A 72,089-nucleotide genomic window follows, 5' to 3' on the forward strand; every position below is an offset into this window, starting at 1 on the left:
AAAATTTCCAAAAATTAGTCATTGATTTTTGAACAGTTAAACTTTCATATTCTATTTTTAAGAATTGTAAATTCTCAAATAATGTAAAATAGTCTTAAAACTCAAGTTTTGAAGTCTTTACAGTTTAACCCCTATAGTTTCAAACTTTACTATTTTGTGCTCAACTTTCCAAATTCTCATATTTCATAATCATATAATTTAGTTACTACATCAATGTTTGATTTCACTATTCAAACCCTTAGAATTGAAAATTTACAATTTTTACAATTTAGTCCTTACTTCAATTTTTATTAAATTAAATCATTTTCAACTTCTTCATTCAGATGATATTCAAAATAAATATTTATCACTTTCAATTTAATTAACAATTATATTCCTTAATGTACGAAATTAACAATTAAGCTTAATTAAGTAAATTAAGATTTATTAAAATTTAAACATGATTAATTAAAATATAAATAAGCTTTATAAAATAAACTCAATTAAATCATGAGAACATAATAAAATCTGATACATACACGAATGAGATGAAATTTATTAGTGTCAATTAAACCAAGCTACCAATTTTTAAAATAAAAAGATTAGTCAACTTGTGACGAATTGTTGGATAGGATCTAGGAATTTCTAGGTTGAGATATCCAATGGAGTTCAAATATCTATCTTTTAGCTTCAAAATTCACTTTGAATCAATCAATTTAGAGTCCGGGAACTCAAGTTATGACCATTTTAGTGAAGACTGCTTGAGCAGAATTTCTGGACAGGATTATGACGAGAATTTTGGGCTTTTAACTCGAGTTTAAATCATATTGGGCTCAAGTTTTGGGCTTAATTTTTATTATATATGAGTCCAATATTGTATTTATTAGATCTTATTATTTTATTATTTTATTATCTTAAAATTTTAATAATTATTAAGTAGTTTAATTTATTTAGGAGTTTTATGTTAACAAGAAAGTTTTGTTTAAAACTACTTCTTGTTTAAATTAATTAGAGTTTTAGTATACTTTAGAGTTTTATTTGGATGTACTTAGCTAGCCTATATAAAGGCTTCTTCATTATTCATTAAGGACACAATTGTTTTCATTAATAAAGTTTTCAACTCTGGGAGTTTATTTCTTTAAGCAAAATGTCTTTCTTGTGATTTTTAGAAGTAGTTTTCTTCTCCCTTTTTTCAAGGAGTTGTGGGAATTCATTCTTCACCCTTCAATTTGCCAAGGATTATTTTTTGGAAGGTTGATTAGAGTCATTAATTGAGTTTATTGGGATTTATATCTCAAAGGGTTCAATTGAATATTTATCCTTCTTTCCATTATATCCATCAGTTTATTCAATCCATCTTCCACTTTTAAATTTCGTCTATTTATTTATTATTTTTATTTGTTCTTTGATCTTAAATTTCTTCTTTTACTATTTTCGACTTCTTTATTACTAAATTTATTTATTTCTTCTATTCAGATCAGATCCATATCTTTTCTTTTCAAGTCGATCAACTTGAAATCGATCCTTCTTCCACTTCCTCTACTTTATTCCATATCATTTGGTATCAGATTCGGGTATTTTTGATGTTCTTTGTGTTCTTATAAACTAATTCCAGCAAACAACCACAAAACAGTTTTTTCTTTTTACTCAAAAAGTTTTCAGAAAAAAATATTTTTCAGTGGGTAAACATTTTTCAAATGATCTAAAATTTTACAGACTTCTTCTTGGCACTATTTTAGAGTATAAAAAAATATTTTCCAAAAAAAAAGTGATTAAAAAAATATGAAAAGAAAAGAAGAAAATATTCTGTGGGTTGAATTTTGTGCTAAAATTTTCCAGATCAGATCTACATTATTTGAGGAGACTCCGATTTAAATTTCAATATTTTTGGAAATTGAGAACACCTCAAACAAAAAAATTCAAGTTATTTTTCATTATTTTAGGTTTTCGGTTGGGTAGTTTATTTTCTTTGATTCTAGCATTAAGTTTTCTTTTGTTTTAGCTTTTTATTTTTATTCTATTACGCATTCTAACACATTTTCATTTCTTGTGTTAATAGGTATGAAAAGAGTTGCCTCTCCTTTCTCTGTACAACATACTTCCTTTGGAGTTGAGTTTTTCTTTGGTTTCTTAGAGCCCTAGGTCAACTTTGTTAGAGAGTAATCCCACATCTTTTTGAATATTATTGAATTTAATTACTTTTTAAAAGTTACAAGCGAGAAAATCTTAATTTCTTTTCTTTATATATTAGATTTTTTTATTACGAGTGTACAATGGTGAGGTTTAATTTTCTTTGATCAATTTTTTTTTGAGTTTTTTTTTTTTATTTCAGCCTCTAATAATGATACTAGGCATAGTATGGTAGATGTTTTGGAATCTCCTATTGATGGAGACAATTTGCTTGAGTCTCATTGTCTTGTAGTGTGACAATCCCTTAGCATTCAAGTTAGGGACGATTCTGACAAAGTGCAAAGGGCTAGTATCTTCCACTCGAGGTGCTTGATTCAAGGAAATTTGTGCTCTTTTATTGTTGATAATGGTAGTTTTGCCAATGTGGTGAGTAGTTGTTTAGTGGATACTTTATCTTTACCTTGTCAAAATCATCTTAAGCCATATCACTTACAATGGCTTATCGAAAGTTCAGAAGTTAAGGTAGTTAAACAGTCATTAATTGCATTTGTAACCTTTCAAACCCAGCCTAGACATTATGGCTAGATTGAGAAGGCTACATTAGGCTAATCTAACTTACGTTACCTTTGAAGACCTTAAATAAACTCATTTTAGAGAAAATCGTAGTTGTACTTTGAGTTAGCTTAAAAACATTCATTCATTAGGTTGTGTATACTTAGGATTCATTTTATTGCTGATGTTGTTTTAGAAAAATCATTCGTTTGTCACTCTTCTTTTTTTAAAAAAAAAAAACTCAATATTAAACTAATGCAGCAGAAAAACCATTTTTCAAGTCATTTTAGAAACTTAGTTGCCTTATCGATTTATTTTTCAAAAACAGTTCCTGTAATAGCCTAAATTTTCAGTGGTGTCGGAACAGTGATTCGAGATCACTAAATCCGACAAATGAGTAGAAAATATTAATAATTTAGTGAATATAAGTTAAGTGTGAAGTTAGGAAAATTTTTGAAATAGCGAATAGTGTACTAGAAATAAAAATTAAATTAGAATCGGAAACAAGATATCGAGAGTTTGAAAATTTTTAAAACGAGCCATAAATATTTTTATAAATATTTATGGAGTGTTAATAAGTTAGTATTAAAGTTTCGTCAAGAAATTTTAAAGTTTCGATAGTTAATTGAATAAAAAGGATTAAATTGTAACAAATGTAAAATTATGGGAAATGATTAAATAGCTTAAATGATAAAAGAAAGAGGGTTTAAAAGGCAAATAGACCCAAGTTCTATTTGGGCTGGACGGCAAGGTGCATGAAATCAGCAGGAAAATTGATGAATTAAGGGTAAAATTGGAATATTGCAAAATTTACTTAATAAACCAGGACTAAAGTGGAATTATGTAGAATTCTCATTATTTTTCTGCATTCTCATCAGAAAAAACGCAATAGAAGGGTTTTATTAAGCTGGTTTTTCATATTTTTACTGCAAGTAAGTTCAATTCTTGATTATTTCTTGAATTTTTTTATGTTTTTATGACTTTTACAATTAGGTCCACTTGTTGAATTCATTAGTTTTTGATTCTATGAAAGAAATTGGAAGTTGTTATGAATATGTGTTGGAAGTATATGATGATTTAGCATGGAATTAGAGTTTCAAATTGTTTATATGCTGATTTTATTGAAAGAATTGAATAGAAAGTGAATGTTTGGGAGCTAATGGTGAAAGAGTTTGAAGTTAGGGTTTTATGTGGAAATTATGAATTTAAATAATTGTGAAATAACTTATAATGTCTAGGTAAAGCATTAATTGGGAAAAATTAGCTTCATTGAGGGATTAATTGAGCAAGGACTGAATTGTATGAACTGTGAAATTTGGGGCAAAAACCGAAATCAACATTTACACTAAAACAGTTTTGGACAGCAGCAGTAGTCTAAATTTGAAAAATCACCATAAATTTTAGAAATCGAATTAGAAGATGAAAAAAATATTAAATTAAAGCTTATTGAGTCTAGTTTCTCATAGAAGAAACGGTGTAAGCAACGAAATTGTAGATCATGAGATATAATAGATTTTGTGAGACAATGTCAGAATGATTTCGGGTTTCCCTGTTCTGACTTTAGAAAATCATAAAAAATTGGAGAAAAATAATTAGGGACTTAAATTTATATTTTTAAAATCCTTAATGAGTCTATTTTCAATATAAGCAAACATGGACATCATCCAAATTCTGTAAAAAGAGATAATTAATTTTAAGTGAAGAAGGGTCGGAATTGTCAGACAGCAGAACAGGGGTGACTTTAAAGAATAAACTGCACTTATTTGCTAAACCAAAAATTATAAAAATTTTATGATAATAAGATATATGAGTCTAATTTCAGGGAAAATTAGCGGATCCTAATTTGTAGTTCTGTAGCTAAAGATAAAAATAATTTAGTGACTATGGCACTGATGGACAGCATTGGAATATACATAAGTAAACAATTAAATTATAGATAATATTACTTATAAGCGGGTTGAAGATGAAGTCAATACTGATAAGTGAATGATTTTACAATGATATATCGAGAACCCGAAGCAAGTCGAGGAAAAGAAAAAGTAGCTGATTAGTCCCTGAACTTTCACAAATTTTACAAATCGACCCAGGTAAGTTCATATGGTTGAAGTTTAATGATTATATGTAAATTTTATGAATTATATAATGTATGATAAAATATATTTATTGATGAATAGAGAATAAAATAACAACCCGAAAATCAAATAAATGATCAAATTGAGAGGAACGTCGGATTTGAGTACTTCTGATCAGTGACAAGTGATAAGTGGTAGCCTCAGCTACACTTATCTGATCAGTGATAAGTGACAAGTGATAAGTGGTAGCTTTAGCTACACTTATCTGATCAGTGACAAGTGATAACTGATAAGTGGTAGCTTTAGCTACACTTATCTGATCAGTGACAAGTGATAAATGTGATTAGTGTAAGACCGTGGCAGGACTATGACTTCAAAAAGTAAAGTGATCATACACAAGACCATAGTTATACTATGGCAAAGTGAAAGTGAAGTACTCAATTTTCCGTAACCGTTCCCTAATTTGGTTGAAGAATGATATGTGACAAACGGGCCCAAAAGAATTAAAGGAAATGGATGAGTGGTAGTAAGTTTATACAAGGGAACTCACCAATGACTGTGGTTGACAGGTGAACTTAATAGTTGTGTATATTGTATAAGTGTATAAATATTTGGTAAGATTTATGTTTTATGCCTATGAACTTACTAAGCTTCTATAAGCTTACTTGAATGTATTCAATGTCTCTTGTAGATTGACGTGGAAGAATGCGGAGGATCGAATCAACACAGAGGATCACACTATCCAGATTATCTCCGGTAGCTTTTGTAAATTTCCTTTTTGATTTATATGGCATGTATAAGGTTTGATGATTATATAAATACTAAGACTTGTTTAATGAATATACATTAAAGTAAAGAATGATGAATATGTTAAATAGTATAATTATAATAGTAGTATAATTTGGTATCAAATTGATTGAAATGAATTGGTTGGTTGGATTGGTCTCAGTTTTAAAATTTGCAGGGAAGGTTAGATATTTATAAAGGGGTTATATTGAGCAAAAATAAAAACTTTGGGATTTTGCGAAAAATTCCCTATGGTTTGATTTAATTCTGGTTTGGTCTCGAAGTATGTTTTGGGCTTTGGAGGCCATCTAAAGGACGCCATGACATGTTTTAGTAAATGAATAGTATTTAACTCGTATTAATGTAAAATTAATTTGATAAACTCCGGCAATGCCTCCTACCTTATTCCGGTGACGAATACGGGTAAGGGGTGTTACAGTTCCTTTGCAATGCAGCGGAACCTAGGGAACAATATCAAGTTTTACTTAAGACCGATATCATGCATTATCTGGTTATTATGCTTGAGTAATCCATGCATGCAAAATTCCTAAAAGAAAAGTTACCAAGCCATAGACCACAAATAATTAAAAATTACAAGCCAAAACCAATAAATACTTAGTAATACTTATTAAGAATACTTTGAGGTCTAAAATGATTCTCCGAATGTCGAGTCCAGTCCTAATTTTGAGGTTCACCTAAAAAGTTAAACACTATTAAGGGGAGAGCTTATGAAAAGCTCAGTGTGAGTCGAACAATTATTTAAACAGGCAAAAACATCAAATATAATGAAACATATTAGCATTAACAGAAGAAAACAGAACCATCATAGGAATTTCATATCATTACATAGCCACTATCAAATTGATGTCAAACGGTGTATGAGCATGGGACATCATTCATACGAGTAACAATCAGTAATTTTGATACCATTCAATACAACACATATTATAAATCAATAACATTCGAATATGTCGTAAGCATGATGCAGTGCAAAAAGGTTCCTACCCATCCCATTCGCTACAAACCACGAGTTCCCAAGAACCCGTCATTCGAACTTAGAAACATTATGGGCTTTTGCCCATTGTGGTTAAAACCACCGATAACAATATGCAGAAAATTTAGCTAGTAAAAATGAAGACAAGCTGCCAGTAAAAATGTGATAAATTGTCATTCCCCTCGGTACTCCAGGAGCAGTGACTCACTACAAATAATACAAACTTAATATGCCACCGATGCTCCATGGAACTCCTCCGTTAACCACAAAATCCCAACCCAAGCATATGCAATATGTCATACAATCTCATACATAATCATATTTTAATACTTTTCACATTCATTTGACATGTTCGGCATGTCCTCAATGATCACATACTTTCAATAAGGGGAAACAGTGTTCCAATCTTTCAAATTACCATTGTGTTGGTATCAATCAAGATCGTTAAATTTCACATACTTTACGGATTTTCATTGTGCATAAATAACACCCTTTTCAGTACACAATATAACAAATATCTCATATGTTTAAATCATACGTAAGCTTAATATCTCAACACATTATATCATTCAGTCAAACATTCTCATATCTCATAACTCAAATATGCAATTACAAACTCAATCAAACACTCATACAATCAAACTAGCAATTTTGCCAACATGTCAATATTTTAAGGCTCGAAACATACCTGGTTCGACCACTCACAAAATCAATAATTCAGCTATTAAGCTAATCCAATCAACAAGCTAATTTATCAAATATAACATGATATTTAACATTTTCAAACAATTTTATGAGTTTAGGAACCACACCTTATTTTTCGTTTCCTCGCAGCACATTAGCGAATCTTCCAATTTTCCTTAACAATTCCTTACACGAACCTAAACCAAAATTCGATATAAATAAAATAAATTTACCATTAAACCAGCCTCCAAACACCCTTTAACATCCCAAATTAGAGTCTAATCAAAATAGTAGTTTCGAGACCACAAATCCGAAATAGAAATAATTATTTTATGATTATTTGATGATCCATGATATGATTACATGTTTGTGTGAAATTTTTATGAAGAAATTTATGCCTAAGATGTCCAATTTGACTTTAGAGACTAAATTGAATAAGTTGCAAAACTTGTGTTCTAGAGGCTTTAAGCATGAAATTGCATTGGATTATTAATTAGAGGTCCTTAAATAAAAATTAGACCAAGTTCTAAAATTTTGGATAATATGGGCATGAATAGGAAAAATTTGAAAGAATGGCCTTAAGGGCATTTTTGTCTTTTGGTAAATAAAAGAATAAAAAAGGAAAATGAAGTGAAAATCTTGTCCATCTTCTTCAAGCCATATCCGAATTTTACAAGGGTTCCATAGCTAGGGTTTTCAAATTTTCAAGCTTGATTGTAAGTGCTCCCTAGCCCCATTTTTATTGTTCTTTATATTTTTGAAGTTGTCATCAACCGATCTAGCTATTTCTACCATTATTTTGAGCTAGGGTTCATGTATGAAATTTGACCCATGTGTGACATAGTTTTATTTTGATGTTTAATGGAGGAATATGAATGTTTGATGTGTGATAAACATCTTTTGCTAAGTAATTTTTAGTGAAAACACCTAAAAAGGACTTGTTTGTAAAAGGTGTAAAAATGAGTAGTAGAAATGTGAAATAAAGGAAGATATGGGCTGATATGAGATGGAATATGAATCGGCTAGGTTGTATAACCAAGAAATTTCATGCATTTCATTTTACGAGCCTAGGGACTAAAGTGTAAATAAGTGAAAAGTTAGGGGTAAAAAGGTAATTCTACCTAAGCATGTGTTATGGGTCGATATGAGTAATGTGTGTATTGAACAAGTTAAATTTTGCATTATAGATTAAGAAAAACTTGATTCGGGTCTTGATCAAGGGAAAAACAAAGTTTACGAAGATTAGGCTCGTTTCTATCATTTTGTACCGAGGTAAGTTCATTTGCAAATTAAGTAACATGTACCATACTTTAAATGCTTAATATTGCATGTTTGGTAAGTATATATATTTAATGTGATGTTGTACCATGTACTTAAATGCTTACATATTATTATGAATGATGCTTTGATTATTTCATGAGTATGTGATTGATGCTATGAGTATTGAAATTGACATTACTAGCAAGCTCAACGAAAATGTGATGTCGAAGAATCTCGTTTGAACCTTAGGAATAGTTTAGGATACAAGTGACATGTCACTAGGAGTTGTGAAATCTGAACTCATTGAGTTGGTCTGAGTTCATGATTTATGTGACATCCGAACTTATTGAGTTGTGTCTGAGTTTGTGACATGTATGACACATGTTTTGGCATCCGGGTGCTGGTCTCGTATATGCTATTAATGGTGAGCTAGTCCGAAATGTTTTGTGGATACTTGATAGCCTATATAAGCAGTCCCGTGAGTAGCTCATAAGCTAGCAAAATGTGGTTTGATATATGAAGTAGCATTGGCTACATATGAGGCATTTAGGTGCAAGCTTCTGATGTATCCGATAGTATTCTGAGTGTTCAACGGGTAGTTCAAAAGAAGTTTAATGAGTAATCGAAATGATCACATCAAGGCTAGCAAGTAAGTTGCTATGTGCAAGTGGGCACAGGTATGTACATCGAACTCATGGGAATTACATGAAATATGATAAGCTTGTAGTAAGAACATGTATATATATAAGGAATAAGTTCATGGGATTTGATAAATGCAAGATTATGTTCGTTATATTAAATGCATGATTTATGCTTGTTTAAGTTGCATTTTATTTGCATGTGAACTTACTAAGCTTTATGCTTACCCCTTTCCTTTCCATCTCTTATAGTTCTGCCAAGCTAGCTCGGGAATCGGAGGATGTCGGAGACACGATCACACTATCAATTAAACATTAGAGTATAGTTAGTTTCATCATTTTAGATATGGCATGTATAGGGACTTGGTCTTTTTGCTATGTATCATATTGATTAGCCAAAAGTGTTGGCTCATGATGTTATTGTGGTTATTTTGTATACGACCATGAGAGGTGGCTCATATTGATTATTTTGGGTTGTAATCCTATTTATTGATGCATGCATGCAAATGTGTTTATGCTTGAATGTGGTTATGGTTGATTATGGTTGATGAGTGAGATGGATGGCATGTATGTTTGGAGTATAGGATATGATTAATGTGTATACAATAAATGTGGTGCAAAGGTATAACTTGAGAATAGGTTAACAAGGATGATATACAAATATGAAATTGGTGTGAAATGTCATATGAAAGCATGATAGTTGAATAGGTGAAATGTTGACATTATCAAGTTACAAATTAACTATGATTGTGAATGTTTGAGTAAGTAAATGTGCCATGTTGCATTCCATGAAATGAGTATAAGTATGTGAGTGTTTGAGGGTGGCAAATAGCTTGGAAAATAGCCTATAAATTGTCCACACGGTTAGACACACAGGCATATGTCTTGGCCGTGTGTGACACACGGTCTGCCCAATGGGCGTATGATCCGGCCATGTGTCCCTTGCACCCTAATCATGAAAAAAAAAGCCCAGTAGTAAACACACGGGCAGAGACACGGCCGTGTGTCTCAGCCATTTGAAAGACACGGCCTTAGGACATGGGCGTGTGCCCCGACCGTGTGAAGTCTGCACTTAATTTTTTGGAATTTAATTCACCACACTGGCATGTTGCTTGGCCGTGTGACCTTATTTTGTTGATGATGTCATAGTCAGAGAGTTACACGGGCGTGTCCCGAGTCACACGGGCGTGTCTTGAGTCACACAGGCGTGTGTGACCACACGACCTACCAATACGGGTGTGTGACTCTCCAAAGTAGGAAAAATTTTCTAAGTTATTCCGAGGTCCCAAAATTTTTTAGATTAGTTCTGAATCACCTTTGATGTATGTTTTGGGCCTTTTAGGCCATTATAGGGGACAATTTGCATGAAATTGAAAAGTTTTAAATCTGAACAAAATTTTATGGCTCAGTTTGTGTGAATGTTTATATTTTAGTCCAGTAACACCTCGAACCCTGTCCGGTGTCAGATACAGGCAAGGGATGTTACACACCCACTTATGAGTTCAAACCAATTGTTGAAATAACTATTTTATGAATCTAAACTAGTTAGGTTCGTTACACTGTATCGATGTGAACCGTATGTACAATCGTTCTTCGCCTTTAAAGATGATTTGGGGCATTTGGGTCAGAACCTAATTCAATAATATACTAGAAAATAAGTAGCTAATTAATGATTAAATTCTTTCATTTAATAAATATTAAATTCCTTCATTTAATCAATATTAAATTCCTTCATTTAATCAATTCATGACCTTGCTAATTAATGATTAAATTCTTTCATTTAATAAATATTAAATTCCTTCATTTAATCAATATTAAATTCCTTCATTTAATCAATTCATGACCTTTACCCAACAACTATGTCGAAATAACAAACTAGTTACCCTTAATTGCACTTACACTTCACGATTTGCGGGTTTCAAATGGCCAATCAATCAAGAACATTTTTACCTAATTGAAATGGGTTTAAAAGCTGATTAGAAGGGTTCAAGAACTCAAATTAAGGCTGAAAAAGTGTAAGTAAGAACCAAGAAACAAAACAGCCCCCTTTCTTGCACATAGGCGCACGCACCACCACCCATGGTGGCCAAAATTGGGGCTGAATTTTAAAACATTTTGAGATCTCATTAAAATATGGAAAAATACCTTTGAAATCATTTAAAATCCCCCAAATTCCAGATCTGAAAATTTTGGTTTTTAATTGACAAAATTAATCAAGAAATTAAAGAGAAAAGAAACCTTACCCAAGCTAGTCGAGAGAAACGGCAATGGCACTTTCTTGGCAATGTTCGGGATCGATCTTGGAGTTCAAGATTTCAAATTTGGGATTGATTTTAAAGATGAAAAATTACAGCAATATGGTGGGGAATATTTTAACAAATCTTGTGGCAAAAAGAAAAAAAGAAAGAGATGGTAAAACTAGGTGTAGGCGACAACAACAATGGAGGAAAGGAAAAAAAATTAAAATCAAAGAGAAGGAGAGGAACGGCTAAGGCAATGAGGAGGATGATTAAAGGCTGATTATTAGTAAAAATTTAATATTTATATCTAGGCTTGGATGACCCACACATTAAAATAAGGGGTTTTTGTAAAAAAATTAAATTATTTGCATAGGAATGGAATTGAAGTTAGGACCTCAAAGATAAATTCACTAATGTTTAACCATCAAACCAATAACTCATTCTTGATATAATTTTGAAATATTTATTTTAAAAAATAAGACATGTCACAAACTAGGGTTTAAGGAAAAATTTGCAAAATAATAAAAATAGTGAGAGAGAAGGGATTTGAACTTGGATTTTAAGGAACATTTCATTAATGCTTAACCAATAAACCAATACCTCATTTATTTTTAAAAATGCATAGACAACCTCAAAAATTAAGGCATCACCACTCTATCTTGATTCACAAACCCAATTCTACTAAACTCTAATTTTTGGGATGTTATAGCATTCAAAATTGGTAATTATTCTGATAAGGTTTGGTGTGATGTAGTTCCCATGCATGTCGCCCATTTGCTTCTTGGAAGACCATGGAAATATGATCTATTGTGGTACACCATGACAAATTGTGACACCCCTAATGTGACCCTAGTCGGAGAGTGGTTTCGGGACCACGAAACCGAGTCACAAGAATAATTAGGTGTTATATTCCGTGCTTATTGTATGTGGAATTTGTATGCGTAAATATTTCGTGTCTCGATTTTTATTAATTAGGTGCAAATTTATAAGAAAGGACCCATGTGCTAGGACTTGAAAATGTGATAGGTGTATTTTTAAGTGGCCTAATAATGCATGAAGTGAAATAAATGGAGTTGCATGTCAATTATCCCATTTCCTAAGGTGGATGGCCGGCCATGACAAATTATGGGCAAGGGGAAACATGTTCCCAACATGTTTTACTAATGGATGATGTTAGAAATAATAAAATAAGAGTATGGAAAAAAAATTAGTGTTAGTAGGATGAGAAACAAAAAAAAAGTGTTCATCTTTCTCCATAGGCTTGGCCGAATATCCTAAAGAAAGAAAAGAAAAAATTTGTTCATCCTTTCTCATCTTCTTGGCCGAAAATACTAAGGGAAAAGGGGGAGGATTTTTGCTTCGTGCTTGGGTTGGAAGAGATCTAGAAGGAGATTTGGCTAAGTTTGCATCAAGATTAAGGTATGTATGAGGTTGTGTTGGGAGTTTCATGCATGTTTTGGTTGCTAACTTGATGTGCATGTTAGCCATGGCTCAAATCTTTGTTATGCCATGGAAATGGTATTTGGCCAAAGTTGTTATGGTGATAAAGCCATTGCATGCTAAGGGTGAAGCTTGATGATGATGCATGCAATGATGGATTGTCTACTCTTGAGTAAGATTTTGAGTTTTCTTTTGTTTAATCATGATTGAAGTTTAAAAGGGCATGATTGTCATATTCGCCATGATGCATTCATGAGCATGGTTCATGCTTCTTGCATGTTAGTTAAAATTTGTATTTTGGATGGCTATGGACACCTTGAAATTCGGCCATGCTCATATATGTATATATATGATTGCACATTATGTTTTGGGCTATGAAGTAAGTGATGAATATGCTTGTTTAAAGAAGAAGATGTTGAAGAATGCTTGTGAAATTGCAAGCACATTCGGCCTAGCACACATATGAGTGCTTGATGCTATATTATAAGTTTTGAGCTACAATATGCAAAGCATTAACTAGTAAATGCATGGAGGTATTAAGTGCCTAATTGGCCTCAACATGTACATGAATATTCGGCCTTGGGTAGCCTATTGAAGGCCTTAGCATTTCCTTGATGCTCGAATAAATTGTATTGAATTGCTTGATGTAGAATAAAATGTGCATGACCATTGTGTATTCAAGCTAAAGGGTGGCCATATGACCATTTAAACTCCTTGTCATATTCGGCCATAAGCTAGCACAATGAGGTTTTAATAAATTGAATTTGTTTGAATTAGCTCAAGAGCTTAGAGGGCCACAATTGGACAAGGGGAAGGAGAAAGTGATCGAATAGCCAAAAAAAGCCGTTCGACAACATCCGAGGTAAGTCCTCAAGAAGTGACCCCACTTGAATTATGTGAAATAAAGTATGGATGTGTATTGATTATTGATTATGTGTGCATGAGTATTTGAATTCTACGGGCTAAGTCCCGGCGAATATGCTTGTGACTATAATTGCGTTTGAGCCTTAGTGAAAATGAAATATGTATGTCCAATGATAATTGATGTATGTGTTCATGGGAAATTGAATGATATCCGGCTAAATCAAGACAATTATGCTGGAAATTATATCCGGTTAAGACCAAGGCAATTGTACTAGTGGCTACATCCGGCTAAGACCAAGGCATTCGTGCGAGACATTCTATCCGGGCTAAGACCAAGGCATTTGTGCACATGGTTATATCCGGTTATATTCAAGAATCTTGGGCTGGAGGTGAGTGTTGGTTGCTGTAATAAATTCAATGAGTACACTCGAAAAGCCCAAAGAATGAGGTACGCCTATATGTGCATTGGAAAGTCGACATGTTTGAGCAACATTCGCTCAATCGACTAATGAATTTCAGTTATTGAATTGATTGATACTTTGTGAAATTATATAATGATGAAGTGTGAAGTAAGAATGTGTATTAATGAAATGATGCATTTGGCTATGTGAATGTATTGCTGTAATTAGAGTTGATTATATTCCTTGAGACTTACTAAGCATAAAATGCTTACCCGTTGCTTTGGCTCTCGTTTTCTAGATTTCGTCAAGCAATCGGATTTGGGATCGTTGAAGTCGAAGTCATCCACACTATCAAGCCTCCATTTTGGTATAAATTTTGGTTGAACTTGAAATGGCATGTATAGGACTACCCCTTGTTGGTTAAATATGTTGTGATGTATATATGTACGGCCATGCGAAAATGGCTCAAAAAGAAAGCATGAACTTAGACTATTTGTGGTTTGTATGTATATATTTGGTGTCATGATGTGGCTATGGATTGGAAATGGGAATGTTGGTCACATGATCAGCCATTGGCATGGTTAAAATGATCATATATGAACCTATGTATGGTAAGACTAGTTGGTTCATGGAGACTACCAAATAGGTAAGACCTACCTTAAAAACAGATGCTGCCAGCTGCAGTGACGTGAATGTGAAAAATCACCAAAATTTGTAGGAATGGTATTAAATAGTGAATAAGCTATGTAAATGAACCTTGATGAGTCTATTTTCATATGGAAGAAACGAAATGGTCATAGGAGTTACATGTTAAGAGATATTAAGGCTATTGTGAGACAGGGCCAGAACGGTTTCTGGGTGCCCTGTCACAACTTTAAAAATTTTCTATAAATTATCCAGAAAGAATTAGGAGTCATGCCTTATATGTACAGATTCCATTTTGAGTCTAGTTTCATTAGAAACAAACGGAACCAGAATTAAAGTCCTGTACAGTGAGATATTCAAGTTGTAACGCGCGAAGGTCAGAGCAGTCGATCCCTGTAACATGGGTGACTTTAACTAATAAACTGTACCAATTGGCCCGACCAAAAATTCTAGAAATAAATCCATGGATGGATATATGAGTCTAAATTCAGGGAAAATTTATGAAACCAGTTTCCGAGTTTTGAAACTCGAGATACGATTTTTAAGGCGACGGTGATGCAGTTTTCCAGCCTGACTGGAAATGTCAAATTGGTGGGCAAAACATGTGAACTTGGCTTGTTAACCCCTCGTGTCCGACACCGACGATGGTCTCGGGTTCGGGGTGTTACACAAATTGAACCGTTACTCCCTTGTGTTTAAAGGAAAAAAAATACTCTTTACCCCTTTGGTGCCCAAAGATGTGTATAAGGACCAATTGAAAATGATGAAATTCTGAGAGATGATTAAGGGGAAAGAAAAAATTGAAAAGACAGAGAGAAAAGAGACCTTAAGTGATAAAAGTCTACTTGATGGTCCACTTTTGGTGAGTGAAAATAAATTTGAGGTAAAAATGGAGAGTTACCAAATGGAAAAAAAATGAAAAGAAAGAAAATATCCATGCAAAAGTGAGGAATAATTATGTTTTAACTAACCATAACTCGAATTTGTTTAGTGATGTTTCTTTATTACAAGATTTCAAGGATCCATTGACAGACTTCTAATTACATTACTCTACCATTAATAAACAATTTTACATGTGGAAGAGAGGTAAGTTGAACATTGATAATTCTACACAAGTGCTACAAGTTAAAAAAAGTGAGGATACATTGGTAATTGAAACATGTAGGCATACGTTGAATGTTTTTTTATGAGTATGCTACTGATTTTGTTTGTAAAATATTTCCTTACAACATGTTTTCTCGTTGGTCAAATTTTATTAAACCTTGGTCTGAAAGTTCAATTGATTTTATCAGTTTATCTAGTTATGTCAAGGTTACTTTTGTTGTATTCGATAGATTTATTAAAGAACTTTATGCATTTGATCTTGCAACAAAATTTTCTACCTTAGACTTTAAATATGAATTTTTACATAATAATATTAAACTTCTTGATTTTTATAATTATGTGAAATTCTTGACTCATCGTTGGAAATTCTTATAGATGACCATCCATATTCAAAGAAAGTTACAGGTTATTTTTTACTTGAAGACTCGTACTTCTTTGTTTAGTGTTGAAACCTTATTTTTTAAAGGAGACATACATGATCGAAGTTGATTTAAAAGATCAAAATAATATATTTGATCTCAGAGATAGTTTTAGCGCACAAGAAACCTTAGTTAAGTATCTTTTTCATTTTATTGTTAATTATTCTACTCCCTTTTTCTATAACACCCTATACCCGGCTTGGTCGCCAAGCCCGAATATCAAGGTGCCACACCACCGTCTCATGTCAAAGATAACAAGTAAAAGCTCATTCTAAATGAAATGTCTTTCATATTATCATTCGTATAGGTTCTTGATCAAACATATTCTTATTTATCAATTATACATGTTGAACATGCATCAAAAGAAACATGCATAAGGTCCATTTAACAAAATCTCAAAACCGTCACGTAGGTATCAATACTAATACTAGGGTATCGATACCACCTAGAAAAATGATACTAAACTTGCATTCTGTTTCTCGATTAAAAACCTAAAGTCTAGAAAATTATCGATACCTGTCATGAAATATCGATACTTTAAGCTTGAGTATCGATACTCGAGCAAAGGTATCGATACCAAATCTATATTCTGACTTCTTGCACGTCTCAAAACATAGAGGTATCAATTTTAAATCCCCGAATATCAATACCTCTACTCTAGACCTAAAAAATATAGCATACATAAGCATTTAATCCATTCCAATTTAGTTCCTAAACATCATACATCAATTACTTCGACAAATAATCATTCAACGACCTAATTAACAGTTCAATATCGCAAAATTGTGTTCAAGCGAGTAACGTCAATCCATCATCATGTTTACGAACTCAAGCATAACAATATCATGTAATTCTTATAAACCGAGCCAAAAACCAACAAAATGTCTAGAAGTTAACATGACTATATACAAGTCTACCACATTGCCTTATTTCCCAAAACATAAATAAATGTAGAACACATATGAAATAACAAATAGACTTGCTTGGAGACGACGTGACATACTACGATCACGTACAAAAGTGCTGCCTATGGAACCTCTCAACAGCTCCCGTTCTTTTATGTTTGATCTGCAATGGCTTAAAAGGAGTGGGTGAGCTCAACAAGCTCAGTGAATGCCTAGAATAACTACCATGTAAATAATTCATCAAGCATCAATGAAACAACCATATAGCACAACCTTAACAGTTCCAACTTTAGTGTCATAATATACTTACTCGTGCATTGTTTTCTAGTTCTTTTACATGGTAAACATATTCACTTTTAAGCATATACTATATTTCACATTTAGTCACCTAACATACAAGCATATATCACCATACTCATATAGTCTCATGATGTTTAGGCATGTGTCATAATACTCATAAAATCACATGACATTCAAGCATACACCATAATACTCTAAAACATCTTTATAGATAAATTGCATAATGGTCACATGTCATATAAACACATATCACAATACATATATATTCATAAGTTAAGATGATTTACATAGCAACCACATACTCATTTAGGCATACATCACGTTATACATATATACAACACACCAAATATAAACTCATAGAGTGAAACATATCCCAAAAGTGAAGCATAAAGCTAACACTCTCCTTATTTCCCCTCATATGCCTCGTTGAATGGAGCATAGCTCACATTCCCTTATCCCTCTAACATGTCCCAGGGCCTCAACACCTAAAATCACTGTACATATAGGTGAGTACTCACAATCCTATGGCCAACTATATCCAATGGTTTCAAGATCACAAGGCCAAAATATTAGAAATCAAATACATATTACTTACCGATTATCCTTGAACTATCACTGCATATTTGCATCTTTAGAAAAACACTGTCATTAACACTTAACATATACATATCATGTACACATTTGCACTTTCACAACGGCTAACATAACCACATATCACATGTTGTAGCATATCATCTCAATTCACATATTTACAAACACATAAGCACATTGTTCACAAGATAGCATAGGTATGAGAAAGCTTACACTCAAAATTTATAGTTTAATCTACTGCCAAATTCCAAAATAACGCATTGAATCATGTCCACAAGCAATTATCCCAAACATTCACTGATTACGCTTTGACCTAAAAGCCGAAAGCTCAAACTAGTTTTTCCTTGCCTTTATCTCTATTCGTAGAAGGTTCTATTAAATTCGAAACTTCAACACAATAAATTCACATAAAAATACATCCAAAAATCAGCCAAGGACTCATTACAAGCATACGAAACATAAGCCATAACTAAGTTCTCATGTAACTGAAACTTATAACATAACAAACTTTAAATTTGAATATCTCAATCTATACTTAATCTTTTCACCTAAAACTAATTCTCAACCTTTAAACTACACAAAACTACTCAATTCAAGATATTGACTTTTTCGACATGTTTTCTAGCTATTTTTTGAAAATTCATTAAAATTCAAGAAATATTTAACGAAACTTCAAAGTAAGTTTAGAAACCTTCTAATCATGTTAAAAATAATTGAAGAACACGTTGAAACCACGTTTTTATGTAAAATCCTAAAAGTCGCCATTAAAGACCCGATTTCGACTTTTATTTAAAACATCTGTTTTAATGGCTAAGAATTCAGTTTAAGAGACTAGATATCATTTAAAACTCATAGAATGTTGAATGGTTACCTTCAATAGAAGAAAAATGAGCTTTGATGCTAATCCAGAAAAACCCACTTTTGGAAAATATGATGTAGATAATGAAATTTTTGGGTGATTTTCTTGGTTTTTATAGAAGTTTATAACCTAAGAGATGATAAAAATCAAAAGGAATTAGGATTTGGAGTTCAAAATTGATTAAAATAGCAAGAGAGAATCAAGGGGCGACAAACACAAATTTAGGGAAGAGTTAACATGAAAAACTATAGGTGGGAAGAAGAAATAGGTTGGTTTTCTAAATTTTGGTCTAAATGCTTCTTAAAAACTCACAATTTTGACTCTTTCATAACTTAGTCCTTTTTCTAAAATTAAAGGTCTTTAAAACTCATTTTTAGAAATTGATTTAATGTTCTAAAAACCATAATTGAAAACATTATCGGTATGTCGTGTCACAAAATTCCAAACACTCTAGGGCTAAAATTCCTAAAATACCCCTAAAACTCTTAGGACCTATTTTGGGGTGTGACATTTTATTTTTGTGCAATTAAATTTTTTAGGACAAATTTTCCTGAGGAATGAGGGAATAATGCGAGTCTCAAGGCCCAATTTCAAACCTATGGATGTGATGGGCTCACGCTACCTCAAGGCCCAACAATTATGTCAAAAGGTGAAGCAAATCAAACCAAGATTTGATCAAAGACAAGATTCAAGTATGAATCTTTTTGAGGAAAGAGGGAATGATACATGCATGGATGGAATGAAATTTATTAATGTCAATTCAACCAAGTTGCCAATTTTTAAAATGAAAAGATTATTCAACTTCCGATGACTTTTTGGATAGGATTCAAGCACTGCTGGGTTGAGATGTCTTATGGCGTTCGAAGATCTATCTCTTAGATTCAAAATGCACTTTGAATCAATCAATTTTGAGTTCAAAATCTCAATTTATGACCGTTTTAGTGAAGACTACGTGAGTAGAATTTCTGGACAAGATTATGACGGGAATTACAAGTTTTGGCCTTTTAGCTCGAGTTTAAATCATATTGGGTTCGGGTTTTGGGCTTAATTTTTATTATATATAAGCCTAATATTTTATTTTATCAGTTCTTATTATTTTATTATTTTATTATTCTAAAATTTTAATAATTATTAAGTAGTTTAATTTATTTAAGAGTTTTATGTTAACAAGAAAGTTTTGTTTAAAACTACTTCTTGTTTAGATTAATTAGAGTTTTAGTATACTTTAGAGTTTTATTTAGATGTACTTAACTAGTCTATATAAAGGCTTCTTCATTGTTCATTAAGGATACAATTGTTTTCATTAATAAAGTTTTCAACTCTAGGAGTTTTGTTTCTTTGAGCAAGATTTCTTTCTTGTGATTTTTAGAAGTAGTTTTCTTCTTGATTTTCTTAAGTGAATCATGGGAATTCATTCTTCACCCTTCAATTTGCCAAGGATTATTTCTTGGAGGATTGATTAGAGCTATTAATTGAGTTTGTTGGGATTTATATCTCAAATGGCTCAATTGGACATTTATCCTTCTATCCATCATATCTATCGGTTTAATCAATCCATCTTCCACTTTTAAATTTTGTCTATTTATTTATTTATTATTTTTTCTTAAATTTCTTCTTTTACTATTTTCGACTTCTTTAATACTAAATTGATTTATTTCTTCTTTTCAGATTAGATCCAAACCTTTCCTTTTCGAGTCAAACAACTTGAATTTGATTTGCTTCCGCCTTCATTCCATATCAAAATCTCAAATATATGTTTGTTTCATTGAAAATAACTTTTATAAAATATTTTCAAGAAATCAGCCAAACAACAATAAATATTTTACACAGATTCATCCAAACACTAGAAAATATTAGCTTTTCTAGAAAAGTAAGTCATTTTCTAGAAATCATTTTCTAGAAGCCATTTTTAGAAAAACAAATAGAGCCTAAATATATTAGATCTAGTAGAATAATAAGATAAAGATATGAGCTTTGCTTGGGGACTTCCAATGTTAGAAGTGTTAGTAAAAGGGTATATGAATAGATTTTGACAGGCTTCAATGTTCTAAAGTAATAGTTGTTGATTTCGTGATGGGAGTCTGAATTTAGAGTTTTGTACTGCGATAGGTGAGAATCAAGTGAGTCTCCATACTAACTCATGCATTCATATTGTTCATATGAGATATTTCTGTGGTAATTGACCGGACTATGAAATAGAAATCAGAAAAGTATAGTTTTAATGTTTGCTGGGGTTTGCATGTACAGTTTGTATGGATGGATATGACAAGTTACAATATGACACGTATATGACTATATAATAGATTATTTAAGGATAATTGTGGTTATGTGTTTGTTTTTGTAACACCCCAAACCCGTGACCGTCACCGGATTTGACCACGTGGTGTTACCGGGCTTACTTCCCTTATTTCTCTCTTTGAAATAATTGATTTACATTCGAGTGCAGCTAGCTAGCTGCGTCCACTGTCACCTTAAAATCATATCTCGAGTTCCAGAACTCGAAAATCAGTTCCGTAAATTTTCCTGAAACTAGACTCATATATCCATCCTGGATTTATTTCTAGAATTTTGGTCAGGCCAATTGGTACAGTTTATTAGTTAAAGTCGCCCATGTTACGGGGTCGACTACATCGACCTTGCACATTACGACTGGATATCTTCTCGCACAGGCTTCAATGCTCATGTAGTTTGTTTCTAATGAAACTAGACTCAAAGGGAATCTGCACATATAAGGACTTCTAATTCCTTCTGGATAATTTATGGTAAATTTTCAAAGTTGAGACAGGGATCCGAAACCATTCGCCCTGTTTCACGAGAACTTTAATATCTCTCAAGATACTGCTCATATGGTCGTTTTGTTTCGTCCATATGAAAATAGATTCATCAAGGTTCAATCTCATAATTTATTCACTATTTAATTCTACTTCTACTATTTTTAGTGATTTTTCAATCTCATATCACTGCTGCTGTCCGCAGCGATTCATCGCATGAGACCATGCCAATTTCATGAATCTTTCCTTGGCCTTACTAATCATCCATCATACATGACACAAATTATGGCCACCTTATCAAAATTAAAGTTTCTAAGACTCGTGGCTATAGGTTCTAGCATCCTACTCAACGACCACATAGGCCATTTTCACATGGCTTAAAGTTTACAACCCACAATTCAACAAAACGTAATAGCCTATACATGCCAAATGTTCACCTAGTTCAACTACAAAGACAATACCAAAAGATTTCCAGCCGATGTGATGACTTCAACGACGGTTCCGAGCACGCAACAATACGAGTCCAAGAGACCTAAAATGGGTGACAAGAAAACACCGAGTGAGTTTATAACTCAGTAAGTCATAAGCATTCATCAACCATCCATTAATAAAATTTTCACAACATCAAACAATAAACGAGGCTAGGTACTTCATCCATATCGAAACTATACCATAATTCCTCGGACCTTTCGGTTCAATCTCATACCAAGTCGTACATCCACATTTCCTATACCATTTAATAGGATATTTGAAGCAATTTCCATACATCATTTTATTTCCGCAACAATCATGCAATTGAAATCATCACATAGATTTAAAACTTACCAACCCAACCCCGAGCATGAACATAGCATCTATTAGCCATGAACTCAATGTGCTTACTCTTTCCGCTGTCCAAACTCAACTCGATAAAATCACACCTCCATATAAATATTCAATCGATAGAACATACATATTAAATTCGCACACGTAGTGCTTAATAAACGATCTCGCACACTTAGTGCCATGCAATTTAAGCTCGCACACATAGTGCCATATAATTTAAGTTTGCACACTTAGTGCCATATAATTTAAGTTCGCACACTTAGTGCCATATAATTTAAGTTTGCACACTTAGTGCCATATAATTTAAGTTCACACACTTAGTGCCATATAATTTAAGTTCGCACACTTAGTGCCATACCTTCCAAGCCCGCACACTTAGTGCCAATCTTGTCACCGTGCCCATCTATTGCCCGCACACTTAGTGCCGAGACCAAACGCTCTACGCAAGTTACTACTTTTATACATTCAGCAATGTCATCATTCCATACACACACATTTTATATACACACCATCTCATTAAACACAATTTGCATGGATATTATGACCATTTAAATCAATACCGAATACATGCTTAATGACTTACCTTATATTGGATGAAACGATTTCCAATCGGCTACTCGATTATCTTTGCTTTGCCTTTGTTTGATTTTCCCCCTTTGATGTCTTGATCTAGAATAAAAACATTTAGTAGTAATTTTTTTTTATTCTAATGTACAACATCATGAATCAACTCAACCGAATTATCTCTATCACCCGAACTAAAATTCGCACCTTAACTTCATCTCATTACCCCTTAAAGTCCGAATGCACACATACACAATTTATATACAAATTTCATCCTCACAATGTATATAATTCATTCGCCATTCACCACTCACCTAACAAAACTTCATATCAAATTTCCATGACCGATCACACCTATACTTACATTCCATATAGCGAACATTACTTGTATATGTACCCATAAATTAAATGTGAGAATTTAGCAAAGTTACCTTTGAAAGACTCACCGAACAACATGGAAATGTCCAGCTTTGGACAGCATTGAATTTTCAAATGAGACATGCATTAAACTTAACCGAATTTGTCATAAAATTTACAATATTGGACAGCATGTAAAAGCAAATTAAGGCAACATAATAAGATAGTCACAATTGCACACGTCAACACATATTGAGCACCATACCACACCATTTACTTCACCATTTAGCCACGGTTTCCAGGAGCAAATTAATCCACACTCACCAAACAAAACTATCAAAATCTTACATGCATGTCGCATGCAACAACAATCTCAAGCATCGCAACACTTAAAACCGAACGACTTAGGAAGAAATATAAAATATTTGCAAAGAATCGATCAAAATTCCTCCAAGATGGAAATCACCTATTTGATTTGCTCCATTGTATTTCTCTATTATTGCTTCCTCTTCTTCTTCTAGTTACAACAATTGCAAAAGAAAGAAAACATGAACACTCCTTCTTCTTCTCAAGTCATGGTAATTGTAACAAAAATGAGAATGGATGAACAACAAGGATTTCTCTTTCTTCTTCCTCAACTCACGGCAATGAGGGGCCATTCACCATTCTCTTCTTTTTTTTTTTCTTTATTTCCCTTCCATAATGCACTAGGCCAACATGTCTAGGACATGTTTTCTTTGCCCATCATCATGTCATGGCCGGCCACTAACCTTAAGAAATGGGTTATTTGACATGCAACTCCACCTTTGTGTTAACATGCACTAATAAGCCATTTAAAATTAGCCCATCATATTTCACCATGTTTCACATTGATCCCTATTTAATAATTTCTCACAAAATTGGTAAAATTAGAGAATGAAACTTCCACATATGCATGCACACAGATAGTAAGCATAGAATATAACAATTAATTATTTTTGTGACTCGGTTTAGTGGTCCCGAAACCACTTTCCGACTAGGGTCAATTTAGGGCTGTCACAGTTTTTTGAGGATGTTAGATACATCTGGTATAGATCTTATGAGTTCAAGTAATGTTATGGGAAGCATGATTGTGTATGTGTGTCTTAGGTGTGTGTTATGTAGTATGTTCTATTAAGAGTCCATTTCTATCTTCATGATATTGTCTAAATAGGTCTATCGGGACTTCAAACATGAAATCTGAAAGGAAAAGTCCATGGCCATGACATCTCCTAAAAGGAACTAAAGGATAGTGATTACCCAATGCCTTACGCAACGTGAGTTTAGGCAAATCCATATTGTAAACACATTAGGAAAGGAAGCCTTTATTGCTAACACTAAAAATGAAGCCTTTGTGGCTAATTTGAAAAGGAAACCTTTGTGACTAATTAGTGAAGCCTTTATGACTACCACTAAAAAGGAAGCCTTTATGGCTAATTCTGAAAAAAGAAGCCTTTGTGGCGAACTCTGAAAAGAAAGGCTTTGTGGCAAACTCTGAAAAGGAAGCATTTGTGGCTAACTCTAAAAAGGAAGCCTTTTTGGTGAACATTAAAAATAAAGTCTTTATGGCGAACACTAAAAAAAAGCCTTTATGGCTAACTTTTAAAAAGAAGCCTTTGCAGCTAACATTGAAAAGGGAGCCTTTGTGGCGAACTTCGAAAGAATAGCCTTTGTGGAAAATTATGGTATGATAGCCTTTATGGCGCAATATGAAAGGAACTTCTTTGTGATGAGATATGAAATGAACTTCTTTGTGGTGCAATATGAAAGAAATGCCTTTATGGTGCAATGTGAAAGGAACACCTATGTGGCTAATTATAAAAATAATAGCCTTTGTGGCAAATTACGAAAGAGTATCCTTCATGGTGAACTCTAAATGAGCTACCCTTGTTGTAACACCCCTAACCCGTATCCCTCGCCGGAACAAAGTTACGAAGCATTACCAGAGTTTACAGAACATTTATAGATAAATCATGTCAATCACTGTTCATTTTCCGAGATTATTCATAACGTCCCTTAAATGGACCTTCGAGGCCCAATATGAGCATTGGAATCGAGTCAGGACTTAATCAGAAACTCTAAAAACTTTTCATGAATTTTCAAAAAATTTCCAAGGTGCAAGGGACACACCAGTGTGTTCTAAGGGACACGCCCGTGCTGCAGGCCGTGTTCGACACCATGTAACTCTCTAACTTGTGCCACACAGCCAGTCACATGCCCATGTGAGTAAGCCGTGTGATCAATTTAATTTTCAAAACTTAGGTGCAGGGTTCATATGGCCAAGACACACGCCCGTGTGGCACACACGACTGAGACACACGCCCCTGTCTCTGCCATGTGCTCAATTTTGAGTATTATGTTTCTCAAATTTAAGGTACAGAGAACACACGACCTAACCACACGCCCATGTACCAGGCATGTGTCACACATTATCTAGACACACGCCCGTATGTCTGCCCTTGTGGACAAAATAAAGCCATTTCTAGCTTAATTTCTCACCTAAAATCATACCAATGACCTGCACTAAAACTCACATCCAAATACCAACCATTTCAAGCATTCAAATTAAGCAAACTCTATTATTTAACATGGCATATCATTACATGCATACATGTTTATAATCTTAACTTGGTTTAGTCCATATGTTAGACATAATTTGATCAACTACTTAACATATATGTAGCTACCATTGTATGACGTTACAAGTATATCATAACAAATAATTACTAGCCATTCCAATGGCTAGATTACAAGCATCATTTTCAAGCCACTAATGGCCAAGTTATCCTATACATGCCATTATACCAAAATGATTTTACTATATATACCCAAAATAAACTAGTAGATAGTGTGATGATGCTCTACTGATCTCCAACCTTCGCGAGCTTCCGAGTACTATAAAATAGGGAAAATAAAACTAAGTAAGCATTACATGCTTAGTAAGTTCTATAACAGGAATTAAAACTTACCTACATACGTTTATTAGCATTAAGCATTCAATAACATGCATTTTCATCAATTTGGTAAATTTACCTATAACAAGTTAGTTACATAAGTGTTCAAACATTCATCAAGTAAGCATAGATGAGCTTATCATACTATATTCCTTCAAGACCTTATTCATTTCATCCCATAATTCTCTTATTATGCCAAGAGTTGTGTCCGTTGAATCATTGAAATTCTGATGGATACTCAAGTAGTACACTCAAGGTGTACGATTCAATAACCTGTCAATTCTTATTCAAGATTACCCATTAGGGCACTTAATCAAAGAACGCACTCTCGAGCCACATATTGTATTACAAGATTACCAGTCCGGGCTAAATCCTTTATGTAACGTATGCTCAGAAGAGCTCAATTAGGATTACCAGTACAAATTAAATCCTAATTGTAACATATGCTAGAAAAGGAGTATATTAGGATTACCCGTTCAGGCTAAATCCTTTCTATAACGAGGTCAATAGGATTACTCATCCAAGCTAAATACCGACAGTAACAAATGCAGGACCTCATTCATTTCGGGAAAGCACATATATTCATTGGAATTCAATATTCAAACGGAACTTAACCCTTTTTCACCGTTTAAAGTATGTATTCAATTCTTCATTATAGCAATCAAACACTTTACATTAATATAATTCACATTCCATACAAACACAACATTCAATTTAACATATTTACATGCACGATTAAGTTACACGAACTTATCTCAACACTTGTTCACGTTTAAAAATCTACTAATCCGAAACTTTTTCTTTTCCTCGGTCTAATCTCGAATTTTTGTTGCCTGAATCTATATAAATAAATTTATTCAAATGGACTCAATTTACATCTTAGGCAAAATTACCATTTTTCCCCTAACTTTTTCATAAATTCCAATTCCGTCCCTAGGCTCGGAAAATGAAATTTATGCAATTTTCTCCCTATTCCAATCCTAATTGAAATTTCAATATACAATTTACAGCACATATATTCTATAAATTTTAGAAATTTTATTCAATTTTCACAACTTTACATTGTAGTCCTTAAATCGTGTTTCCATCAAAAATTACTTTGTAAAAGTTGTTTATCTATCAACAACCTTTCATTTTCTACCATAAATTTCAAATTTTCAGCATATTCATCCACGACCTAATTTCCATACTTTGATAACTTTTCAAATTGATCCCCCAAATAGATATATTAAGCTATCCCGGTTCTAAAAATATCAAAAATACTAAAAGCAAGACAAGAAAACTTACCCAATTAAGCCAAGAAAGTTTCATCTCTCTCTCCTACTGTTTCCACATATTTTGGGGCTGAAGATGATATAAAATAAGATAATAATTCTTTTATCATCTTTTAATTAATTAAATTATTTCAATTTCCAATTTAGTCCTTACCCTTTTTTTAAATTTCCATGGATGAGTGACCAAAATATCTACATACTTTTGTTTAATGGTCTAATTACCATATAAGGACCTCAATTTTTGAATTACATAGCTATTTAATCCTTCTAGCTACTAGAATTTAACTTTTGCATTTTATGCGATTCAGTCCATCCCGTAATTAAGCACCTAATCGATAAAATTTTTCTTATCAAAATTTTCATATGACATTTCTAAGATAATATGGACCATGTAATAAAATTAAAATTAAATTTTATTTTTGGCTCAGATTTGTGGTCCCGAAACCACTGTTCCGATTTTACTGAAATTAGGCTATTTGACACAATCAATCTGGCTTTTAAATGTAATCGGAACACAATCAGCAAGGCATGAGTTATATATTAATTATACGGTGAAGTATCACATAGGACTATGAATTTATTGGAAGTATTGAATTGTGGAGATATAGAGAAATAAGGAATTATTATAGAAAATTCAGAATAAGGATTTGAATTTGTACATTTGAAGAAGGTATCGATCATTTGCGCACATGATCATTCTTGAATTATGGTGAAGCGATGGCTTAGAGTTAAGTATGCTACAGTAATAGTGTTTCAATTATGTTGATCTTGCAAAGAAAATGGAAAAAGACTAATAAATGTTCGACGAAGGACATGCGTGATGTATCGAAGACCCCAATGGAAAATGAAATGATTTCTGAGTAAAGCATGATATCTATAATGTATAAATAATGGAATTTAATGGAAGTAATCGCTAGAAACAGGCATTGTATTGTGTAAATACCACATAGGTAACTGTTATATTCCTCACTAAGTTCTTATGTACTTATCCGTGTGTGTTATATTACAGGTTTGAGTGAGAGGCTGCGCTAGGAGGGGCGATACCAAGACTACACCTAATGAGTGGCGTATCAGGCTATTATGCGTAAAGAGCCAGATAGTTGATATGTTCCTTAGAATTCGTATTTTAAGTATAATCGTGATAAGTTAGATTTTTTAAAAAAAAATTAGAAATCATTGTACCTTAGTTTCCATGTGTTGCAAATATACTTATTGAACATAATTATGTATTTAGTTTGAAATTTGCAAGTAAATAAGTTGTAATAATTGATTGAAATTTGTATATGTAGTTTAAGTTTTTGTCTATATTAGTGTGATAATACCTAAGATTTGGGTCCGGTTAATTGGATCAGGTTGAGGGTGTGATAGATTTTCTCTTGCTTGCTAAACCATCTTTAAAAATTAGCTCTGATACCAATTATTTGCTCGATAACTTAATCAAAATAGTCAATAGGGGGTGAATTAACCTTTTAAAAAATTTAGTGGAAGCAAAGAAACAATAAGAAACAATGGACGCAACGATTTAGAATAGTTTGGCCTCAATTGCCTACTTTACTACCTTAGCTTTTCACAGCTAAAGATTTTCTCAAATTCACTAATTTGATCTACCTTTGAGAACAATGTTTAACTTTACAACTTCCTTAAGATTTCTATCCAAATCTTAAGACATAAACTCTCTCAAGCATAAATAAATAAGCAAAAAATAAATAATCCTTATAAGATCGTGTATTTGTCAATTAAATATAAAGACAAAGAAAAACATTTGAGCTAATATATTATTCTAAATCTTCTTACTTTTTAAATTTAAAAATCTCAAATATATAATTTATGTTGTTAGCATTTTTATCAAATCTTCTCAACTTAACATATTGATTAAATTATACTCAAATGATTGTTATATAATTAACTAAAAATATATATATTAAATTAACAAATTTTGATTAAAAATACTAATGATATTAATAATTAAACTATGAGCTTCAAATTGAAAAGAAAAATGAAAGAACTTAAATTTTGAAGTATAGAACATAAATTTCAAATACGTAAAAGTATAGGCTATCAATATATTTTGACTTTTCATCTTATAAAGCTACACACATTTAAAGTCCACATAAAGGGCCCCACAAGTTAAGCCCTAAAATCCTTTCAGAGCGCTCTCCCTTTAAGCTTTTTCGCTAAATAGCTTCGAAGACACTAGCTATTAGCGCCACACCCCCCTTCCAATTGCGAACATGGTAAATCTCCTCTCGCTATTTCTTCTATACTTCACCTTAGAGAATTTTCAGTTATTCAATTTCATGTTATATTGATTTTCAGGATTTTTTTTTTGTATTTTCCTGTAATGTTTTAGCAATAAAATCTTATTTGAGTTGTTTCTTTTGGTGTAATTTTAGGTTCTTCAAAACGACATCGACTTGCTGAATCCTCCGGCCGAGCTTGAGAAGAAGAAGCACAAGCTAAAGCGTCTAGTTCAGTCTCCCAATTCCTTCTTCATGGTAATATATTTAAGCTTTTATTTCATTGTATTTTTTTTTTCATTTCATGACTTGTTTGTGTACATGGTTGATTTACTTGGTTATTTCTCTCTCTCAGGATGTTAAATGTCAGGGCTGCTTCAACATGTAAGTTTAAAATGGATTTTGGATTTGATGGATTTAAATAAGGGTTATTTCAATTTTTAATTTCTGGGTTTTACTTGTTTGTCTTTGGCAGAACGACCGTATTTAGCCACTCTCAAACTGTGGTAGTTTGCGGTAATTGCCAGACAGTTTTATGCCAGCCTACTGGTGGTAGAGCCAGACTCACCGAAGGCTGCTCGTTCAGGAAAAAGGGTGACTAATTCTGATGGCTCTGACTAGAAGAATTTCTTTTTTAGGTGTTAAAATCTAATTAGTTTTAGTAGGAACAACATTAAGGATTTAAAAAGACTGTTATTGTTCTTGATGTATTGGATTTTTTTTAATGAATGTTTTGAGTTGTATTTAATTGGTTTCCTGATCTTGACTTAAGCATTTATGCTTTCTTTTGACTATGTTGGAATTTGATCAAAGTTGTTCAAGCTTCTAACTATATGCTTTACCTTATAGAAGACTCTTTGGATTGGAATGACAAATTTTGATTTAGTATCAAGGTGGTGATTGACACATAGTGGGGACTTATGTTGGTTGAGATCATAAAGTTACTAATTGATTGGATTACAATATTGTTATGGTCGATGTTATTCAGATTTGGTTGTGATTGTTACAAATGGGTATGTTTATTTGCATCTATTCAAGCGTGATGCACAAGAATGCTAGTAGCTATTTGCTGCCTGATAAGAAGCATGCAGAGAAAGCTCACTCATTTGATTTTTTTAAATCCAAATTTTAACTTTTAACACAATCTGAATACCTTTATTGATGCCCCAGTTTTTTTCTACTAATACATGCCTGGGATACTAAGACCATGTTTGGTTGAATGGGAATGAAACATTCATTTAGGCCTAATTCACTGGACCTATAACAAAGCCTTTATTTTGGTTCATTGTCTTGGGTTATTATAGGTGTTGTTTACGTCGTTCTTTCAGTAGGTGTTTTCCATTATTGCCACGTTATTTATTTATTTTTTGTAATTCACCATCATGCCTTTACTATGCATCGGCTTCATCATATACCTACAAACAATTAATCTCTTCTACATTGAAACTTTTTTTATGTCATGGGGCTAGATCTTTTGTCTTGCAAGCCTTATGACCTTAGGCGATTTCTTCACTATAAATGCGCCTAAGTCAACCTACTCTCGATAAAAGAGAATCTTGTAGAAATTCTTTAAGGCATTGAAACAAAGTGGAAGTAATCTCTTAAAAAGGAGGAAGTTATGAACAAAGAAACCCATAGAAAGAGAGTGCATACCAAGTGTGTAAGCAAATGTTCTCAAATATTCTTTTAACTTAGAAAGAATGAAGTGATTATAAATGAAGTGGAGACTTTTATTTATAGTTGAGTTCTCACAGATCCAACAATATAGATCAAATTACATCAATGACTGAGATTAGTTTTAATTTACAATAGGAGAGTCCTAAGTGATTTAAATTGTAATGTTTTTCCTTTAAGATTTACAAGAATTATCTTGGTAAAATACAATTTACTAGTGTTCTAATTCAATTAGGATTCAAGTAGACGGGCCTTGAGTCCTTTCTAAGTGATGGGCCAGTCCCGACTGGTTGAATGACCCTAAGGGAACATGAAGCGTCTGAACTATGTGCACCAGTTATAGGCTCTTTTGCTCGACCCATGACATTGACATTCTCCCTCACCTATTCTTGCATCGCTTTCATCGTGTCCTCGGAATGGAATTACCATAAGGCTTTGGCAAGTTCCCAACTAGTACTCATGCCTCGCTATGTAGTACTTTCGTCGGATCACTTGATCTACCATGATGCATTCAACATCACGGTCATAGGAAACCTTTACCCCTATTGTTGCTCGTTTAAACTTGCATTGATTTGGATCCTCCTAATCCTTGTGGAATGGTTTAAGCATAATGACATGGAAAATCGAATGAACGTTGAGTTTTGTGGGCAACTCCAGTTTGTGGGCCACCTTGCCTACTCTCTTCAAAACTTTGAAAGGTCCCACATATCGTCACACAAGCTCCTAGCACAATCTAGTGTGGCGCAAAATCAAATGCATTTTAGTAAGGACTGGATCACCAACCTGGAACTGTACATCTTTGCGATTTTGATCAACTTACTTCTTGTTGCTCTTACTTGCCTTGTGTAGGCAAGCTCTGGCTAAGTCATTCTGCCTATGCCAATCTTTCGCAAATTGATAAGTTGTTGGATTTAGTCCTTCATAACGAGTCATAATGGCATTGGGTGTGAGTGGTTGCTGGCTTATCACTATCTCAAACGGACTTTGATTTGTAACCCCAGAATTGGGTCACATCAAACAACTTCGACTAGTCCCTCTGAGTGGCACTCACATAATGTTGAAGATAGACCTCCAATAAAGCATTTACTCTCTCGACTTGCCCATCAGTCTGCAGATGCATGCTAGTGGAAATGTTCAAGTTTGACTCCGTCAACTTGAATAGCTCTATTTAGAACCAACCCGAAAACCACCAGTCCCTGTAACACCCACGCTCAACCTAATCGCCGAATCCGGGTATGCATGTCACAATTAAAAACCATTTGAGTTTGACAAATACAGTTGAAATTTTTATAGCTTTGAAGTCTCGACATATACTCTTGAATTGGCGTTAACCCCAGTATCAATGAAAAAAAATAAAATAAAATCAATATTACGCCAAGTAAAATAAAACATAGTTTAAAAAAAATCTGGCGGAAGCCTTATAAAAGTCGACGGGATTATATAAAATACAAGGTGAGTTGTAACACCCTAAACTCGACTCGATTCACTAGATGTAACACCCCAGACTTGGCAAGTATTGAGTTTGGGTAGACAGGTCAGGGAAAAATAGATTGGCATGGTCCTACTCACCTAATTGGCACTCTGGTACGGTAGTAGGGCATAAAAAGGCCATGGTGGGACTCGAGGGTTAAGGCCATTTTACGCCAAACGTATGTATGTATGAAAGGGATGGACAATCCTAACACAGGATTCTCGGGTCTTAAGAATGTCGCCCAGATGGGTCATGTCAGCTTGTTTGGAGAAATATAAATTTCATGCTAACCAGAATGTTAAGTTTATAAGGTGAGTCCAATCACAAGTATGAAAGGATATTGGCTTCTAGTATACGCTTCCTACAACTATAAGTCACTGGCTAAAAAAGTCTTAGAATGTGTGACATGTGTCAAAGCCCTATGGTAAGAACCAAGATTTTTATTTAAGAAACTTCTGCAGAAAGGAAAGTCATCTCTCCTTTTTTACTTAAAGACACCTTTTTCATCTTCATATAATAAGGCTGATGCAGGGATTCTTTTACCATGTTAAGGCCAAGAATTTAGTTCATATGTAGGGTTGTCTCTCACTAGGGTAAGTATTCCCATCCTTCATGTGAATTCTGAAAAAGAGTAAGTCTATTGCATGCATGAAGATAATACTCTCCATGGTGTCATCTTGGTTTAAGATGAAGGAAAAAAAAGTAGTTTGGCAGTTTGTTAATAGTAATATTCTCTTTTATAAGCAGTGGTCGCTACTATACATTGGAAGTTTTTAAAACCAAAGGCAGAAGCTTTTGTTCGAAGGTTTCAAGTTAGTCTCTAAACTGATGCTTACTTGCATGCTTGCATGTTAATATCTTTTGCTGAAATGATTCTGCTGCAAAAGCTGAATGTTTTATAAAGCTTGCATGTGATGCTTGTATGATAATATGCCATTGTTATGAAAAGGACATGTATGATGAAAATGTAAAGAAAGCCTGAGCTTGAGGATATGTTTCTATTTTGAAGGAAAATGTATGCATGCATAAATGTGTCTGAAAACATGATGAAGTCTCTACATGAGGAGTCTGTGCATAAGTTGCATGAGTTGTATAAGTTTATATATTGAGTCTGCTTGCGTGTGCGTCTGTCAGGGCAGTAAACACAAATTCTAATAAGGAAAGACCATGGCCATGGCAAGAAGACCATATAGTGTAAGATCTAGTCTAAGAGTATGACATCAAATGGGGGGGAAAAGACCATAAGTGTAAGACCTAGTCTCGGACTATGGCATCATATGGGGGAAAAACCATATAGTGTAAGACCTATTCTAGGACTATCACGTCGCCTGGGGGAATATAAAGGATGGTTAGGCGAGTACTAGGTAATAAGGGGCAAACCTCAACACATTGAGATTAGGCAAATCCCTATTGTCGAAAGCCCCATTTACTGAAATATGGAAGCCTTTGTATCTGTTCTTAGATATGTGGAAGCATTTATGGCTTTTCTTTGATAAGTGGAAGCCTCTGTGACTGTTCTCTGTTACACTTGAGCCTTTACGGCGTTATCTGCTCTATGGAGCCTTAGCGGTTGGCTCTGTGAATACGCCTTTGTGGTAAAGTATGTTAAAGTGGATGCTTTTGTGGTTGATTCTATTACATGTGAGCCTTTGAGGCTATATCTGTTAAATGCGCCTTCATGGCAGAATCTGTCAAAGTGGACGCCTTCATGGCCATCTATCTATATGCATGCCTCTCTGACTACCTTGTGTATGTGCTCGGGCACCCTTGTAGCTATCTAATATGAATAGGCGCCTTTGTGGCTATCTATCTATTTTGCAAAGATGCCTTCGCGTCTGTCTATGACAAAGGAAGTATTTGTCTCAATGTAGTAATCTGGGCAAGGGCCTATTTTGTAACACCCCAAACCCGGCCTGAACGTTATGGTCGAATCTGGCGATGTCATATTGAAGTGTTTTTCATTAAGTGCGCTATCGTTGAAAAACCAATTCTCTATTTAACCTCTTTGTGTGATCTTTAAGAAGATTTTAAGAAGTGTTGTTCATTTTCAAAATGTGAGTCGTTTGTCAAAAAGCTTATCATATTAAAATGTCATTAAAATTTTAAAACATTGTTTCTTGCGGAAGCTCTTAAAACAGATTGCGTATTCGTCGTATTTTTGAAAAATATTTATCTTTTTGAAAACCCGCGTTTTTTCCTACTGCTATCAGTATTAAATCAAAACAAATAAAATCCCAAATTAAAAATAAAATCCAAAGAGGCCTTATTACAATAAAAATACCCTAACTAATAATACTTATGATTAAAATCAAATGCAAAAATAATAATATTTGTGTGGCCACCTTTGAGTCCCCCGCTGCATCGATCCACCTAAGTTTGGGGATTACATGCGTAGATAAATAGAAGGGTAAGTTTACGAAAACTCAGTATGTAATCCCAAATCAACAACCATACAGTGAGAAAATACAGTCTGGGACTAAGCCCATCTCAATAATAGTTCAGTTTTAGTTAGGGCCTTAGACCATTACCATATCGATGTCGAGTTGGTAGGAGCCCATCTACATAATGATAATGATCAGATGTGCAATCAAGAAATCCTACCCAACCAGCCTCTACACTCCATCTCCGTCTAACCCTACACTCCATGTGGGGATATAATCAACCCACCCATCCCTACACTCCAAGTAGTACCGGTTGCGGCACTAAACAGTATTTGCAGTAGAGCTGCCAGTACAATACACTTCCTCCAATCATATTAAACCCATCCCCATGCAACGCATCATGCAATATGTCATGTCATATCATACTATTACACATGTACTTTGTGTAGTTAAAATAGCATGCTAAAACAGTCATACATCTCATAGGGGCAAAACAGTCATTTTATCAAATAGGGGGTCTAGGTAAACCTACTGATCCAACAATAGGTCCACAGTCGTCACGGGCGACCCGTGCAACCTTATCAATCAAATAGTAAAAATGGGCTCATGGCCCACATAGTGGGCCCATGTGGGCCTACACGCCCGTGCAGCCCATAGGCCTAAAATAGCTTTGCTGTGTGTATTACACAGTATGGCCTAATAATTTTCGAACGTTCATGTGGTTTACCCGTGTGGGACCCATATGCCCGTGGGGCCCACGCGACCCAATTTGGCCCAACCCATGAATTCGCACATGGTCGGCCTCGTCAGTCATACGCCCATGTTTAGTCACACGGGCTATCACACGGGTAGCTATACACCCGTGTGGTGTCTACTATACACACTTTTTGACTTTCTGCCGACTTATGATTAGGAGCAGTGTTTTCACACACCTTGTCTGTTTTGTCGCCTAACTACACGCAAACGCTCCAGGTACTTATAATGGATCAAGTTGCCATTCAATTAATCACTATGCAGTCTAATTAATCTAAACCCAACAAGATATTCAACTACCAATGAAACAGTCCATACCGTCAATCCAATAGCAGAAGGTTCCCCTTCTTTATTGCGTCAATGATGATCTCCAGTCCCTCGGTCGACTCCTAATCAAAATAATACACAACCCTTTAAACAAACTACACCAAGTAACAGAGAAGTGAAGAATCGAATACTTACCAAAAGAGTGCTAAGAATCGTGAAGCAGATGATAACCAACAAAATAAGGACAGGAGTTGTAATGACTACAAAATCCACAGAGAGTATTGAAGTAGAAGTCGACACAGTAAGGGTAGGAGAAGGAGTAATATTAGGCCAAAGCAAAACCGATTGAGAAAGAATGAGAGAAGAAGAGAATCGGCCAAAGCAACAAGGTAAAAAAGAGGAAAGAATTAAGTGCGATGGAAGAGAGAGTATTCGGCCAAAGGAAAAAAGGAAATCACGCTTCGTAGAAGAGTAGAGGCAAAAAAGGGAATCGACTAACCAGGGGAAGATAGCCGAATAGGAGAACAAAGTCAAAAAGCAGAGAAAGAAAATACCTGAACGAACCCCAACACTATTCAGCCTCAAAAAGTGAAAAAAACAAAAAAGAATGTTGATAGCAACTGAAATGGAGAGCAATTACCAACCAAAGCCGAATTCTTGAGTGACCAGAATACTAATTCGGTACCAACTCTACCACAACTTCAAATTCCCATATTTTCCTCCTAAAATCCCTCAAAATCGTCCACTCCTCCCTCAACCACCTAATTCAAATCCTACTACAACACTTCAGTAGTTCAGGTTGACCAAAACTCCCACATGGCCTCAGCAGCAAAATAAAACACTCCCTTGCGCATAGCAGGACTCGAACTTCAAACCTCAAGTTATAGTAACACGCCACTTATCCCCTTGACTAGCAGGCCCTTTCTGACATAAAACTCCTACATTTATTTAAAAACCTACTGACTAGAGACAGGGTTTATTCATTTAAAAACCAAAACTTTTGCTTAAGCCAAGGCTTGAACCGAAGACTTCTCAGACTCTTTCCAGGACACTTAACCACTGAAGCAGACATACACTTGTGTAACACAAACATACAAAAATCAATATTAAGGATTTTTGGGGCGTTACAACTCTACCCTCTTAAAAGAAAATTTTGGCTTCAAAATTTACCTGATCAGAACAAATGAGGGTATTGTTGTCGTATCGCCTCTTTAGGTTCCCACGTGGCCTCCGTAGAGCTGTGATTACGCCAAAGAACCTTAACCAATGGGATAGACTTTTTCCTTAAAACCCTTACATCACGATCCAATATCTGAACCGACTCCTCCTCAAAAGTCAGATCTGGCCTAACCTCAATCTCCTCAACCGAAATAACATGCGTGGGATCAGAGCGGTAGTGCCTCAATATAGAGACGTGAAACACATCGTGAATCTAGTCTAACTCTGGCATTAACTCTAACTGATAGGCAACCGGTCCCACACTTTTCAATATGCAATAAGGCCCAATGAACCTAGGGCTCAACTTGCCCTTTCGTCCAAACCTCAGTACCTTCTTCCATGGCGAGACCTTGAGAAAAACGAAGTCTCCCACAGAATAGTGAATATTTTTATGCTTCAGTTCCGTATACGACTTCTATCTATCTGATGCCCCTTTCAGTCGATCCCGAATTAGTCTAACTTTATCCTCGATATCAGAAAATAGCTTAGGACCCAAAACACGCCGCTCACCCAACTCAGTCCTACATGAAGGAGTACGACATCTACGACCATATAATGACACGTAAGGTGCCATCTGTATGCTAGACTGGTAGCTATTGTTATAAGCAAACTCTGCTAGCGGCAAGTAGTCCTCCCAACTGCCTCAGAAATCAATCAAGTAACTCCTTAACATGTCCTCCAGTATCTGAATCACCCTTTCTGATTGGCCATCTGTCTGAGGATGGAACGCAGTACAGAAGTCCAATCTTGTACCAAGAGCTTCATGTAACTTATTCTAGAAATGAGACGTGAAACGAGGATCCCTTTCAGATATTATGGAAACCGGTACCCCATGCAGTCTCACTATCTCAGACACATACAGTTTAGCCAGCTTCTGCAAAAGAATAATCAGTACGAACTAGTATGAAATAGGAAGATTTGGTCAATCGATCCACGATGACCCATACTGAATCATTCTTAGTAGGCGTTAGGGGCAGCCCACTAACGAAGTCCGTAGTCACTCTCTCCCATTTCCAAAGTGGAATTTTAATTAGCTGAAGCAACTCTAAAGGTAACTGATGTTTAGCCTTAACCTGTTGGTATGTCAGACATTTACCCACGAAGTCGGTAACTTCACGCTTAAGACCCGACCACTAATATAACTCATGAACGTCTCGGTACATCTTATTTCCATCAGGATGCATAGCATAAAGGCTACTATGCACCTCTCATAGTATTGACTGCCTCAAATCAATATCCTTTGGTACACAGATCCTCCCACGAAAATAGAGCACCCCTTCGCTATTCAGTCCAAAATCCACTGTATCACCACTCTCAACCTGTCGGAAACGAAGACCCAGTGACTCATCCTCTAACTGTTTACCCTTAATCTGATCAATCCACATTAGTTTAACTTGGAGCTCAGCCAACAAACTACCATCATCAAATAAACTGAGGCGAGCAAACATCGCCGTAAGATCAGTCATAGCTCTACAACTCAATGCGTCTGCCACTACATTGGCCTTCCCAGGATGGTATTCTATCGTACAGTCATAGTCTTTAAGCAGCTCAATCTATCTACGCTGCCTAAGATTGAACTCCTTCTGAGTGAAGAGATACTTGAGGCTCTTGTGATCAGTGTAGATGATACACTTCTCATCGTAAAGATAATGCCTCCAAATTTTCAGTGCGAATACCATTGCAGCCAACTCTAAGTCATGTGTCGGATAATTACTTCATGAATCTTCAATTGCCGAGATGCGTACGCTACCACCTTACCCTCTTGCATCAACACACATGCCAAACCAACATGTGATGCATCGCTGTAGACAGTGAACTCTTTCCCTAACTCTGGCTGTATTAAGACAAGGGCCTCAGTCAATACCTTCTTGAGCTTCCCAAAGCTTTCTTGCTACACATCAGTCCAGTTAAATGGCATACCCCTACGTAACAGCTTAGTCAAAGGTGCTACAATCCATGAAAACCCCTCTACAAATCACCGATAATACCCTACCAGACCCAAAAAACTGCGAATCTCAGACACAGTCTTAGTGGCTTCCAATCCAAAACGGCCTCAATTTTTCCAAGGTCAACCCTAATCCCTTCAGCAGATACCACACAACCCAGAAATGTTACCTCTCGTAACCAGAACTCCCATTTACTGAACTTGGCGTACAATTGTTTCTCCCCCAGAATCTGCAGAACCACTCGGAGATATTCATCATGTTCATCCTCAGTCATCAAATACACCAGAATGTCATCAATAAAAACCATTATGAACCGATCCAGATAGGGTTCGAACACTCGGTTCATCAGATCCATAAAAGTCATTGGTGCATTCATCAGTCCAAACGACATTACTAGGAACTCGTAATGACCATAACGATCCTAAACACTGTCTTGTATACATCAGCCTCTTTGACCCTCAATTGATGGTACCCAGATCAGAGATCAATCTTAGAAAAAATTAAAGCTGCTAGGAACTGGTCGAACGGATCATCTATCCTCGAAAGGGGGTACTTATTATTAATGGTTAATTTATTCAATTACCTGTAATCAATGAACATACGCATAGATCCATCCTTCTTTTTCACAAACAAAGCTGGTGCTCCCCATGGAGACACACTAGGTCGGATGAACCTAAGATCCAATAATTCTTGAATCTAAGCTTTAAACTCCACAAGTTCCTTCGGTGCCATTCTATAAGGGGTGATGGACACCGGAGCTATGCCAAGCAGAAGCTCAATCCCAAACTCAACTTCACGGTTTGGAGGTGACCCAGGTAGTTCATCAGGAAAAACATCCAGAAAGTCTTTAACTATTCTGATATATTTAACATAAGAAACCCCAGAATCCGAAACACTGATGTAGATCAGGTAGGCCTTACAACCCTTACGAACCAACTTATCGGCCCTTAGTGTAGAGATCACATTTGACAAGTAGTTCCGACGCTTTCCAATTACTACTACCTCTTCATACTTCAAAGTTTTCAGTACCATCCGTTTGGTAGCACAATCCAAGCTCACCCAATGTTTAACCAGCCAGTCCATTCTTAGTATTAAATCAAATTCTTCAAAAGAAAGTTCCATTAAATCCGCCATAAAAATAACCCCTTGAACCTCCAAAAGAACATCTTTGAACAGTTTATTTACCCTCACAGACTGCCGAATAGACTTAACAAAGTAACCTCACTTGTAGTGCTATCAACTAAGATACCCAAAGTCTTAGACACAGTACAAGCTATATAGGAATGAATAGATCCTATATCTATCAGTGCAGTATAAGGTACATCATAGATAAAAAGCGTACCCGTGATAACATTTAGAGCATCTCCATCCTCTCGGTGATGTGCAGCATAAACCAGAGCTGGCAATATGACCAGCATCTCTGCCTGGGGCCCTCTGACCACAGCCCAAACCATTACCACCTCTAGCCTGACCACGGCCTCTCGATGGCTGCTGAACACCTCTCAGTGGCTGTACAATCCCAAACCTGTAGCTTGCACCTGAACGGGCCTCCATGGACAATCTCTGATACTATGCTCCAATGATCCGCACCTCAAACAAGCCCCAGTCCTTTTCCAGCACTCGCCTTGATGGCGTCTCCCACAATCAGCACAGAACTACAGTCCAATAGCAGTAACAGAGGCCCCAACTATGACCGGCCCATTAACTCTGGCCTTTTTTTTTAGACCTCAGAAAAGAACTCGAGGGCTTTGAATCCCTCTTGTTCCTACCCCTCGCCTTCTCACGGTTCAGACGCTCTGCGTGCTTCACCTCCTTGGCGATCTTCGCCTTATCAACTAATGCAGCAAAATCTTGCTCCCTCTGTAGAGCTATCAGAATCCGTAAACTATCTTTGAAACGAACACATCGCTCATACTTAGTCGCTACCATCCGTCGTGTATAGCGGCTTAATCGCAGAAATTCATCCTTATATTCGACCACTATTTTATCCCCCTGTGTCAGATTCAGAAACTCTCTCCTTCAGGCATCCACATAACTAGCACCCATATACTTTCCTTCAAAGTAGTCTTGAAAAATTCCTGGGTCAATTGTTCTGGCTGAGTGCCCTCTTTAACCGTAAGCCACCACTGGTAAGCCTCATCTCTAAGCAGTGACACTGCACCCTTTAGTTTCTGCTTGGGGGTGCAGTCGAGATCATCCATGATCCTCTTTATGGCCTCAATCCAATACTCAGCCACATTAGGGGCAACTCCAGTAATACCCCTAAAAATCTCGGCTCCATTAGCCTAAGTCATTTCGTAACTGACCCACAGCTCATAGCACGAGTATTGCCCCCAGCGACCCTCTCCAGAATCCGTAACATGGCTTGGGATAGTGCGTCATCCTCAGCCGCACGATCATGAGACCTAGTCTCTGTCTCAGGTGGAACCAACACCTCCCTAGTTTCTACATTAGGTATGTGGCCAAATGACGAAGACCCAGCTCGAGTACCTCCACGTCTTCCATCGTGACCCCTTGTACCCCTTCCATGAGTACCTCTGGTGCTCATTATAGAGTTGCATTTTATCTGTATTAGCAGTTTTATGCATCAGTTTACAGTTCCATTGTTTATTAACAGATATTTTATGGGAAATAGTATCAGATTTTAGAGTTTGTTTTCATAGATCACAGTTTTACTACAGTTTTTAGTTTACCCAATCTAGAGTATTTTAGTACAGCTTACTACCTACAGTAGTCTCAATATTATAGTTTATTCAAATAATGATTTTAGAAGACTTATAGAATCGGTGCCAGAGACTCGGTGTACCACACATTCCGTATAACATTCCAAAATACTTCAAATCATTTGAAACAGTTCTTTTAGAAATTCCAAGATTTAAAAGAACCCAAATCCACAGCCGAGTTTTGCAACCTGACTCTGATACTACTAAATGTAACACCCCAAACCCGGCCTAGACGTTATGGTTGAATTTGGCAATGTCATATTGAAGTGTTTTTCGTTAAGTGCGCTATCATTGAAAAACCCATTCTCTATTTAACTTCTTTGTGTGATCTTTAAGAAGATTTTAAGACGTGTTGTTCATTTTCAAAATGTGAGTCATTTGTCAAAAAGATTATCATATTAAAATGTCATTAAAATTTTAAAACATTGTTTCTTTTGAAACTCTTAAAATAGATTGCGTATTCGTGGTATTTTTGAAAAACATTTATCTTTTTGAAAACCTACGTCTTTTCCTACTGCTAGCAGTATTTAATCAAAACAAATAAAATCCCAAATTAAAAATAAAATCCAAAGAGGCCTCATTACAATAAAAGTACCCCAACTAATAATACTTATGATTAAAATCAAATACAAAAATAATAGCAGTTGTGTGGCCACCTTTGAGTCCCCCACTGCACCGATCCACCTAAGTCTGGGGATTACATGCGTGGATAAACAGAAGGGTGAATTTACGAAAACTCAGTGTATAATCCCAAATCAACAACCATACAGTGAGCAAATAAAGTCTGGGGCTAAACCCATCTCAGTAATGGTTCAGTTTTAGTTAGGGCTTTAGCCCATTACCTTATCAATATCAGATTGGGCTTGAGCCCATCTTAGTGGCAGTAACAGTATAGATGTGCAATCAAGAAATCCTACCCAACCAGCCTCTACACTCCATCTCTGTCCAACCCTACACTCCATATGGGGATATAATCAACCCATCCATCCCTACACTCCAAGAAGTACCGGTTGCGGCACTAAACAGTATTTGCAGCAGAGCTGTTAGTACAGTACACTTCCTTCAATCATATTAAACCCATCCCCATACAACGCATCATGCAACATGTCATGTCATATCATACTATTACACATGTATTCTATGCAGTTAAAATAGCATGCTAAAACATCATATATCTCATAGGGGCAAAATAGTTATTTTATCAAATAGGGGGTCTAGGTAAACTCACCGACCCAATAGTAGGTCTACAGTCGTCTCTGGCGACCCATGCAACCTTATAATTCAAATAGTAAAAATGCGCCCACGACCCATATAGTGAGCCTATGTGGGCCCACACAGCCCAAAATAGCATTGGCCATATGTATTACACTGTCTGGTCCAATAATTTCCACACGTCCATGTGGTTTACCTGTGTGGGGCCTACATGCTCATGGGGCCCACACAGTCCTATTTGGCCCAACCCATGAATTCGCACATGGTCGGCCTCATTAGTCATACACCCATGTTTAGTTACACAGGCTACCACATGGGTAGCTGCACACCCGTGTGGTGTCGACTGTACACATTTTTTGGCTTTTTGCCAACTTATGATTAAGAGCAGTGTTTTCACACACCTTGTCTGTTCTGTCGCCTAACAACACGCGAACACTCCAGGTACCTATAATGGATCAAGTTGCCTTTCAATTAATCTAAACCCAACAAGATATTCAACTTCCAACGAAGTAGTCCATACCGTCAATCTAATAACAGAAGGTTCCCCTTCTGTAACACTCCTAACCCGTATCCGTTGCCGGAATAAGGTTATGAGGTATTACTTGACTGAAAAAAACTTCTATAAGGTCAAAGATACTTACCAGACATAAATTATCAACAATGCAAACATGTCTCACTGATTTTCCATAAGAGCTCTTATAAATTTCCAAAATGACTCACTATCAAAACATAACCGAATATCTAATAACAAATTAACTACTATCAAGTTATAACTAAAACATTTCACCACATTAGTTCAATTATAAGGCTTCTCTAAACAAAATGAGCAAGCCATCTTCGCATGGCTATAATGTATACAAAGTCAAAATATCATTCTACCTATAGTCTATCCTATACATGCCTTAAACCATGATGATATACAATCTTCTCAACTCACATAAAGACTCGATAGTGTGATGATATCTCCGGCCCTTCCAACTCGAGCTAAAGTATAAACCTATAAGAAATGAAAAAGAGAACACGGAGTAAGCTTCAATGCTTGGTAAGTTTTAAGCAATGCAAACAATTAATTTACTTATAGATCGATTATTCAAATTTTCAAGAAATCGTTCCTAGATAATTGCCATTTTGGCCAAGTATCCATGAACATAATGCATATGTAGCAAATTAACCTCACTTGAATCTGAACTCAATTAAAACTAACAGCATGTTTGGTTCAGTGTAATGACTATGCCATTACAATCCTATTCCGTTGGCCCACACTAAACACTTGTTTGGTTCAATAGAATGCCCTATTACGGGCTTATTCCATTACGCACCTATGCAAATAAATTGTCTTATTTCTATTCCATTTCATTAGCACCGATTACTGATTCGGTGTTTAAGGAAACGCTCAATACAAAGATGCTCCCCACTTTGCCCTCTCCCCTTCTCCCACTTTCTCACTTGAAAAAAGCAGACGAACAATCCTTCATCGCAGGGTCAGGTAAAACATTTTCTCCCTCTGTTCCTTCCATATTCGTCTCTTCCAAATTTTCAGCCATCTTTTTTTTGCTTTCTTTTTTTTCTCTCAATAGAGTTTTCTTTTCCTCTCTTCCGTTTCTTTTTCTTGATCTGTAAAATTCCATCTATTGTTGGAAAGAGCAAGAGGGTTCTTAGAGGGGGAATTGAAATCTAAACCGAAAATCGAAAATGTTGAGGGTAAACCGAGTGATAAACAGGGCACAAGCTTTGATTTCATTTAGTCAATACCTCCTAAGACATGACCCAAAGATTTCCCCTTCACCTCCTCAACATTTTGCTTCAAAATCATCCATTCGATTCTTCGATATTTACACGGCAATTCCTCCATCTCCCCCTTTTTAACTCTAAAATATTTGATTTTTTAAGTTATAATTCTTTTTAACTTTTTGTCTTGTGTGTGCAGCTTGCAAGCAAGGAAAAAATGGAGAAAGAACGAGCAAGACTATAAGTTTAAGCTTTGTTTGTTTATTGAAATTTTGTTACGTTCTCTTTTTCCATGAAATTTAATATAAATAATTGTTTTAATTTGATTTAGGCGGTCTTGATGAATTGAATAGAGGATATTTTGATGATATGTCTAAGCTAAAACAACACGGTGGTAAGGTATTAACGATTTGTTCTTTTATATAGATATAGGCTATATCATTTGCAAATCTGTTCAAATTAGTTGAATTGCAATCGATTTCGAGTGAAATTAATGTTACTTTACGTAAACATTTTAATTGTTAGTTTTTTTTACGGGCAAATTGCTTTGGTAAATAAGATTCTAATTCCGGAATTGCAGCCGGAAGTTTCATGCCGTGGATGTTATATATTCGATGGTAGAAAATCAAAGTCATCAATTGTTTTTATGCTAGCAAGTTGTTAGTTGTTAGTGTTTTAAATAAAGCAACATGTTAGTGAGTTTTTCACAACCCTCCGGCAAATGCTTTATTAGTTTGTGTTATAAAAATGATTTTGTCTTTATTGAACAAAATGTTGATTTATTTATACCTTTTTTTCTTTTTTACTTCTCTCGTGAATTTGGTCAAAATCATTGTGAAGTTGAAGTAAAACCAAGCTATATGCATGCATAAGCCTTGCCTGCACCTTGCTTTCGAGGTTTTTAGTATGTACCCTTTTTTTATGTGTTCTTTTGTAGACTTTGGACTAAATTTTAAATTTGAGTGATGTATAAGTGATTGTGTCTGAATTTTTTATGTTTGAATCTTGAAAAACATATGAATGTTTTAAACTCGCTATTTGATTCTCGCATGCTCTCTTTTACCGCTTTAACATGGTCTACTTATTATTTTAGGTTAATGTTCAAATCGATAGTACCTTAGTAGGTTCAAATAGATTACTGCTGTTTATTTATTTTTGAGTGTGGGTGCATCATTGATTTTTCAGATCGACTTTAGAAAGAGTTTAGAGATGTCCTTTAATGCCCGAACAAGTGAGATCTATGGTCCGTATGAATTTCAAAGTTTTCGTGCTCCGGTGCATTACCTAAATTTGAGAGCCCTTTGACTAGACAGATTCGCTCATATGATTCGATTTATATTTTATCAGAGAATCTTGATTCTAGTCATATTTTTTGAATGTCGGCATGATAATGTGATTGTATTTCGTTCTAGTATGTTAACGTGTTTAATTATCTCATCTTTACATTCGTTCTAGCTGTTTTTTTCACTCTCTAATTTTTCCATGCATATATTATAAAATGGATTTGTTATTAATACGTAATGATACAAGCTTTCTTGGATAGACTTGTTCCTTTGCTTCTTCAAACAACTAGTGCAAGATTACAAAGAATCGGGTTCAACTCCAAAAGCAATCGATAAATTAGCTTCTTTGTTCATATCACTAGTAAGCCTTTCACCGTTAACTATTTTATTTTCCCTAATTTGTGTTTCTTTGTCTCGATTAAGTCCATGATGATAAACCATATTCTTTTTAATCAATCAATGACAACCGGTTTTAATCGAGAAAAGAGTAGGGAGGGAGGGGGAATAGCATATTCGACATATTGGTGGGTGGCTATTTAACAAATTAACTATCATATTCGCCAAATGTAGTCAGTATTTTGTTACATCATATTAAAAGTGATGTAATGAAGGATGTTAACCGCATTGCTAGCAATAGTATTCGTTTTAATTACCTTAAATAATGATTTTCTTTTCTTGGATGTTCTGACCTTGCCTTTGTGTTAAATTACTAATAACAGGTAAACTAGCAAATGCAAGGCCGAGTAACTCAATAAATTTGATATTTCAGCAAAGAAGGCATTGTTGAGATTCGCAAACTCAATAAATTTTGACATATTTGGTTAGAAAGAGTTGGAATCTTTATCGCAATATGGGTTAAGTTTTGACATCATTTTATTATGATTTTGGATTGTTCCCAATTGGTCTCTTTGGAAATAGAGGAGATATTGCAACTTGACAAGATTTCGAGTGTTGAATAAATAGAAATAAAATGTTTGTGCCTTTTCTTTTCGATGCTTTAGTGATCCTAATACCAATGGATAAGTAGAAAAATAAAAATTTCAGACTATTTATATAATTTTATTATGTTGGTACCAAATTTCAGACTATTTATACAAATGTTTCAGCAATACTAATATCAATGGTGGACAAGTAGAAAAAAAAAAAGATAACACTTTTTCTTTTCGGTGCTTTGTGACTTTTCTTTTTAATAAAAATTTCATGTTTAATACAATTTATCAATTTTAGATAATAACACAAATAAAAAATTATATAAAATTATGTAAATAACAAATGAAATTTTAGTTGAAACCATAAATTTGGGATTAATTTATAGGAATATAATGACACCAGTTATTATAGTCCAAATGAAACTTTAGATGATACCATAAAATTGAGATTAATTTATAGGAAGATTAATTTATAGAACATAATTAAATTATTTTTTTCGCTAATGATATTTTAACATATTAAATATGCATTGTAATTTAAAAATAATAAAATAGGTATATACTATTTTTAATATTATATATTATGATTTTTATTCATTCATATTTTAATAATAATTATATTAAGAATGTTATTAAATTATATATTATTATCTTTATTAAATTATATTTAATAATAATTATATTAAAGTATGATTAAATTATTTATTATTTATTATTAAATTATATTTAATAATAATTCTATTATAAATTAATAACAATAACAATAATCATCTATCTAAAAAAATTCTACTAAGGGTATTCTAGTCATTTTAGTTTTTTTCCTTATGCTATTACAATATCATTCCATTCAACCAAACACAAGGATACTATTACAGTTCTATTCCGTTCCATTCAACCAAACAGCTGAATTACTGATTACAGCTCTATTCCATTACAGCTCTATTCAATTACAGCCCTATTTCATTACAGTGAACCAAACGTACCCTAAATATTGAAATAACAAATAAGATCATGAAAACTCGAAAAGCATCTCATTAACAAGTTTTAACCATGTTTGCAACAAAATCACAAATTCACTACAAGCTGTCTTCCTAAGCAACAGTCACTAAATTATTTATAACTGGAGCTAAGAAACTCCAAATCAAGTGCCGTTAATTTTCCCTGAAAATAGACTCATATGTCTTCCATCCATCAGATTTTCAGAATTTTTGGTTTGACCAATTAATACCAGATTTTTATTGAAGTTTCCCTTGTTTCACTATTTGACTATTCTGACCACTCTTCACTACGAATCAAATTTCTTATTATACAGAATTCGAAATATGTTATCGTTTATTTCATTTGAAACTAGACCCATTAAGGAGTCTAATAATATAAATTTTATCTTATAACCATTTTTGTACTATTTATAATGATTTTCTGAAAACAAAATAGGGGACCTCGAAGTCATTTTGACTCTATTCCACGCCGCTTCAAATATCTCATTATTGGCAATTCTTTTGCTCACACTGTTTCTTTTATAAGAAACTAGACTCATTAAGATTTCATGAAATAATTTATTCAGCCTCTAACTCAACTCCCACAATTTATGGTGATTTTACGAAGTCACGTTACTGCTGCTGTCCCAAGCAGATTTATTACCCATTCTTGCATTCATATTATTTAACATGTATATCACCAAATCAATCTCATATATCCTTTTACCATAACCGAATACACATATACACATATGAGATTTTCACATATACTTTTCATTTCGCATTCATGATTCAGTTCTGATCAATCTAACATATAAAAGTATATAATACATGCCTGACTAACTTAATGTATTTGACATATTCAATGGTAGTTTACAACGCACATTCGAAATATAATCTTACTCCAATCATCGGCATTAAGTCTGCTAGGTTTAAAACCCAAATCCAATCACCACCACAAAGCATGCGGGACTTTAAGCCTGGATATAATACCAGCACAAAGCCTGCGGGACTTTAGCCTGGATATAATACCAGCACAAATGCCTGCGGGACTTTGCCCGGATATAACACCAGCATGAATGCCTTCGGGACTTAACCCGGATATATATATTATATCGAGAGCTAAGCATATTTACCCACATGATAATTCAGCTCATATAACATATCACATTTGTACTTCACTTTCTGTATTCGAGTATGAGCACATAACGAAAACATACTTTTCAATATAACATTGGTTCAACACTTATACGCAAGAACACATAACCATCTATTTGTCTCAGCTTAATTCTACTATCCATTTGGTTATATGCCATATACTCAGTCTATTTATCATACTTATTTCATTATATCAATTATCTAACAATTGTAATTACTCAAAACTTACCTCGTATATCTTTGAACGGTTGCGGATAGGCTATTCGATTGCTTTCTCCTTTCCCCTATCAGATCTAGTTTCTCTTTGCTCTTGAGCTTTATTCAAACAATGAATTTGTTTTAATCATTTCAAACATCAAAAGAAATTTTAAAGCACCTAACTCTTATACTCAATAATGAAATCAAACCATATACCTAATTATTTTAACACATCACTTTAAGCACACATATTAACTATCATACATCCATTTCACATGCCCAGTTACAATGAATAGAAATACATACATACCAATAATTTACTTATAGCATGCTTTAATATCTTATATAACCCATTCGACCTTAACCACTCAAAATTAGCTTTCATATTGAAATTTCATCTCATGATCAAATGTAGCAAATTACACCTAGGTTACAATATTGCCAAACAATGACCGATTACGCATATCAAATAATTAGATTACTTAACACCTAACTCACATAGCCAAAGTTCATATAACCTTAATGTCCAAATATGAATAGTACTCAAAATTCTTATGACTTAACCCTTTAACCCCATTTTGCCGAATTTTCATTAAATATTTTGTTCACATACATATACATAAACGAATTTGAAAATTTCCTTTAATCAACCTACATTCGGCAATGGCCACAACGACTTAACAAGTCTTAGAAACATTTTAATTTCATCTTATTTCCCTAAAGACCGAATGTATATATATATAAAAATATAATAATAATGCTGAATGCTATTAACTAATAAAGTCACATACACTACTTATACACAAAATTCATCCTTACATAGCCTATAGCTCATTCGGCCATTCATTACTCAAACCTAACAAAGCTTCATATCAAACTCCTATGACCAAGCACACATATACTTACATTCCAAGACTCATAACCTTTAAAAATCACATTCTAAATAAAGTATTATCAACAATGCCGAATCTTTATTTGTTCAAATATCTAATTTACTCAATTCAAAACATCAAAACAACATTTGTTCATGACATCAAGCATCTTTTTTTTTTTTCAGCTATTACATATATGAGCATTAAAATTCATATCTTTAGCAAGATCAATTTCTTTCGTCAACACATTCATCATCAAAACTTAAAGGAAATAATCAAATTATTTCTTTAATAACCATAGCCGAAAGCTCCATTCATCCATCAAAATTTAAAATTTTAGCATGGGCTAAGTAATTAAACAAGATGATTAACCTAAAACAAGCTTAAATTTCAAAAAAAAATCTAACACCATTCACTAACCTTTCTTAGGTTTCAATTGACCGAAAGTCTTCCCCCTTCTCTTCCTTTCAATTCGGCCAAGAAGAACAAAGATGAAGCTTTGTTTTCTTCACCCACATTTTCACTTATTTCTTTATTCATTAATTCCTTTTGTATATTAAAATGTTAATAAACAATTTAAATAAAAAAATGCATATAATATGTGTTAATCATTATCATGGCCGGCCACTATCTCTAAATGGTTAAATAGACATGCAAGTCCACCTTTTTAATAACATGCATAAATAGATCACCTTAAAAATTACCCATCACATTTCACAAATGTCTCACTTAAGTCCTATTTAAAATTTTCACATACAAATGACAAAATCAAAGCATGAGATTTTCACAAATGCATTTACACATATAATAGGCATAGAATTTAATAGTTAATTATTTTTAAAGACTCGGTTTTGTGGTCTCGAAACCACTTTCCGACTAGGGTCAAAATAGGGCTGTCACACCTTCCTTATTGCCTCAATGACGATCTCTAGTCCCCTGGTCGACTCCTAATCAAAACAATACACAACCCTTTAAACAAACTACACTAAGTAATAGAGCAGTGAAGAATCGAATACTTAACAAAAGAGTGCTAAGAATCGTGAAGCAGATGGAGGAGTTGCAATGACTACAAAATCGACAGAGAGTATTGAAGCAGAAATCGGCACAGCTAGGGTAGGAGAAGGAGTAATATTCGACCAAAGAAAAACTGATTGAGAGAGAGGGAGAGAAGAAGAGAATCAGCCAAAGTAACAAGGTGAAAAAGAAAAAAGAATTGAGTGCAAGGGAAAAGGGAGTATTCGGCCAAAGGCAAAAGGGAGAGCACGCTTGGTAGAAGAGTAGAGGAAGAAAAGGGAATCTGCTAAAAAGGGGAAGATAGTAGAATGGGAGAACAATGTCGAAAATCAGAGAAAGAAAATACCCGAACGAACCCCAACACTATTCAGCCTCAAAAAGTGAAAAGAACCAAAAAGAATGTTGACAGCAACCAAAATGGAAAGAAATTACCAACCAAAGTCGAATTCTTGAGTGACCAGATTACCAATTCGATACCAACTCTCTCACAACTTCAAATTCCCATATTTTCCCCTTGAAATCCCTCAAAACCGTCCACTCCTCCCTCAACCACCTAATTCAAATCCTACTACAACACTTCAATAGTTCAGGTTGACTAAAACTCCCACACGGCCTCAGCAGCAAAATAAAACACTCCCTTGTGCATAGCAGGACTCAAACTTCAAACATCAGGTTACAGTAACACTCCACTTTATCCTCTAGACCAGCAGGCCATTTCTGACATAAAATACCCACATTTATTTAAAAACATACTGACTAGAGATAGGGTTTATTCATTTAAAAACCAAAACCTTTACTCAAGCCAAGGCTTGAACCCAAGACTTCTCAGACTCTTCCCAGGACATTTAACCACTGAAGCAGACATGCACTTGTGTAACACAAACATACGAAAATCAACATTAAGGATTTTTGAGGCGTTACATATTTACAACCATCCGGTGACAATTCCAATGGGGCAGACTTTGAAGTAGTTAAACTAAATCGCACGGTGAATTCTTATGAGTGGTAAGTCAAAGATGTGGATCTAAGAAGAAGAATTAAATGAGAACATAGGTAAAAAGGGAATTCCTTACTGAATTCTATCGAACTTACCCCTGTTTGTTTGATGTTTTAAGTGGAAACGCATGTAGAGGGGTGACGTTAGGGCTGTGCCAAGGAAATAGCGAATGGAACGTATGGATATAAATCGGATCCATTTAGAGGTGATCAGGCCTTAGAAGTCATGTATCTAAATTAGTACAATCATCATGTGAGCATTGAATCTCATATACAATGGGTTAACCATACAAAGGCAGCTAGTGTCGTAGACTTAAGATGTTTTAAGAAGAGTTATGTCAAAAAAAAATTTATACAAGTTCCAATTGTAATACTCCAGCAATTGTATGGCATGATATGCATTGACGCTATGTTATACTTGGACTTGAGTCAATCTGTATTAAATAAAAGGAGATGTATTATTTAGTATAAAATGTGTTAGTAAGTGTCAAATGGTATGAGTCTGAAATTTTAGTAGTAACACCTAAGATTCGGATCCAGTTTATCGGGTCGGGTCGAGTCAAGGGCGTTACATGTTTGGTATCAAAGCCTAGGTTTAGGCGGTTCTCAGACTATGAAGAAAAGGAAGGCTTGTATGCATAGTGCGCCGAGCCTAGAGAAACCCTCAGGTATGTTAATGTTTCTTATTCTGTTATAATGATAATATGAGACTAATGGATAATAAAGATAGAAAAGTGATGAAGGAATGAAAGCCATTTTATAGATAAAGGCAAGGGCTATACTATAACACCCTTATCCCGTTTCCATTGTTGGAATAGGATACAAGATGCTACCAGTCAAGTTGGAATAGTTAATAACAATTTATATTGAATAATCAATTGAATTCCATAATCACAAGTAATATTCAATATGAAAGAGACCATTCAGTTCTGGCCTTAAATTAAGCTTTCGAAGCTTTAAGAATAAATTATGGACATTTAAGAACCAATTCGGAGCAAATCAGAACATTTAGGGAGAAATTGAAAATTTTCAAGTCAAGGGTCACACGACTGTGTGACAAAGCCCAACTCATGTGGCTCTAACATGGCCATGTGGCTATCCCACACACCCGTGTTCATGGACTGTGGAACTCTCTTATTTGGATCACACGGCCGTGTCGCAGGCCATATGGTCGTGCCATAGGTTGTGTGTCTGGCCGCGTGAAAACTTCACCTATATTGTTTTTAAACACGCTCTGGGCACATGCTCGTGTGGGTTGCCTGTGTGCTTCACACAGTCGTGTGATAGCCTATGTCCATGCCGTGTCTGCACAAAAAGTAACCAATTCCTTACTCAAATTTCACCCTTTCTCTTGGGTACCTAAACATGCTCAATTACACAATTTCATAGGTCAAAAACCATCTCCAAACATACTCAAACATGCCAATAAATTCAACGTATAAATTAAACCAATGTGCCCTTGTCGACACCATAAAATGTTTCATGACATTTCAACTTCAAAATCACACATACAAAGTATAGTTATTCATCAAAAACACCTATTTCACTTCATACCATATCCACATATAATATCAATATTATCTAATTCAATATTAACATTTCACTTAAGGAAAACAAACATGCTTCTTTTGTTGCCATCAAATGGTACAACTTAAATATACTTGCTCCACTTGGATTTAATATCAAACATACAAAAGAAATCCTAGTACATGCTATATATACCAAACTAAGACAAAATCTACCAAGGATCTCCTGGATAGTGTGATTTTTGGTGTTGATCCGATCCTCTAAGCCTTTAAAACTTAATCTACAAAATGAACCAAATACATGTAAGCTTGGATATAGCTTAGTAAGTTCATTTTATAAATGAGAAACCTTTCCAATTAGTCATAGTAATCGATTTAGAACAATATAGAGGTTTATACAATAAGCAACCTGGATCACCGTCTAACAATCAATACAATAGTTCAGTATATTCAATGGATAATACTCGATTGAGCTCACTTAGTATATTAATAAATAACGCTCAGTTGAGCTTCATTCAGTTTACCAGTAGCTATTGCTCGGTTGAGTTTTAGTCAATATATCAATAGGTGATGCTTAGTTGAGTAATACTCAGATAATTAGTGAGCTTTTACTCACTTGAGTAGCATACAGTATATTTTAGTAGGCTTGCTAGTTTAAGCAACGATTCAGTATATTTAGCATTTCATTTTCGTTCCAAGATAACATAAATATTTGATGTAATAATTAATAAGACTACATTTGCATAGAATATAAAAATCATTAGTGGTTTGAGTAAGTATACAAACTTACTGGATTGATTTGTAGAATTGCCAAAGTACAGGGACTACTACGCAATTTTCCCTTTTTTGCGATCGTCCACATGTTCTCGATCCAAAATTATAGTTCAATTTAATTAACTAAATCAACAGTAAAAATTCAAACATCTATGCAATTTAGCCCTTCTTGGTAATTTTACAAAATTGCCCTTAGCTTTTCACTTTTACTCAATTTAGTCCTTAAGCCCTAATCATGCAATTTACCTATCTTTCCTTAAAACCAATGTTAGCCGAATGTTCTATATCTTCATATTATCCCTATTTGCAATAATTTCTCCTCAAGTAGAAGCAGTTTATCATTTAATCAATTTAGTCCTTAAACATTAAAATCACTAAAAATCACTTTACAAAATAGTCCATCCAAACAATAAAGTTTCATATTCCATTAAAAACTTTAAGAAATATGTAACACCCCTTACCCGTATCCAACGCCGAAATAGGGTACGAGGCCTTACCGAACTTATACACAAGGAGTCATACAAAACCGAAATGTAAATTTCCATCCAAATTTAAAACTTTTCATAATCATTCATATCGTCCCTAAGACGAGCCTGCGAGGCCCAAAACATACATTGGAAGCGATTCGGGACTAAACTAAGAACTTTAGAATATTTCACAACACTTAGAAAATTTTTAATGTTTTAAGAGCCACACGCCCGTGTGGCTTGGGACACACCCGTGTGGGCAGGCCGTGTGGTCACACACTCCCGTGTCCCTAACTCATGTAAGTCTCTATTTGTCACCCATGAATAGATTGAAGTGACACGGGCAAGGCACACGCCCTTGTGCTTAGGCCGTATGGTCTATTTAATTGTCATAATTTTTCATAAAATAGGTGTAGACTTCACACGCCCGTGCTTGAACTCGTGTCATCCACATGGCTGAGACACACGCCTGTATCTCTGCCTGTGTGCTTAATACTAAGCATTCTGTTTTGCAACAATTAAGGTGTAGGGGACACACGGCCGGAGCACACGCCCATGGGGAAAGCCGTGTGTCACACACGGCCTAGACACACGCCTGTGTGTCTACCCATGTGGATAAAAACAAGGCTATTTGCCAAGCCATTTTGTCATGCTTCCATGCACACACCTACACAACAAAAGATAACACCAATTCAAGCAATGATATTCAACCAATTCAACCAAAATCAAGACATCCATACATTATTCACATGCTACCATTTATCACATACAAACATCACATACTTATCAACTTCAATCATGCGAACTTGCACATCCATGAAAACCTCATCATATGCATAAGTACTTAAACCAATATTAACCAATTTCATATGGCCATTTACAAAATAAATTATCAACCAATATAGGCCAACACATTAGGCCAAATCAATTATGACACATAACAAAATAATCAAGTCCCTATACATGCCATAACTCAAAATGTTAAAATCATTGGTACCCAAAATAATAAGTTGATAGTGTGACTGGATCTCTAACATTTTTCGATCCACGAGCTGCTTGGTGACACTATAAGACAAACAAAAAGAAAGAGAGTAAGCTATATAGCTTAGTAAGTTCCCATGCAAATAATAAGCATTATAAACTCACAGTTAACATACAATTAACTTGAATTAAATCAACATAAATGTCATTATAATATCATAATCAAACTTACTCATCACAACCTTACCAAGGAATTCATCACATATCGAGCTCATTAAGCATGAGTTTTATGTACATACCTGTATCAATTTACAACATACCATGTTCTTTCACAACTTTGACAATTTTTGTTGCATTTCCCATTGAACCATTTGGAATACTAAACGATACTCGGGAATCTCAAACACATAGTACTATACCAATGCCATATCCTAGATATGGTCTTACATGTAATCTCATGTGACACCCCTAATGTGACCCTAGTCGGAGAGTGGTTTCGGGACCACGAAACCGAGTCACAAGAATAATTAGGTGTTATATTCCGTACTTATTGTATGTGGAATTTGTATGCGTAAATATTTCGTGTCTCGATTTTTATTAATTAGGTGCAAATTTATAAGAAAGGACCCATGTGCTAGGACTTGAAAATGTGATAGGTGTATTTTTAAGTGGCCTAATAATGCATGAAGTGAAATAAATGGAGTTGCATGTCAATTATCCCATTTCCTAAGGTGGATGGCGGCCATGACAAATTATGGGCAAGGGAAACATGTTCCCAACATGTTTTACTAATGGATGATGTTAGAAATAATAAAATAAGAGTATGGAAAAAAAATTAGTGTTAGTAGGATGAGAAACAAAAAAAAAAAAGTGTTCATCTTTCTCCATAGGCTTGGCCGAATATCCTAAAGAAAGAAAAGAAAAAAAAATTTGTTCATCCTTTCTCATCTTCTTGGCCGAAAATACTAAGGGAAAAGGGGGAGGATTTTTGCTTCATGCTTGGGTTGGAAGAGATCTAGGAGGAGATTTGGCTAAGTTTGCATCAAGATTAAGGTATGTATGAGGTTGTGTTGGGAGTTTCATGCATGTTTTGGTTGCTAACTTGATGTGCATGTTAGCCATGGCTCAAATCTTTGCTATGCCATGGAAATGGTATTTGGCCAAAGTTGTTATGGTGATAAAGCCATTGCATGCTAAGTGTGAAGCTTGATGATGATGCATGCAATGATGGATTGTCTACTCTTGAGTAAGATTTTGAGTTTTCTTTTGTTTAATCATGATTGAAGTTGAAAAGGGCATGATTGTCATATTCGCCATGATGCATTCATGAGCATGGTTCATGCTTCTTGCATGTTAGTTAAAATTTGTATTTTGGATGGCTATGGACACCTTGAAATTGCCATGCTCATATATGTATATATATGATTGCACATTATGTTTTGGCTATGAAGTAAGTGATGAATATGTTTGTTTAAAGAAGAAGATGTTGAAGAATGCTTGTGAAATAGCAAGCACATTCGCCTAGCACACATATGAGTGCTTGATGTTATATTATAAGTTTTGAGCTACAATATGCAAAGCATTAACTACTAAATGCATGCTGTTTTTGTGAGGTATTAGTGCCTAATTGGCCTCAACATGTACATGAATATTCGCCTTGGGTAGCCTATTGAAGGCCTTAGCATTTCCTTGATGCTCGAATAAATTGTATTGAATTGCTTGATGTAGAATAAAATGTGCATGACCATTGTGTATTCAAGCTAAAGGGTGGCCATATGACCATTTAAACTCCTTGTCATATTCGCCATAAGCTAGCACAATGAGGTTTTAATAAATTGAATTTGTTTGAATTAGCTCAAGAGCTTAGAGGGCCACAATTGGACAAGGGAAGGAGAAAATGATCGAATAGCGAAAAAGCCGCTCGACAACATCCGAGGTAAGTCCTCAAGAAGTGACCCTACTTGAATTATGTGAAATGAAGTATGGATGTGCATTGATTATCGATTATGTGTGTATGAGTATTTGAATTCTACCCGGGCTAAGTCCCGAAGGCGAATATGCTTGTGAATATATTTGCGTTTGAGCCTTAGTAACGAAAATGAAATATGTATGTCCAATGATAATTGATGTATGTGTTCATGGAAATTGAATGATATCCGGCTAAATCTCAAGACAATTATGCTGGAAATTATATCCGGTTAAGACCAAGGCAATTGTGCTAGTGGCTACATCCGGCTAAGACCAAGGCATTCGTGCGAGACATTCTATCCGGCTAAGACCAAGGCATTTGTGCACATGGTTATATCCGGTTATATTTCAAGAATCTTGGGCTGGAGGTGAGTGTTGGTTGCTGTAATAAATTCAATGAGTACACTCGAAAAGCCCAAAGAATGAGGTACGTTTATATGTGCATTGAAAGTCGACATGTTTGAGCAACATTCGCTCAATCGACTAATGAATTTCAGTTATTGAATTGATTGATACTTTGTGAAATTATATAATGATGAAGTGTGAAGTAAGAATGTGTATTAATGAAATGATGCATTTGGCTATGTGAATGTATTGCTGTAATTAGAGTTGATTATATTCCTTGAGACTTACTAAGCATAAAAATGCTTACCCGTTGCTTTGGCTCTCGTTTTCTAGATTTCGCTCGATAGCAATCGGATTTGGGATCGTTGAAGTCGAAGTCATCCACACTATCAAGCCTCCATTTTGGTATAAATTTTGGTTGAACTTGAAATGGCATGTATAGGACTACCCTTGTTGGTTAAATATGTTGTGATGTATATATGTACGGCCATGCGAAAATGGCTCGAAAAAGGAAGCATGAACTTAGACTATTTGTGGTTTGTATGTATATATTTGGTGTCATGATGTGGCTATGGATTGGAAATGAGAATGTTGGTCACATGATCAGCCATTGGCATGGTTAAAATGATCATATATGAACCTATGTCTACCAAATAGGTAAGACCTACCTTAAAAACAGATGCTGCCAGCTGCAGTGATGTGAATGTGAAAAATCACCAAAATTTGTAGGAATGGTATTAAATAGTGAATAAGCTGTGTAAATGAACCTTGATGAGTCTATTTTCATATGGAAGAAACGAAATGGTCATAGGAGTTACATGTTAAGAGATATTAAGGCTATTGTGAGACATGGCCAGAACGGTTTCTGGGTGCCCTGTCGCAACTTTAAAAATTTTCTATAAATTATCCAGAAAGAATTAGGAGTCATGCCTTATATGTACAGATTCCATTTTGAGTCTAGTTTCATTAGAAACAAACGGCACCAGAATTAAAGTCCTGTACAGTGAGATATTCAAGTTGTAACGCGCGAAGGTCAGAGCAGTCGATCCCTGTAACATGGGTGACTTTAACTAATAAACTGTACCAATTGGCCCGACCAAAAATTCTAGAAATAAATCCATGGATGGATATATGAGTCTAAATTCAGGGAAAATTTACGAAACCAGTTTCCGAGTTTTGAAACTCGAGATATGATTTTTAAGGCGACGGTGACGTAGTTTTCCAGCCTGACTGGAAATGTCAAATTGGTGGGCAAAACATGTGAACTTGGCTTGTTAACCCTCGTGTCCGACAATCGACGATGGTCTCGGGTTCGGGTGTTACAATTTTATTGGTATCGAGCCACGGTTTAGTCGATTCTAGGACTACCGTGATGTGTTTGGGGTCTAGCTATACATGCCATTAAATGATGAATCGATAGTGTGGTGATTTCGACAATTTGACTTTGTGTTTGTTTATAGCAATGGATCCCGATCCCAACCGAAGCGATAGCTGATGATGTGGAGAGTGTGGCGCTGCTCCGCGCAAGGGACAGCGGCGGACTCTCAACCTATGGCCAGCAATCCTAATGACGAGGCTAGGCAAGCCTTTTATAGTGTGATGAACGAATGGTTTAATCAATACATTCGAACTAACACTACTGTTCCACAACCTCCATTCCCGACAAATGCAACCCCGCACCCACAATACCTCCGTGATCGACCAAATAAGGTCAAGTAAGCCCCAATCGATAGGATCCGAAAACATGGGGCCACTGAATTTAAGGCTACGGATGATGATGATGCCGAGCGAGCTGAATTTTGGTTGGATAACACTATCCGGTTGTTCGATGAGCTATCCTGTACACCGATGAGTGCTTAAAGTGTACCATCTCCTTGCTACGTGAGTCCGCCTACTATTGGTGGAGTACTCGACTTCGTGGTGCCTAGAGAGCAAGTGACTTGGGAATTCTTTCAAACCGAGTTCAAAAAATATATTAGTCGAGATTCATCGACCAAAAGCGAAGGGAATTCCTTGATCTTAAGCAAGGTTCGATGTCGATTCGATCACGAACGAAAATTTGTGAGGCTTAGCCAGACGCACGAGAATGCATTTCGTCCAAGCCATTATGTAAACGCTTCGAGGATGGGCTGAATGATGATATAAGGATGTTCGTTGGCATTCTCGAGATACGAGAGTTCGTAGTACTTGTTGAGCGAGGTTGTAAAGTCAAGAGCTTAGAAAGGAGAATCAAAAGTTGATGTGGGAACCGGAGAATTTGAAAAGGTCCTCGGAAAGTCTCTTCAACAAGCATCAAGAGATTTCGAGATGATGTGAGCCGGTCTAGAGGCGTTCGGGCTTTTCTAGACGAGGACGCGATCGACCCCTGTGACCACACGAGTCACTTCGATCGCCGATGGTGGAAATGATCGCCGAGAGAGGCGGAGTGTCTACATTGTGGCAAATGGCATTCGGGAGCTGTTGGTTTCGTGATCGCCTCGCTATAAGTGTGGATCGGCCGACCACTTTATGAAGGATTGCCCGAGGATGCTTGAGCAGAATGTAAGTCGAGTGGAAACCCGGTGCTACCATCGCCGAGGTAGGCCACCTAGAAATTTGGGCAATGTCGGTGGGCCGGAGAGGATCTAGAGATGCTACCATCAGATCTAAGGCTCGTGCTCCTGCTAGGACTAATGCCATACGCGCACGCGAGGATCTTGCGCTCTCCGGATGTCATCACCGGTACTTTCACTCTTTTCAATACAAATGTGATTGCTTTGATTGACCCTGGTTCTACTCATTCATATATATGTGAAACTTTAGCATCCAAGAAGACTTTGCCTATTGAGTCTCTCGAGTTTGTAATTCGGTGTCAAACCCTTGGGTCATTACGTCTTTGGTCAACAAAGTGTGCAAGAAAAGTCCCTAGTGTTCCGAGGTTCTTGTTTTCGGCGGACTTGATGCTTTTGTCGTTCGATGAGTTCGACGTTATTCTTGGTTTGGATTGGTTGACCATGCACGATGCGGTTGTAAATTGCAAGAGCAAGACTATCGATTTGAGGAGCGCGAATAACAAGATAATACGGGTTGAGTCTACGGACTTAAAGGAGTTGCCAGCTGTAATATCAACGATGTTGGCCCAGAAATATGTAAGAAAAGGGTGCGAAGCGTACCTTGCGACGTTTCGATGACAAGGAATCGTAAAAGAAACCCGAATCTGTGCCGTGGTTGGTGAATACCGGATGTTTTCCCCAAGAATTGCGGGTTTACCAATGTTCGGAGATAGAATTTGGCATCGAATTGGTACCGGTACCACTCCAATTTCGATAGCTCCGTATCGTATGGCACCAACGGAATTAAAGGAGTTGAAAGCTCAGTTGCAAGAATTGGTGAATAGAGGTTTTGCTCGCCCGAGTTTTTCGCCTTGGGGTGCGCCAGTGTTGTTCGTGAAGAAGAAGGATGGAACCATGCGGTGTGATCGACTATCGTCGACTTAATAAAGCGACGATAAAGAACAAATATCCGTTGCCACGTATTGATGACTTGTTCGATCAATCTGAAGGGAGCCCGGTGTTCTCGAAAATAGATTTGAGATCGGGCTATTATCAATTGCGAATCCCGAGATTCGGACGTGCCCAAGACCGCCTTCGAGCGAGATATGGTCACTATGAGTTCCTAGTGATGCCGTTTGGGCTCACTAATGCCCCCGCGAGATTTATGGATTTAATGAATCGGATCTTCGACCATATTTGGATCGATTCGTAGTCGTGTTCATTGATGACATCTTGGTCTATTCAAGAAATGAGACCGAACATCTTGAACACTGCGGTTAGTCCGCAAATTTTACGGGATAAGCAATTATATGCTAAGTTCAGCAAGTGTGAGTTACGGTTAAGAGAGGTTAGCTTCTTGGGTCATGTGGTATCCCGATCGGGTATTCGAGTCGACCGAATAAAATTTCAGCCATACTCAATTAGAAGCCTCAGAAATATTACGAGGTTCAAGCTTTTGGGGCTTCTGGTTATTCTTGACGATTTGTAAAGGCTTCTCAACGATAGCCACGCCGATGACGGCTTACTCCAAAAGGATGTTAAGTTGAATGGACGGAGAAATGCCAAAAAGTTTCGATCAATGAAAACTTATTTGATTGAAGCCCCAATTCTAGTGCAACCCGAGTCCCGCAAAGAGTTTGTCATCTATAGCGACGCCTCCTACTTAGGTTAGGTTGCGTATTAATGCAAGAAGGTCGAGTTGTGGCCTATGCGTCGAGGCAATTAAAGCTACATGAGAAAAATTATCCGACTCATGATCTCGAATTGGCGCCATCGTGTTCGCTTTAAAGATTTGGCGACATTATTTATTTGGTGAAAGGTGCCATGTGTACTCGGATCACAAAAGTCTCAAATATTTGATGACCCAAAGAGACTTAAATCTGCGACAAAGACGTTGGCTCGAGTTAAAGGATTACGAGTGGTCATTGACTATCACCGGGAAAGGCGAATGTGGTTGCGGATGCCTTGAGTCGTAAATCATTATTCGATTTACGAGCGATGAACGATGCACTTGTGCATTCGATCCGATAGTGTATTAGTAGCTGAATTGAAAGCCAAACCATCGTTGATACATCAAATTCGAGAAGCTCGTAAAGTCGACGACGAGTTGGTCGCAAAAGCGAAATTTGAGTGTGTGCCGAACAAGGACTCGAATTTCAAATCGATGATGACGATTGTTTGAGGTTCAAAAGTCGTCTGTGTGTTCCAAAGAATTCGAACTCATTTCGATAATTCAATGAAGCCCATTGTAGCCGAATGGCAATCCACCCGGGAGTACGAAGATGTACAATGATTTGAAACGTCGATTTTGGTGGCATGGTATGAAGCGAGACATCTCCGACTTTGTTTGAGATGTTTAATATGCCAACAAGTGAAAGCGGAACATCGGTGCCTTGAGATTACTTCACCAATCACGATACCCGAGTGGAAATGGGATCGAGTCACAATGGACTTTGTATCCCGACCGCCATTGTCAGCAAGTAAGAAGGATACGGTTTGGGTCGTGGTAGATAGATTGACTAAGTCGGCCCACTTTATCCCCGTACGTACGGATTTTTCAATGGACAAACTAGCCGAATTGTACGTTTCTCAGATTGTGAGATTACACGGGGTGCCTATTTCCATCGTGTCGGATAGAGATCCGAGATTTACCTCGCGATTTTGGAAAAAGTTGCAAGAAGCTTTGGGTACCAAGTTGCATTTCAGCACCGCCTTTCACCCCCAAACCGATGGTCAATCCGAGCGGATAATTCAGATACTTGAGGATATGTTAAGATGTTGCGTCCTCGAGTTTAGTGGTTCATGGGAACGGTATTTGCCGTTGATTGAATTCGCTACAACAACGACTTTCAATCAAGTATTAAGATGTCACCCTACGAGGCTTTGTACGGTCGTAAATGCCGTACACCATTGTTTTGGACCGAGCTTGGTGAAAGCAAGATTTTCGGGTGGATTTGATTAGAGATTTGAATGAAAGTGAAAGTAATCCGTGAAAGTCGAAGATAGCCTCCGATCGTCGTAAGTCGACGCGGATCTGAAGCGTAAGGATATCGAGTATCGTGGGTGATAAAGTGTTTCTCAAGGTATCGCCTTGGAAAAAGATACTCGATTCTACCGTAAGGGCAAGTTGAGCCCGAGGTTCATTGGGCCATACGAGATATCCGGCGAGTCGGTCGATGGCATATCGTTTGATTTTGCCCCGAACTCAAAAGGTTCACGATGTCTTTCACGCTTCGATGCTTCGACGCTATAGATCCGATCCATCGCACGTGATTAATCCATCGAAATGGAAATCCAGGCTAATATGAGTTATGAGGAAGAACCGATTCGTATCCTATCACGAGAAGTGAAAGAGTTACGAAACAATTGGGTTCTGCTAGTGAAAGTGTTATGGCTCAAGCACGGATAGAAGAAGCTACTTGGGAGACCGAGAACTCTATGAGAGAGCGATATCCAAACCTATTTACGGTAAGATTTTCGGGACAAAAATCTCTTAAGTGGGGAGAGTTGTGACACCCTAATGTGACCCTAGTCGGAGAGTGGTTTGGGACCACGAAACCGAGTCACAAGAATAATTAGGTGTTATATTCCGTGCTTATTGTATGTGGAATTTGTATGCGTAAATATTTCGTGTCTCGATTTTTATTAATTAGGTGCAAATTTATAAGAAAGGACCCATGTGCTAGGACTTGAAAATGTGATAGGTGTATTTTTAAGTGGCCTAATAATGCATGAAGTGAAATAAATGGAGTTGCATGTCAATTATCCCATTTCCTAAGGTGGATGGCTGGCCATGACAAATTATGGGCAAGGGGAAACATGTTCCCAACATGTTTTACTAATGGATGATGTTAGAAATAATAAAATAGGAGTATGGAAAAAAAATTAGTGTTAGTAGGATGAGAAACAAAAAAAAAAAAAGTGTTCATCTTTCTCCATAGGCTTGGCCGAATATCCTAAAGAAAGAAAAGAAAAAAAATTTGTTCATCCTTTCTCATCTTCTTGGCCGAAAATACTAAGGGAAAAGGGGGAGGATTTTTGCTTCATGCTTGGGTTGGAAAGATCTAGAAGGAGATTTGGCTAAGTTTGCATCAAGATTAAGGTATGTATGAGGTTGTGTTGGGAGTTTCATGCATGTTTTGGTTGCTAACTTGATGTGCATGTTAGCCATGGCTCAAATCTTTGCTATGCCATGGAAATGGTATTTGGCCAAAGTTGTTATGGTGATAAAGCCATTGCATGCTAAGTGTGAAGCTTGATGATGATGCATGCAATGATGGATTGTCTACTCTTGAGTAAGATTTTGAGTTTTCTTTTGTTTAATCATGATTGAAGTTGAAAAGGGCATGATTGTCATATTCGCCATGATGCATTCATGAGCATGGTTCATGCTTCTTGCATGTTAGTTAAAATTTGTATTTTGGATGGCTATGGACACCTTGAAATTGCCATGCTCATATATGTATATATATGATTGCACATTATGTTTTGGCTATGAAGTAAGTGATGAATATGTTTGTTTAAAGAAGAAGATGTTGAAGAATGCTTGTGAAATTGCAAGCACATTCGGCCTAGCACACATATGAGTGCTTGATGTTATATTATAAGTTTTGAGCTACAATATGCAAAGCGTTAACTACTAAATGCATGCTGTTTTTGTGAGGTATTAAGTGCCTAATTGGCCTCAACATGTACATGAATATTCGGCCTTGGGTAGCCTATTGAAGGCCTTAGCATTTCCTTGATGCTCGAATAAATTGTATTGAATTGCTTGATGTAGAATAAAATGTGCATGACCATTGTGTATTCAAGCTAAAGGGTGGCCATATGACCATTTAAACTCCTTGTCATATTCGCCATAAGCTAGCACAATGAGGTTTTAATAAATTGAATTTGTTTGAATTAGCTCAAGAGCTTAGAGGGCCACAATTGGACAAGGGAAGGAGAAAGTGATCGAATAGCCGAAAAAGCCGTTCGACAACATCCGAGGTAAGTCCTCAAGAAGTGACCCTACTTGAATTATGTGAAATGAAGTATGGATGTGCATTGATTATCGATTATGTGTGTATGAGTATTTGAATTCTACCGGGCTAAGTCCCAAGGCGAATATGCTTGTGAATATATTTGCGTTTGAGCCTTAGTGTGAAAATGAAATATGTATGTCCAATGATAATTGATGTATGTGTTCATGGGAAATTGAATGATATCCGGCTAAACTCAAGACAATTATGCTGAAATTATATCCGGTTAAGACCCAAGGCAATTGTGCTAGTGGCTACATCCGGGCTAAGACCAAGGCATTCGTGCGAGACATTCTATCCGGCTAAGACCCAAGGCATTTGTGCACATGGTTATATCCGGTTATATTCAAGAATCTTGGGCTGGAGGTGAGTGTTGGTTGCTGTAATAAATTCAATGAGTACACTCGAAAAGCCCAAAGAATGAGGTACGTTTATATGTGCATTGGAAAGTCGACATGTTTGAGCAACATTCGCTCAATCGACTAATGAATTTCAGTTATTGAATTGATTGATACTTTGTGAAATTATATAATGATGAAGTGTGAAGTAAGAATGTGTATTAATGAAATGATGCATTTGGCTATGTGAATGTATTGCTGTAATTAGAGTTGATTATATTCCTTGAGACTTACTAAGCATAAAAATGCTTACCCGTTGCTTTGGCTCTCGGTTTTCTAGATTTATTTCGATAGCAATCGGATTTGGGATCGTTGAAGTCGAAGTCATCCACACTATCAAGCCTCCATTTTGGTATAAATTTTGGTTGAACTTGAAATGGCATGTATAGGACTACCCTTGTTGGTTAAATATGTTGTGATGTATATATGTACGGCCATGCGAAAATGGCTCAAAAAGGAAGCATGAACTTAGACTATTTGTGGTTTGTATGTATATATTTGGTGTCATGATGTGGCTATGGATTGAAATGGGAATGTTGGTCACATGATCAGCCATTGGCATGGTTAAAATGATCATATATGAACCTATGTATGGCAAGACTAGTTGGTTCATGGAGACTACCAAATAGGTAAGACCTACCTTAAAAACAGATGCTGCCAGCTGCAGTGACGTGAATGTGAAAAATCACCAAAATTTGTAGGAATGGTATTAAATAGTGAATAAGCTGTGTAAATGAACCTTGATGAGTCTATTTTCATATGGAAGAAACGAAATGGTCATAGGAGTTACATGTTAAGAGATATTAAGGCTATTGTGAGACAGGGCCAGAACGGTTTCTGGGTGCCCTGTCGTAACTTTAAAAATTTTCTATAAATTATCCAGAAAGAATTAGGAGTCATGCCTTATATGTACAGATTCCATTTTGAGTCTACTTTCATTAGAAACAAACGACACCAGAATTAAAGTCCTGTACAGTGAGATATTCAAGTTGTAACGCGCGAAGGTCAGAGCAGTCGATCCCTGTAACATGGGTGACTTTAACTAATAAACTGTACCAATTGGCCCGACCAAAAATTCTAGAAATAAATCCATGGATGGATATATGAGTCTAAATTCAGGGAAAATTTATGAAACCAGTTTCTGAGTTTTGAAACTCGAGATATGATTTTTAAGGCGACGGTGACGCAGTTTTCCAGCCTGACTGGAAATGTCAAATTGGTGGGCAAAACATGTGAACTTGGCTTGTTAACCCCTCGTGTCCGACACCGACGATGGTCTCGGGTTCGGGGTGTTACATCTCATATCGATACCAATAGCCCAGCTATGGACTTACATGAAATCTCATATCGATGCCATATCGCATATATGGTCTTACACAAAATCTCATAATGATGCCATATTTAGATATGGTCTTACAAATAGTCTCGGTAACCCTAATTCTATGACATTTGTATCCTATCTATTCCTAAGGTTCAATCGGGATTTCATGCTTGTCGTAACTTTGTCGAACACACACAATGGTCGATCATAATTCATGCAATAGTAAAGCATCTAAAATATAATTAAAGTAATGTATTAATTACATAAGAACTTACCTTAGTACAAAAATAGTAGGAAATAGACTTAATCGTCAAATACTTTATTTTCCCCCAATCTAGGTCCGAACCTCGTTTCTCTTGATCTATAATAGAAAATTTAACTCACTTATTATTCACATTACTCAATTCAGTCCAAAATTTACATTATGAAAAAAATTAAATTTTTGCCCCTAAACTTTAACATATTTACATTTTAGTCTTTAGACTAGTAAATTGAAATGTATTCAATTTCTTTGTTACCCAAGCCTAGCCAAACCATATACATACCCATATTAGCCCACATTATTCATCAAATTACATCTTTACTACACATTTTATAACTTTTTACAAATAGGTCCTTTTCTGTATTTCCGTCAAAAATCACTTAGTAAAAGTTGTTTATTACACATCAAACTTTCATTTTTTACCATAAAACATTAAAACACGTGCATGTCATACATGGGTAAAATTTTAAACAAGATCCCTATTTCAAAACAATGGTAGAAATAGAGAGATTGGGTGAATATGATTTCAAAAACATAAAGAGCATTAAAAACGGGGCTGGGATTTATTTACAATCAAGCTTGAATGATGACAAAACCCTAGCTATGGTGTTCTTCTAAGTTTCGGCCAAGGTTGAAGAAAGATGAAAAATTTTTGGCTTTATTTTCCCTTTTTATTCTTTTATTAACCAAATGATCAAAATGCACTTTTTTCCAAATCACTAAAATTCTCTTACCTCATGTCCATTTTTGTCCACTAACTTAACAAATGGTCTAATTATCATATAAGGACCTCTCGTTTAAAATCCCATAGCAATTGAACACCTTTCACATGTAGAACTCAACTTTTGCACTTATTCAAAATTTTCGAACGAAATTTTCACAAAATCATTTCGTAAAATTGTAGACAATAAAAATGTAATAAAGACAAGTTTTAATACGTCGAATTCGTGGTCCCGAAACCATTGTTTCAACTAGGCCCTAAATCGGGTTGTTATAAAATAACTCAAATCATCAATGGAAACATTTATAACATTTAACAATTTTACAAATTAGTCTTCAGAATAGCTAGATTAAGCTAATATGAGTTCAAAAACATAAAAATTACTAAGAACATGCACCAAAACATTTACTAATTAAGGCTTTAATTGAAAAACCATGAAAACCCTAGGTTTCTTTTGTTGTGCTGTAAAGAAGATGGTGACAATGAAATATCTCATCTTTCTTTAGTTTAATTTAATATATATACTATGGTTATTTTGTAATTTTTTTAAATTTATTAACTAAGCTTTACTTAATCCATGTCCTAATTAAGCCATCCAATTATATATTTCATCATCTAGTTCCAGTAACTAAATTCCCAGGGGTTATATTATCCATTTAGCCCCTTTAATTTAACTACTCAACTTTTGCAATTTTTACGATTCAGTTCTTCTTACTTATTAAACTATCTAAAAAATAAAATTTCTCAACCAAAATTTAATATGACCCTAAAGGCCTTATAAATATATTAATTAAATAATATTTACAAATTGTTACATTAGAATTATGGTCTCGAAACTACTATTTTCGACACTACTGAAATTCGGGTTGTTACATATATAATGAAAAAAAAATGCATAAAAAGAAGTTAAATTCTTCACTCCTCATTAGACCGATCATTGGGTGAAGTTGAGACTTCAACCACAGAGTGCTATCTAAAACCTAATCCCTTAGTGCCAAGTCATTGTTGGAATACTCCACTACTTGCTTTAATTTCCTCGGAAAGGCCTTCTAAACTTTGCCTTTTTAATGGTAGATGTCGAAATCAAGTGAATCCAAGGAAATAATCTTAAAACTATCAAAGTTTACCTTACTAAAGTATAGCAGACCTGCAACCACTTGGATGTCCAGAATTACTGTCACTCTCTATTCAAATACGGCCTTAACAAAATTCTTCTGGATATCCTCCTAGTATTTCTTCAAAACCTTATCATGATATCAACATTGGCATTCTATGGTTGTTTGATGGCTTTCCTCCGAAGCAAAGTTCTCATTCTTCGAAGAAATGATGTTATCCTTTAACTGGGAGATTTTAGCTTTAGCCTCATTGAGTCTTTCAACCATAACTGAGAGCTGTGCATCCATTTTACCAACCTTGCCATTAGCCTTCTGGTGCCTCTGGTGTAGTTCAGCCAAGGAATCCTCGCCAACTTTCACTGTAATAGCCCAGTTTTAGCTAAATCAGAATAGTGGTTTCAGAACCACAAATATGAGGTTAAAAATTAATTAATATTATTTTTGGTGCTTACAGCATGTGAATTTATATGTGTGAAAATTTCGTGAGCTAATTTATAGTTTAATAGCTCAATTTAAGAAAAAGGACTTAATCGCGTAAAATGCAAAAGTTGCATTCTATATGATAAAGGTGTCTATTTGTAACACCCCAAACCTGGCCCAGACATTATGGCCAGATCTGATGTGTCACATGGACTTACGACTTAGTATGCATTCGTTGGTTTAGGTGATTGGGGTGGTCTTTGTAAAAACAACGGTTGAATGAAAAGCCGGTTTATCAATCTTTAGGCTATCCATTTGTTGTGCTTGTTGAGTCTTGAAAACATTCATTAATTTTGAAAACCCGCGCAACCTAACACTAGCAGTTTCGTCATAGTATAAATATAATCAGAAAATAAAACCATAACGAGAAAAGAAATTTAAATAGAGGCCTTATTACAACTTAAAACCCAAAATTAAATCGAATATAAAATAATAAAATAAACTAACTCGAAAAACCAACTTTGCAGATGATGTGGCCACTCAATCCTCACGGCTCCAAGCCCACTATGGTTGGGGATTTCCTGCAGAGATAAAAATAAAGGGTGAGTTCGGTAAACTCAGTGTGTAACATAACCCAACCATAGCCCAAAACAGATCAAACCTCAGAGTCAGACTTATTTGGGCCTTGGCCTAGTACAAAAATCAGAATGAAACCCATAGGCCCATAGCGAGATCTGAACAAATATATCATGAATGCGAAATCCCAACCCAGAGCCATCAATAACACCTCGTACAAATTTTACACCATGTAGGGAGACTATTCACCCACCTAACCGCTACACACCACGAAATTGCAATGAGGTCGCGGATATTGTGACGAAGTCACCAAATCTGATATTGTGGCTAGGCCACCGAGCAGATATATATATATATGTGGCGAAGCCACCGGATGCAAATGAGGTGCCGGATATTGTGACGAAGTCACCGTATCAGATATATGTGGCGAGGCCACAGATTGCAAATGAGGTCGCTGAATGTTTCCTCCATCAATATAAACCCATGTCCTATGCAATAGAAATAATATGTCATGGCATATGTATACAGAAACAGAACATCATGCTTTTCAAAAAAAAAAATAACCCTAGGGGTAAAATCGTAATTTTGCATGCATAAGGGTATTTTAGTAATTATTACCTACTGCTAAGGTTTCATGCTCATTCTAACGTTTACCAAGTAATCAGAAGTACTTACCTCGTCTTTTTACCAAAGTGGGCCGTTGGCCCATTGGCTTTTCGACCTATTAAGCCCAAAAATACCACAGTGCTAAAATGCACACTCTGTACTCTAATCATCCAAATGCACCATATTTATTAACAACTGTCTCACGAGCGCTTGCACGCTCGCGAGTTCACAAAATACCAATGTTTCGGTTTTTCGGCTTTTACCGATTTAGTCTAAGGGAGGGTGTCGTTTACACACCTGGTTGATGACGATTGATGACGATATCTCCCACGCGATAATCCTAAAATCGATCACTAACACATTAGACTTACAAATTAATGATAACTAACATAAA

The 72,089-nt window shown here is 35.5% G+C and overlaps 1 protein-coding gene across 1 annotated transcript; it reads left to right on the forward strand.

Annotated features, from left to right (window-relative positions):
* The first annotated feature begins 29,717 nt into the window (after positions 1-29,717).
* On the forward strand, positions 29,718-30,611 carry LOC108482358 (40S ribosomal protein S27-2). Its single transcript, XM_017785491.2, has 4 exons — positions 29,718-29,860; positions 30,020-30,121; positions 30,219-30,247; positions 30,339-30,611. The coding sequence occupies exons 1-4, from the start codon at positions 29,858-29,860 to the stop codon at positions 30,463-30,465; spliced, it is 261 nt and encodes an 86-aa protein (XP_017640980.1). The 5' UTR covers positions 29,718-29,857; the 3' UTR covers positions 30,466-30,611.
* Positions 30,612-72,089: the final 41,478 nt, after the last annotated feature.

This window comes from Gossypium arboreum, chromosome 7, assembly GCF_025698485.1.
Source record: "Gossypium arboreum isolate Shixiya-1 chromosome 7, ASM2569848v2, whole genome shotgun sequence".
Lineage (NCBI taxonomy): Eukaryota > Viridiplantae > Streptophyta > Magnoliopsida > Malvales > Malvaceae > Gossypium > Gossypium arboreum.

Excerpts from the sequence above, each read along its gene's own strand:
- LOC108482358 (XM_017785491.2), top strand. Across the intron at positions 30,122-30,218 it reads CTCCCAATTCCTTCTTCATG|GATGTTAAATGTCAGGGCTG; the intron begins GTAATATATTTA and ends TCTCTCTCTCAG. Across the intron at positions 30,248-30,338 it reads TGTCAGGGCTGCTTCAACAT|AACGACCGTATTTAGCCACT; the intron begins GTAAGTTTAAAA and ends TGTCTTTGGCAG.